The sequence below is a fragment of the Ixodes scapularis genome, unplaced genomic scaffold (genome assembly GCF_016920785.2).
Source record: "Ixodes scapularis isolate PalLabHiFi unplaced genomic scaffold, ASM1692078v2 ptg001158l_1___fragment_3__unscaffolded, whole genome shotgun sequence".
NCBI lineage: Eukaryota > Metazoa > Arthropoda > Arachnida > Ixodida > Ixodidae > Ixodes > Ixodes scapularis.
Window position 1 is genome coordinate 2,395,788 of NW_024610108.1, and position 71,929 is coordinate 2,467,716.

Here is a 71,929-nt window from a genome sequence, read left to right on the forward strand (position 1 = left end):
GTCAAGAAGCGCGCAGTCTTCAGAGGTTCGCTATCACCGGGACTACAGCCGACGCAACGATCCCAGTCAGCCAATGAAACGTCGTAAAAAGCGCGTCGTAAGAGAGCGCGCAGTCTTCAGAGGTCCGCTATCACCGGGACTACAGCCGACGCAACGATCCCAGTCAGCCAATGAAACGTCGTAAAAAGCGCGTCGTAAGAGAGCGCGCAGTCTTCAGAGGTCCGCTATCACCGGGACTACAGCCGACGCAACGATCCCAGTCAGCCAATGAAACGTCGTAAAAAGCGCGTCGAGCGCGCAGTCTTCGGAGGTTCGCTATCACCGGGACTACAGCCGACGCAACGATCCCAGTCAGGCAATGACACGGCGTAAAAAGTGCGTCGTCAGAGAGCGCGCAGTCTTCGGAGGTTCGCTATCACCGGGAATACAGCCGACACAACGATCCCAGACAGCCAATGAAACGTCGTAAAAAGCGCGTCGAGCGCGCAGTCTTCGGAGGTTCGCTATCACCGGGACTACAGCCGACGCAACGATCCCAGTCAGGCAATGACACGGCGTAAAAAGTGCGTCGTCAGAGAGCGCGCAGTCTTCGGAGGTTCGCTATCACCGGGAATACAGCCGACACAACGATCCCAGTCAGCCAATGAAACGTCGTAAAAAGCGCGTCGAGCGCGCAGTCTTCGGAGGTTCGCTATCACCGGGACTACAGCCGACGCAACGATCCCAGTCAGGCAATGACACGGCGTAAAAAGTGCGTCGTCAGAGAGCGCGCAGTCTTCAGAGGTTCGCTATCACCGGGAATACAGCCGACACAACGATCCCAGACAGCCAATGAAACGTCGTAAAAAGCGCGTCGTAAGAGAGCGCGCAGTCTTCAGAGGTCCGCTATCACCGGGACTACAGCCGACGCAACGATCCCAGTCAGCCAATGAAACGTCGTAAAAAGTTGCGTCGTCAGAGAGCGTGCAGTCTTCGGAGGTTCGCTATCACCGGGAATACAGCCGACACAACGATCCCAGTCAGCCAATGAAACGTCGTAGAACGCGCGCCGTCAGAGAGCGCGCAGTCTTCGGAGGTTCGCTATCACCGGGACTACAGCCGACGCAACGATACCAGACAGCCAATGAAATGGCGTAAAAAGTGCGTCGTCAGAGAGCGTGCAGTCTTCGGAGGTTCGCTATCACGAGGAACACAGCCGACACAACGATCCCAGTCAGCCAATGAAACGTCGTAGAACGCGCGCCGTCAGAGAGCGCGCAGTCTTCGGAGGTTCGCTATCACCGGGACTACAGCCGACGCAACGATCCCAGACAGCCAATGAAATGGCGTAAAAAGTGCGTCGTCAGAGAGCGTGCAGTCTTCGGAGGTTCGCTATCACCGGGAATACAGCCGACACAACGATCCCAGACAGCCAATGAAACGTCGTAGAACGCGCGCCGTCAGAGAGCGCGCAGTCTTCGGAGGTTCGCTTTCACCGGGACTAGAGCCGACGCAACGACCCCAGACAGCCAATGAAATGGCGTAAAAAGTGCGTCGTCAGAGAGCGTGCAGTCTTCGGAGGTTCGCTATCACCGGGAATACAGCCGACACAACGATCCCAGACAGCCAAAGAAACGTCGTAAAAAGCGCGTCGTAAGAGAGCGCGCAGTCTTCGGAGGTTCGCTATCACCGGGACTACAGCCGACGCAACGATCCCAGTCAGGCAATGACACGGCGTAAAAAGTGCGTCGTCAGAGAGCGCGCAGTCTTCGGAGGTTCGCTATCACCGGGAATACAGCCGACACAACGATCCCAGACAGCCAATGAAACGTCGTAAAAAGCGCGTCGAGCGCGCAGTCTTCGGAGGTTCGCTATCACCGGGAATACAGCCGACACAACGATCCCAGACAGCCAAAGAAACGTCGTAAAAAGCGCGTCGTAAGAGAGCGCGCAGTCTTCGGAGGTTCGCTATCACCGGGACTACAGCCGACGCAACGATCCCAGTCAGGCAATGACACGGCGTAAAAAGTGCGTCGTCAGAGAGCGCGCAGTCTTCGGAGGTTCGCTATCACCGGGAATACAGCCGACACAACGATCCCAGTCAGCCAATGAAACGTCGTAAAAAGCGCGTCGAGCGCGCAGTCTTCGGAGGTTCGCTATCACCGGGACTACAGCCGACGCAACGATCCCAGTCAGGCAATGACACGGCGTAAAAAGTGCGTCGTCAGAGAGCGCGCAGTCTTCGGAGGTACGCTATCACCGGGAATACAGCCGACACAACGATCCCAGTCAGCCAATGAAACGTCGTAAAAAGTTGCGTCGTCAGAGAGCGTGCAGTCTTCGGAGGTTCGCTATCACGAGGAACACAGCCGACACAACGATCCCAGTCAGCCAATGAAACGTCGTAGTACGCGCGCCGTCAGAGAGCGCGCAGTCTTCGGAGGTTCGCTATCACCGGGACTACAGCCGACGCAACGATCCCAGACAGCCAATGAAATGGCGTAAAAAGTGCGTCGTCAGAGAGCGTGCAGTCTTCGGAGGTTCGCTATCACCGGGAATACAGCCGACACAACGATCCGAGACAGCCAATGAAACGTCGTAGAACGCGCGCCGTCAGAGAGCGCGCACTCTTCGGAGGTTCGCTATCACCGGGAATACAGCCGACGCAACGATCCGAGTCAGCCATTGGAACGGCGCCAAAAGTTCGTCGTCAGAGAGCGTGCAGTCTTCGGAGGTTCGCTATCACCGGGAATACAGCCGACACAACGATCCGAGTCAGCCATTGGAACGGCGCCAAAAGTGCGTCGGCAGAAAGCCCGCAGTTTTCGGAGGTTCGCTATCACAAGGAACACAGCCGACACAACGATCCCAGTCAGCCAATGAAACGTCGTAGTACGCGCGCCGTCAGAGAGCGCGCAGTCTTCGGAGGTTCGCTATCACCGGGACTACAGCCGACGCAACGATCCCAGACAGCCAATGAAATGGCGTAAAAAGTGCGTCGTCAGAGAGCGTGCAGTCTTCGGAGGTTCGCTATCACCGATAATACAGCCGACGCAACGATCCGAGTCAGCCATTGGAACGGCGCCAAAAGTTCGTCGTCAGACAGCGTGCAGTCTTCGGAGGTTCGCTATCACCGGGAATACAGCCGACACAACGATCCGAGTCAGCCATTGGAACGGCGCCAAAAGTGCGTCGGCAGAAAGCCCGCAGTTTTCGGAGGTTCGCTATCACGAGGAACACAGCCGACACAACGATCCCAGTCAGCCAATGAAACGTCGTAGTACGCGCGCCGTCAGAGAGCGCGCAGTCTTCGGAGGTTCGCTATCACCGGGACTACAGCCGACGCAACGATCCCAGACAGCCAATGAAATGGCGTAAAAAGTGCGTCGTCAGAGAGCGCGCACTCTTCGGAGGTTCGCTATCACCGGGAATACAGCCGACGCAACGATCCGAGTCAGCCATTGGAACGGCGCCAAAAGTTCGTCGTCAGAGAGCGTGCAGTCTTCGGAGGTTCGCTATCACCGGGAATACAGCCGACACAACGATCCGAGTCAGCCATTGGAACGGCGCCAAAAGTGCGTCGGCAGAAAGCCCGCAGTCTTCGGAGGTTCGCTATCACGAGGAACACAGCCGACACAACGATCCCAGTCAGCCAATGAAACGTCGTAGAACGCGCGCCGTCAGAGAGCGCGCAGTCTTCGGAGGTTCGCTATCACCGGGACTACAGCCGACGCAACGATCCCAGACAGCCAATGAAATGGCGTAAAAAGTGCGTCGTCAGAGAGCGTGCAGTCTTCGGAGGTTCGCTATCACCGGGAATACAGCCGACACAACGATCCGAGACAGCCAATGAAACGTCGTAGAACGCGCGCCGTCAGAGAGCGCGCAGTCTTCGGAGGTTCGCTATCACCGGGACTACAGCCGACGCAACGATCCCAGACAGCCAATGAAATGGCGTAAAAAGTGCGTCGTCAGAGAACGTGCAGTCTTCGGAGGTTCGCTATCACCGGGAATACAGCCGACACAACGATCCGAGACAGCCAATGAAACGTCGTAGAACGCGCGCCGTCAGAGAGCGCGCAGTCTTCGGAGGTTCGCTATCACCGGGAATACAGCCGACACAACGATCCGAGTCAGCCATTGGAACGGCGCCAAAAGTTCGTCGTCAGAGAGCGTGCAGTCTTCGGAGGTTCGCTATCACCGGGAATACAGCCGACACAACGATCCGAGTCAGCCATTGGAACGGCGCCAAAAGTGCGTCGGCAGAAAGCCCGCAGTTTTCGGAGGTTCGCTATCACGAGGAACACAGCCGACACAACGATCCCAGTCAGCCAATGAAACGTCGTAGTACGCGCGCCGTCAGAGAGCGCGCAGTCTTCGGAGGTTCGCTATCACCGGGACTACAGCCGACGCAACGATCCCAGACAGCCAATGAAATGGCGTAAAAAGTGCGTCGTCAGAGAGCGTGCAGTCTTCGGAGGTTCGCTATCACGAGGAACACAGCCGACACAACGATCCCAGTCAGCCAATGAAACGTCGTAGAACGCGCGCCGTCAGAGAGCGCGCAGTCTTCGGAGGTTCGCTATCACCGGGAATACAGCCGACACAACGATCCGAGTCAGCCATTGGAACGGCGCCAAAAGTTGCGTCGTCAGAGAGCGTGCAGTCTTCGGAGGTTCGCTATCACCTGGAATACAGCCGACACAACGATACGAGTCAGCCATTGGAACGGCGCCAAAAGTTGCGTCGTCAGAGAGCGCGCAGTCTTCGGAGGTTCGCTATCACCGGGACTACAGCCGACGCAACGATCACAGTCAGCCAGTGAAACGTCGTAAAAAGCGCGTCGTCAGAGAGCGTGCAGTCTTCGGAGGTTCGCTATCACCGGGAATAGAGCCGACACAACGATCCGAGTCAGCCATTGGAACGGCGCCAAAAGTTCGTCGGCAGAAAGCGCGCAGTCTTCGGAGGTTCGCTATCACCGGGACTACAGCCGACGCAACGATCCCAGTCAGCCAATGAAACGTCGTAGAACGCGCGCCGTCAGAGAGCGCGCAGTCTTCGGAGGTTCGCTATCACCGGGACTACAGCCGACGCAACGATCCCAGACAGCCAATGAAATGGCGTAAAAAGTGCGTCGTCAGAGAGCGTGCAGTCTTCGGAGGTTCGCTATCACCGGGAATACAGCCGACACAACGATCCGAGTCAGCCATTGGAACGGCGCCAAAAGTTGCGTCGTCAGAGAGCGTGCAGTCTTCGGAGGTTCGCTATCACCTGGAATACAGCCGACACAACGATCCGAGTCAGCCATTGGAACGGCGCCAAAAGTTGCGTCGTCAGAGAGCGCGCAGTCTTCGGAGGTTCGCTATCACCGGGACTACAGCCGACACAACGATCCGAGTCAGCCATTGGAACGGCGCCAAAAGTTGCGTCATCAGAGAGCGCGCAGTCTTCGGAGGTTCGCTATCACCGGGAATACAGCCGACACAACGATCCGAGTCAGCCATTGGAACGGCGCCAAAAGTTGCGTCGTCAGAGAGCGCGCAGTCTTCGGAGGTTCGCTATCACCGGGAATACAGCCGACACAACGATCCGAGTCAGCCATTGGAACGGCGCCAAAAGTTGCGTCGTCAGAGAGCGCGCAGTCTTCGGAGGTTCGCTATCACCGGGAATACAGCCGACACAACGATCCGAGTCAGCCATTGGAACGGCGCCAAAAGTTGCGTCGTCAGAGAGCGCGCAGTCTTCGGAGGTTCGCTATCACCGGGAATACAGCCGACACAACGATCCGAGTCAGCCATTGGAACGGCGCCAAAAGTTGCGTCGTCAGAGAGCGCGCAGTCTTCGGAGGTTCGCTATCACCGGGACTACAGCCGACACAACGATCCGAGTCAGCCATTGGAACGGCGCCAAAAGTTGCGTCGTCAGAGAGCGTGCAGTCTTCGGAGGTTCGCTATCACCTGGAATACAGCCGACACAACGATCCGAGTCAGCCATTGGAACGGCGCCAAAAGTTCGTCGGCAGAAAGCGCGCAGTCTTCGGAGGTTCGCTATCACCGGGACTACAGCCGACGCAACGATCCCAGTCAGCCAATGAAACGTCGTAGAACGCGCGCCGTCAGAGAGCGCGCAGTCTTCGGAGGTTCGCTATCACCGGGACTACAGCCGACGCAACGATCCCAGACAGCCAATGAAATGGCGTAAAAAGTGCGTCGTCAGAGAGCGCGCAGTCTTCGGAGGTTCGCTATCACCGGGACTACAGCCGACGCAACGGTCACAGTCAGCCAATGAAACGTCGTAAAAAGCGCGTCGTCAGAGAGCGTGCAGTCTTCGGAGGTTCGCTATCACCGGGAATAGAGCCGACACAACGATCCGAGTCAGCCATTGGAACGGCGCCAAATGTTCGTCGGCAGAAAGCGCGCAGTCTTCGGAGGTTCGCTATCACCGGGACTACAGCCGACGCAACGATCACAGTCAGCCAATGAAACGTCGTAAAAAGCGCGTCGTCAGAGAGCGTGCAGTCTTCGGAGGTTCGCTATCACCTGGAATAGAGCCGACACAACGATCCGAGTCAGCAATTGGAACGGCGCCAAAAGTTGCGTCGTCAGAGAGCGTGCAGTCTTCGGAGGTTCGCTATCACCGGGAATACAGCCGACACAACGATTCCAGTCAGCCAATGAAACGTCGTAAAAAGCGCATCGTCAAAGAGCGCGCAGTCTTCGGAGGTTCGCTTGACCCGGACTACAGCCGACGCAACGATCCCAGACAGCCAATGAAACGGCGCCAAAAGTTGCGTCGTCAGAGAGCGCGCAGTCTTCGGAGGTTCGCTATCACCGGGACTACAGCCGACGCAACGATCACAGTCAGCCAATGAAACGTCGTAAAAAGCGCGTCGTCAGAGAGCGTGCAGTCTTCGGAGGTTCGCTATCACCGGGAATAGAGCCGACACAACGATCCGAGTCAGCCATTGGAACGGCGCCAAAAGTTCGTCGGCAGAAAGCGCGCAGTCTTCGGAGGTTCGCTATCACCGGGACTACAGCCGACGCAACGATCCCAGTCAGCCAATGAAACGTCGTAGAACGCGCGCCGTCAGAGAGCGCGCAGTCTTCGGAGGTTCGCTATCACCGGGACTACAGCCGACGCAACGATCCCAGACAGCCAATGAAATGGCGTAAAAAGTGCGTCGTCAGAGAGCGTGCAGTCTTCGGAGGTTCGCTATCACGAGGAACACAGCCGACACAACGATCCCAGTCAGCCAATGAAACGTCGTAGAACGCGCGCCGTCAGAGAGCGCGCAGTCTTCGGAGGTTCGCTATCACCGGAACTACAGCCGACACAACGATCCGAGTCAGCCATTGGAACGGCGCCAAAAGTTGCGTCGTCAGAGAGCGTGCAGTCTTCGGAGGTTCGCTATCACCTGGAATACAGCCGACACAACGATCCGAGTCAGCCATTGGAACGGCGCCAAAAGTTGCGTCGTCAGAGAGCGCGCAGTCTTCGGAGGTTCGCTATCACCGGGACTACAGCCAACACAACGATTCCAGTCAGCCAATGAAACGTCGTAAAAAGCGCGTCGTCAAAGAGCGCGCAGTCTTCGGAGGTTCGCTTGACCCGGACTACAGCCGACGCAACGATCCCAGACAGCCAATGAAACGGCGTAAAAAGTGCGTCGTCAGAGAGCGCGCAGTCTTCGGAGGTTTGCTATCACCGGGAATACAGCCGACACAACGATCCGAGTCAGCCATAGGAACGGCGTAAAAAGTGCGTCGTCAGAGAGCGCGCAGTCTTCGGAGGTTCGCTATCACCGGGAATACAGCCGACACAACGATCCCAGTCAGCCAATGAAACATCGTAAAAAGCGCGTCGTCAGAGAGCGCGCAGTCTTCGGAGGTTCGCTATCACCGGGAATACAGCCGCCGCAACGATCCCAGTCAGCCAATGAAACGTCGTAGAAAGCGCGTCGTCAGAGAGCGCGCTGTCTTTGGAGGTTCCCTATCACCGGGAATACACCGGACGCAACACTCCCAGACAGCCAATGAAACGGCGTAAAAAGTGCGTCGTCTGAGAGCGCGCAGTCTTCGGAGGTTCGCTATCACCGGGAATACAGCCGCCGCAACGATCCCAGTCAGCCAATGAAACGGCGTAAAAAGTGCGTCGTCAGAGAGCGCGCAGTCTTCGGAGGTTCGCTATCACCGGGAATACAGCCGCCGCAACGATCCCAGTCAGCCAATGAAACGTCGTAGAACGCGCGTCGTCAGAGAGCGCGCAGTCTTCGGAGGTTCGCTATCACCGGGACTACAGCCGACGCAACGATCCGAGTCTGCCAATGAAACGGCGCTAAAAGTGCGTCGGCAGAAAGCGCGGAGTCTTCGAAGGTTCGATATCACCGGGAATACAGCCGCGGCAACGATCCGAGCCAGCCAATGAAACGGCGCCAAAAGTGCGTCGGCCGAAAGGGCGCAGTGTTCGGATGTTCGCTATCACTGGGAATACAGCCAACGCAACGATCCGAGTGAAAAAATGAAACAGCGCCAAAAGTGCGTCGGCAGAAAGCGCGCAGCCTTCGGAGGTTCCCTATATCCGGGAATACAGCCGAGGCAACGATCCGTGTGAGCCAATGAAACGACGCCAAAAGTGCGTCGGCAGAAAGCGCGCAGTCTTCGGAGGTTCGCTATCACCGGGAATACAGCCGACACAACGGTCCGAGTGAGCCAATGAAACGGCGCCAAAAGTGCGTCGGCAGAAAGCAGGCAGTCTTCGGAGGTTCGCTATCACCGGGAATACAGCCGACACAACGGTCTGAGTGAGCCAATGAAACGGCGCCAAAAGTGCGTCGGCTGAAAGCGCGCAGTCTTCGGAGGTTCGCTATCACCGACGCTACAGCCGACGCAACGATCCGAGTCAGCCAATGAACTAGCGCTAAAAGTGCGTCGGCAGAAAGCGCGCAGTTTTCGGAGGTTCGCTATCACCGTTAATACAGCCGACACAACGATCCGTGTGAGCCAATGAAACGGCGCCAAAAGTGCGTCGGCAGCGAGCGCGTAGACTTCAGAGGCTCGCTATCAGCAGGTCTACTGCCGAGCCAAAGATGCGAGTCAGTCAATGATACGGAGCGAAAATTGCGTCGTCAGAAAGCGCGCAGTCTTCGGAGGTTCGCTATCATCGGGACTACAGCCGACGCAACAATCCCAGTCAGCCAATGAAACGGCGCCAAAAGTGCGTCGGCAGAAAGCGCGCAGTCTTCGGAGGTTCGCTATCACCGGGAATACAGCCGACACAACGATCCCAGTCAGCCAATGAAAGGGCGTAAAAAGTGCGTCGTCAGAGAGCGCGCAGTCTTCGGAGGTTCGCTATCACCGGGAATACAGCCGACACAACGATCCGAGTCAGCCATTGGAACGGCGCCAAAAGTGCGTCGTCAGAGAGCGCGCAGTCTTCGGAGGTTCGCTATCACCGGGAATACAGCCGACACAACGATCCGAGTCAGCCAATGAAACGGCGTAAAAAGTGCGTCGTCAGAGAGCGCGCAGTCTTCGGAGGTTCGCTATCACCGGGAATACAGCCGACACAACGATCCGAGTCAGCCATTGGAACGGCGTAAAAAGTGCGTCGTCAGAGAGCGCGCAGTCTTCGGAGGTTCGCTATCACCGGGAATACAGCCGACACAACGATCCGAGTCAGCCATTGGAACGGCGTAAAAAGTGCGTCGTCAGAGAGCGCGCAGTCTTCGGAGGTTCGCTATCACCGGGAATACAGCCGACACAACGATCCGAGTCAGCCAATGAAACGGCGTAAAAAGTGCGTCGTCAGAGAGCGCGCAGTCTTCGGAGGTTCGCTATCACCGGGAATACAGCCGACACAACGATCCGAGTCAGCCATTGGAACGGCGCCAAAAGTGCGTCGTCAGAGAGCGCGCAGTCTTCAGAGGTTCGCTATCACCGGGAATACAGCCGACACAACGATCCGAGTCAGCCAATGAAACGGCGTAAAAAGTGCGTCGTCAGAGAGCGCGCAGTCTTCGCAGGTTCGCTATCACCGGGAATACAGCCGACACAACGATCCGAGTCAGCCATTGGAACGGCGCCAAAAGTGCGTCGTCAGAGAGCGCGCAGTCTTCAGAGGTTCGCTATCACCGGGAATACAGCCGACACAACGATCCGAGTCAGCCAATGAAACGGCGTAAAAAGTGCGTCGTCAGAGAGCGCGCAGTCTTCGGAGGTTCGCTATCACCGGGAATACAGCCGACACAACGATCCGAGTCAGCCATTGGAACGGCGCCAAAAGTGCGTCGTCAGAGAGCGCGCAGTCTTCGGAGGTTCGCTATCACCGGGACTACAGCCGACGCAACCATCCCAGTCAGCCAATGAAACGGCGCCAAAAGTGCGTCGGCAGAAAGCGCGCAGTCTTCGGAGGTTCGCTATCACCGGGAATACAGCCGACACAACGATCCCAGTCAGCCAATGAAACGGCGTAAAAAGTGCGTCGTCAGAGAGCGCGCAGTCTTCGGAGGTTCGCTATCACCGGGAATACAGCCGACACAATGATCCGAGTCAGCCATTGGAACGGCGTAAAAAGTGCGTCGTCAGAGAGCGCGCAGTCTTCGGAGGTTCGCTATCACCGGGACTACAGCCGACGCAACAATCCCAGTCAGCCAATGAAACGGCGCCAAAAGTGCGTCGGCAGAAAGCGCGCAGTCTTCAGAGGTTCGCTATCACCGGGAATACAGCCGACACAACGATCCGAGTCAGCCAATGAAACGGCGTAAAAAGTGCGTCGTCAGAGAGCGCGCAGTCTTCGGAGGTTCGCTATCACCGGGAATACAGCCGACACAACGATCCGAGTCAGCCATTGGAACGGCGCCAAAAGTGCGTCGTCAGAGAGCGCGCAGTCTTCAGAGGTTCGCTATCACCGGGAATACAGCCGACACAACGATCCGAGTCAGCCAATGAAACGGCGTAAAAAGTGCGTCGTCAGAGAGCGCGCAGTCTTCGGAGGTTCGCTAATACCGGGAATACAGCCGACACAACGATCCCAGTCAGCCATTGGAACGGCGCCAAAAGTGCGTCGTCAGAGAGCGCGCAGTCTTCAGAGGTTCGCTATCACCGGGAATACAGCCGACACAACGATCCGAGTCAGCCAATGAAACGGCGTAAAAAGTGCGTCGTCAGAGAGCGCGCAGTCTTCGGAGGTTCGCTATCACCGGGAATACAGCCGACACAACGATCCGAGTCAGCCAATGAAACGGCGTAAAAAGTGCGTCGTCAGAGAGCGCGCAGTCTTCGGAGGTTCGCTATTACCGGGAATACAGCCGACACAACGATCCCAGTCAGCCATTGGAACGGCGCCAAAAGTGCGTCGTCAGAGAGCGCGCAGTTTTCGGAGGTTCGCTATCATCGGGACTACAGCCGACGCAACAATCCCAGTCAGCCAATGAAACGGCGCCAAAAGTGCGTCGGCAGAAAGCGCGCAGTCTTCGGAGGTTCGCTATCACCGGGAATACAGCCGACACAACGATCCCAGTCAGCCAATGAAACGGCGTAAAAAGTGCGTCGTCAAAGAGCGCGCAGTCTTCGGAGGTTCGCTATCACCGGGAATACAGCCGACACAACGATCCGAGTCAGCCATTGGAACGGCGTAAAAAGTGCGTCGTCAGAGAGCGCGCAGTCTTCGGAGGTTCGCTATCACCGGGACTACAGCCGACGCAACAATCCCAGTCAGCCAATGAAACGGCGCCAAAAGTGCGTCGGCAGAAAGCGCGCAGTCTTCAGAGGTTCGTTATCACCGGGAATACAGCCGACACAACGATCCGAGTCAGCCAATGAAACGGCGTAAAAAGTGCGTCGTCAGAGAGCGCGCAGTCTTCGGAGGTTCGCTATCACCGGGAATACAGCCGACACAACGATCCGAGTCAGCCATTGGAACGGCGCCAAAAGTGCGTCGTCAGAGAGCGCGCAGTCTTCAGAGGTTCGCTATCACCGGGAATACAGCCGACACAACGATCCGAGTCAGCCAATGAAACGGCGTAAAAAGTGCGTCGTCAGAGAGCGCGCAGTCTTCGGAGGTTCGCTATCACCGGGAATACAGCCGACACAACGATCCGAGTCAGCCATTGGAACGGCGTAAAAAGTGCGTCGTCAGAGAGCGCGCAGTCTTCGGAGGTTCGCTATCACCGGGAATACAGCCGACACAACGATCCGAGTCAGCCAATGAAACGGCGTAAAAAGTGCGTCGTCAGAGAGCGCGCAGTCTTCGGAGGTTCGCTATCACCGGGAATACAGCCGACACAACGATCCGAGTCAGCCAATGAAACGGCGTAAAAAGTGCGTCGTCAGAGAGCGCGCAGTCTTCGGAGGTTCGCTATCACCGGGAATACAGCCGACACAACGATCCGAGTCAGCCAATGGAACGGCGTAAAAAGTGCGTCGTCAGAGAGCGCGCAGTCTTCGGAGGTTCGCTATCACCAGGAATACAGCCGACACAACGATCCGAGTCAGCCAATGAAACGGCGTAAAAAGTGCGTCGTCAGAGAGCGCGCAGTCTTCGGAGGTTCGCTATCACCGGGAATACAGCCGACACAACGATCCGAGTCAGCCATTGGAACGGCGCCAAAAGTGCGTCGTCAGAGAGCGCGCAGTCTTCAGAGGTTCGCTATCACCGGGAATACAGCCGACACAACGATCCGAGTCAGCCAATGAAACGGCGTAAAAAGTGCGTCGTCAGAGAGCGCGCAGTCTTCGGAGGTTCGCTATCACCGGGAATACAGCCGACACAACGATCCGAGTCAGCCTTTGGAACGGCGCCAAAAGTGCGTGGGCAGAAAGCGCGCAGTCTTCGGAGGTTCGCTATCACCGGGAATACAGCCGACACAACGATCCCAGTCAGCCAATGAAACGGCGTAAAAAGTGCGTCGTCAGAGAGCGCGCAGTCTTCGGAGGTTCGCTATCACCGGGAATACAGCCGACACAACGATCCGAGTCAGCCATTGGAACGGCGCCAAAAGTGCGTCGGCAGAAAGCGCGCAGTCTTCAGAGGTTCGCTATCACCGGGAATACAGCCGACACAACGATCCCAGTCAGCCAATGAAACGGCGTAAAAAGTGCGTCGTCAGAGAGCGCGCAGTCTTCAGAGGTTCGCAATCACCGGGAATACAGCCGACACAACGATCCCAGTCAGCCAATGAAACGGCGTAAAAAGTGCGTCGTCAGAGAGCACGCAGTCTTCAGAGGTTCGCAATCACCGGGAATACAGCCGACACAACGATCCCAGTCAGCCAATGAAACGGCGTAAAAAGTGCGTCGTCAGAGAGCACGCAGTCTTCAGAGGTTCGCTATCACCGGGAATACAGCCGACACAACGATCCGAGTCAGCCATTGGAACAGCGCCAAAAGTGCGTCGGCAGAAAGCGCGCAGTCTTCAGAGGTTCGCTATCACCGGGAATACAGCCGACACAACGATCCCAGTCAGCCAATGAAACGGCGTAAAAAGTGCGTCGTCAGAGAGCACGCAGTCTTCAGAGGTTCGCTATCACCGGGAATACAGCCGACACAACGATCCGAGTCAGCCATTGGAACAGCGCCAAAAGTGCGTCGGCAGAAAGCGCGCAGTCTTCAGAGGTTCGCAATCACCGGGAATACAGCCGACACAACGATCCCAGTCAGCCAATGAAACGGCGTAAAAAGTGCGTCGTCAGAGAGCACGCAGTCTTCAGAGGTTCGCTATCACCGGGAATACAGCCGACACAACGATCCGAGTCAGCCATTGGAACGGCGCCAAAAGTGCGTCGTCAGAGAGCGCGCAGTCTTCGGAGGTTCGCTATCACCGAGACTGCAGCCAACGCAACGATCCGAGCGAGCCAGTAAAACGGCGTAAAAATTGCGTTGTCTGAAAGCGCGCAGTCTTCGTAGGTTCGCTATCACCGGGACTACAGCCAAAGCAACGATCGCAGACAGCCAATGAAACGTTGTAAAAAGCGCGTCGTCAGAAAGCACGCAGTCTTCGGAGGTTCGCTATCACCGGTAATACAGCCGACGCAACGATCCGAGTCAGCCATTGGAACGGCGCCAAAAGTGTGTCGTCAAAGAGCTCGCTGTCTTCGGAGGTTCGCTATCACCGGGACTACAGCCGACGCAACGATCCCAGTCAGCCAATGAAACGGCGTAAAAAGTGCGTCGTCAGACAGCGCGCAGTCTTCTGAGGTTCGCTATCACCGGGACTACAGCCGACGCAACGATCCCAGTCAGCCAATGAAACATCGTAAAAAGCGCGTCGTCAGAGAGCGCGCTGTCTTTGGAGGTTCCCTATCACCGGGAATACAGCCGACGCAACGATCCCAGACAGCCAATGAAACGGCGTAAAAAGTGCGTCGTCAGAGAGCGCGCAGTCTTCGGAGGTTCGCTATCACCGGGAATACAGCCGCCGCAACGATGCCAGACAGCCAATGAAACGGCGTAAAAAGTGCGTCGTCAGAGAGCGCGCAGTCTTCGGAGGTTCGCTATCACCGGGAATACAGCCGCCGCAACGATCCCAGTCAGCCAATGAAACGGCGTAAAAGGTGCGCCATCAGAGACCGCGCAGTTTTCGGAGGTTCTCTATCACCGGGAATACAGCCGACACAACGATCCCAGTCAGCCAATGAAACGTCGTACAACGCGCGTCGTCAGAGAGCGCGCAGTCTTCGGAGGTTCGCCATCACCGGGACTACAGCCGACGCAACGATCCCAGACAGCCAATGAAATGGCATAAAAAGTGCGTCGTCAGAGAGCGCGCAGTCTTCGGAGGTTCGCTATCACCGGGAATACACCGGACGCAACGCTCCCAGACAGCCAATGAAACGTCGTAGAACGCGCGTCGTCAGAGAGCGCGCTGTCTTTGGAGGTTCCCTATCACCGGGAATACACCGGACGCAACGCTCCCAGACAGCCAATGAAACGGCGTAAAAAGTGCGTCGTCTGAGAGCGCGCAGTCTTCGGAGGTTCGCTATCACCGGGACTACAGCCGACGCAACGATCACAGTCAGCCAATGAAACGTCGTAAAAAGCGCGTCGTCAGAGAGCGTGCAGTCTTCGGAGGTTCGCTATCACCGGGAATAGAGCCGACACAACGATCCGAGTCAGCCATTGGAACGGCGCCAAAAGTTGCGTCGTCAGAGAGCGTGCAGTCTTCGGAGGTTCGCTATCACCGGGAATACAGCCGACACAACGATTCCAGTCAGCCAATGAAACGTCGTAAAAAGCGCGTCGTCAAAGAGCGCGCAGTCTTCGGAGGTTCGCTTGACCCGGACTACAGTCGACGCAACGATCCCAGACAGCCAATGAAACGGCGTAAAAAGTGCGTCGTCAGAGAGCGCGCAGTCTTCGGAGGTTTGCTATCACCGGGAATACAGCCGACACAACGATCCCAGTCAGCCAATGAAACGGCGTAAAAAGTGCGTCGTCAGAGAGCGCGCAGTCTTCGGAGGTTCGCTATCACCGGGAATACAGCCGACACAACGATCCGAGTCAGCCATTGGAACGGCGCCAAAAGTGCGTCGTCAGAGAGCGCGCAGTCTTCGGAGGTTCGCTATCACCGGGAATACAGCCGACACAACGATCCGAGTCAGCCAATGGAACGGCGTAAAAAGTGCGTCGTCAGAGAGCGCGCAGTCTTCGGAGGTTCGCTATCACCGGGAATACAGCCGACACAACGATCCGAGTCAGCCATTGGAACGGCGTAAAAAGTGCGTCGTCAGAGAGCGCGCAGTCTTCGGAGGTTCGCTATCACCGGGAATACAGCCGACACAACGATCCGAGTCAGCCATTCGAACGGCGTAAAAAGTGCGTCGTCAGAGAGCGCGCAGTCTTCGGAGGTTCGCTATCACCGGGAATACAGCCGACACAACGATCCGAGTCAGCCAATGAAACGGCGTAAAAAGTGCGTCGTCAGAGAGCGCGCAGTCTTCGGAGGTTCGCTATCACCGGGAATACAGCCGACACAACGATCCGAGTCAGCCATTGGAACGGCGCCAAAAGTGCGTCGTCAGAGAGCGCGCAGTCTTCAGAGGTTCGCTATCACCGGGAATACAGCCGACGCAACGATCCGAGTCAGCCAATGAAACGGCGTAAAAAGTGCGTCGTCAGAGAGCGCGCAGTCTTCGGAGGTTCGCTATCACCGGGAATACAGCCGACACAACTATCCGAGTCAGCCATTGGAACGGCGCCAAAAGTGCGTCGTCAGAGAGCGCGCAGTCTTCAGAGGTTCGCTATCACCGGGAATACAGCCGACACAACGATCCGAGTCAGCCAATGAAACGGCGTAAAAAGTGCGTCGTCAGAGAGCGCGCAGTCTTCGGAGGTTCGCTATCACCGGGAATACAGCCGACACAACGATCCGAGTCAGCCATTGGAACGGCGCCAAAAGTGCGTCGTCAGAGAGCGCGCAGTCTTCGGAGGTTCGCTATCACCGGGACTACAGCCGACGCAACAATCCCAGTCAGCCAATGAAACGGCGCCAAAAGTGCGTCGGCAGAAAGCGCGCAGTCTTCGGAGGTTCGCTATCACCGGGAATACAGCCGACACAACGATCCCAGTCAGCCAATGAAGCGGCGTAAAAAGTGCGTCGTCAGAGAGCGCGCAGTCTTCGGAGGTTCGCTATCACCGGGAATACAGCCGACACAACGATCCGAGTCAGCCATTGGAACGGCGTAAAAAGTGCGTCGTCAGAGAGCGCGCAGTCTTCGGAGGTTCGCCATCACCGGGACTACAGCCGACGCAACAATCCCAGTCAGCCAATGAAACGGCGCCAAAAGTGCGTCGGCAGAAAGCGCGCAGTCTTCAGAGGTTCGCTATCACCGGAAATACAGCCGACACAACGATCCGAGTCAGCAAATGAAACGGCGTAAAAATTGCGTCGTCAGAGAGCGCGCAGTCTTCGGAGGTTCGCTATCACCGGGAATACAGCCGACACAACGATCCGAGTCAGCCATTGGAACGGCGCCAAAAGTGCGTCGTCAGAGAGCGCGCAGTCTTCAGAGGTTCGCTATCACCGGGAATACAGCCGACACAACGATCCGAGTCAGCCAATGAAACGGCGTAAAAAGTGCGTCGTCAGAGAGCGCGCAGTCTTCGGAGGTTCGCTATCACCGGGAATACAGCCGACACAACGATCCGAGTCAGCCATTGGAACGGCGCCAAAAGTGCGTCGTCAGAGAGCGCGCAGTCTTCAGAGGTTCGCTATCACCGGGAATACAGCCGACGCAACGATCCGAGTCAGCCATTGGAACGGCGCCAAAAGTGTGTCGTCAAAGAGCTCGCTGTCTTCGGAGGTTCGCTATCACCGGGACTACAGCCGACGCAACGATCCCAGTCAGCCAATGAAACGGCGTAAAAAGTGCGTCGTCAGACAGCGCGCAGTCTTCTGAGGTTCGCTATCACCGGGACTACAGCCGACGCAACGATCCCAGTCAGCCAATGAAACATCGTAAAAAGCGCGTCGTCAGAGAGCGCGCTGTCTTTGGAGGTTCCCTATCACCGGGAATACAGCCGACGCAACGATCCCAGACAGCCAATGAAACGGCGTAAAAAGTGCGTCGTCAGAGAGCGCGCAGTCTTCGGAGGTTCGCTATCACCGGGAATACAGCCGCCGCAACAATCCCAGTCAGCCAATGAAACGGCGCCAAAAGTGCGTCGGCAGAAAGCGCGCAGTCTTCAGAGGTTCGCTATCACCGGGAATACAGCCGACACAACGATCCGAGTCAGCCAATGAAACGGCGTAAAAAGTGCGTCGTCAGAGAGCGCGCAGTCTTCGGAGGTTCGCTATCACCGGGAATACAGCCGACACAACGATCCGAGTCAGCCATTGGAACGCCGCCAAAAGTGCGTCGTCAGAGAGCGCGCAGTCTTCAGAGGTTCGCCATCACCGGGACTACAGCCGACGCAACGATCCCAGACAGCCAATGAAATGGCATAAAAAGTGCGTCGTCAGAGAGCGCGCAGTCTTCGGAGGTTCGCTATCACCGGGAATACACCGGACGCAACGCTCCCAGACAGCCAATGAAACGTCGTAGAACGCGCGTCGTCAGAGAGCGCGCTGTCTTTGGAGGTTCCCTATCACCGGGAATACACCGGACGCAACGCTCCCAGACAGCCAATGAAACGGCGTAAAAAGTGCGTCGTCTGAGAGCGCGCAGTCTTCGGAGGTTCGCTATCACCGGGACTACAGCCGACGCAACGATCACAGTCAGCCAATGAAACGTCGTAAAAAGCGCGTCGTCAGAGAGCGTGCAGTCTTCGGAGGTTCGCTATCACCGGGAATAGAGCCGACACAACGATCCGAGTCAGCCATTGGAACGGCGCCAAAAGTTGCGTCGTCAGAGAGCGTGCAGTCTTCGGAGGTTCGCTATCACCGGGAATACAGCCGACACAACGATTCCAGTCAGCCAATGAAACGTCGTAAAAAGCGCGTCGTCAAAGAGCGCGCAGTCTTCGGAGGTTCGCTTGACCCGGACTACAGTCGACGCAACGATCCCAGACAGCCAATGAAACGGCGTAAAAAGTGCGTCGTCAGAGAGCGCGCAGTCTTCGGAGGTTTGCTATCACCGGGAATACAGCCGACACAACGATCCCAGTCAGCCAATGAAACGGCGTAAAAAGTGCGTCGTCAGAGAGCGCGCAGTCTTCGGAGGTTCGCTATCACCGGGAATACAGCCGACACAACGATCCGAGTCAGCCATTGGAACGGCGCCAAAAGTGCGTCGTCAGAGAGCGCGCAGTCTTCGGAGGTTCGCTATCACCGGGAATACAGCCGACACAACGATCCGAGTCAGCCAATGGAACGGCGTAAAAAGTGCGTCGTCAGAGAGCGCGCAGTCTTCGGAGGTTCGCTATCACCGGGAATACAGCCGACACAACGATCCGAGTCAGCCATTGGAACGGCGTAAAAAGTGCGTCGTCAGAGAGCGCGCAGTCTTCGGAGGTTCGCTATCACCGGGAATACAGCCGACACAACGATCCGAGTCAGCCATTCGAACGGCGTAAAAAGTGCGTCGTCAGAGAGCGCGCAGTCTTCGGAGGTTCGCTATCACCGGGAATACAGCCGACACAACGATCCGAGTCAGCCAATGAAACGGCGTAAAAAGTGCGTCGTCAGAGAGCGCGCAGTCTTCGGAGGTTCGCTATCACCGGGAATACAGCCGACACAACGATCCGAGTCAGCCATTGGAACGGCGCCAAAAGTGCGTCGTCAGAGAGCGCGCAGTCTTCAGAGGTTCGCTATCACCGGGAATACAGCCGACGCAACGATCCGAGTCAGCCAATGAAACGGCGTAAAAAGTGCGTCGTCAGAGAGCGCGCAGTCTTCGGAGGTTCGCTATCACCGGGAATACAGCCGACACAACTATCCGAGTCAGCCATTGGAACGGCGCCAAAAGTGCGTCGTCAGAGAGCGCGCAGTCTTCAGAGGTTCGCTATCACCGGGAATACAGCCGACACAACGATCCGAGTCAGCCAATGAAACGGCGTAAAAAGTGCGTCGTCAGAGAGCGCGCAGTCTTCGGAGGTTCGCTATCACCGGGAATACAGCCGACACAACGATCCGAGTCAGCCATTGGAACGGCGCCAAAAGTGCGTCGTCAGAGAGCGCGCAGTCTTCGGAGGTTCGCTATCACCGGGACTACAGCCGACGCAACAATCCCAGTCAGCCAATGAAACGGCGCCAAAAGTGCGTCGGCAGAAAGCGCGCAGTCTTCGGAGGTTCGCTATCACCGGGAATACAGCCGACACAACGATCCCAGTCAGCCAATGAAGCGGCGTAAAAAGTGCGTCGTCAGAGAGCGCGCAGTCTTCGGAGGTTCGCTATCACCGGGAATACAGCCGACACAACGATCCGAGTCAGCCATTGGAACGGCGTAAAAAGTGCGTCGTCAGAGAGCGCGCAGTCTTCGGAGGTTCGCCATCACCGGGACTACAGCCGACGCAACAATCCCAGTCAGCCAATGAAACGGCGCCAAAAGTGCGTCGGCAGAAAGCGCGCAGTCTTCAGAGGTTCGCTATCACCGGAAATACAGCCGACACAACGATCCGAGTCAGCAAATGAAACGGCGTAAAAATTGCGTCGTCAGAGAGCGCGCAGTCTTCGGAGGTTCGCTATCACCGGGAATACAGCCGACACAACGATCCGAGTCAGCCATTGGAACGGCGCCAAAAGTGCGTCGTCAGAGAGCGCGCAGTCTTCAGAGGTTCGCTATCACCGGGAATACAGCCGACACAACGATCCGAGTCAGCCAATGAAACGGCGTAAAAAGTGCGTCGTCAGAGAGCGCGCAGTCTTCGGAGGTTCGCTATCACCGGGAATACAGCCGACACAACGATCCGAGTCAGCCATTGGAACGGCGCCAAAAGTGCGTCGTCAGAGAGCGCGCAGTCTTCAGAGGTTCGCTATCACCGGGAATACAGCCGACACAACGATCCGAGTCAGCCATTGGAACGGCGCCAAAAGTGCGTCGTCAGAGAGCGCGCAGTCTTCGGAGGTTCGCTATCATCGGGACTACAGCCGACGCAACAATCCCAGTCAGCCAATGAAACGGCGCCAAAAGTGCGTCGGCAGAAAGCGCGCAGTCTTCGGAGGTTCGCTATCACCGGGAATACAGCCGACACAACGATCCCAGTCAGCCAATTAAACGGCGTAAAAAGTGCGTCGTCAGAGAGCGCGCAGTCTTCGGAGGTTCGCTATCACCGGGAATACAGCCGACACAACGATCCGAGTCAGCCATTGGAACGGCGTAAAAAGTGCGTCGTCAGAGAGCGCGCAGTCTTCGGAGGTTCGCTATCACCGGGACTACAGCCGACGCAACAATCCCAGTCAGCCAATGAAACGGCGCCAAAAGTGCGTCGGCAGAAAGCGCGCAGTCTTCAGAGGTTCGCTATCACCGGGAATACAGCCGACACAACGATCCGAGTCAGCCAATGAAACGGCGTAAAAAGTGCGTCGTCAGAGAGCGCGCAGTCTTCGGAGGTTCGCTATCACCGGGAATACAGCCGACACAACGATCCGAGTCAGCCATTGGAACGCCGCCAAAAGTGCGTCGTCAGAGAGCGCGCAGTCTTCAGAGGTTCGCTATCACCGGGAATACAGCCGACACAACGATCCGAGTCAGCCAATGAAACGGCGTAAAAAGTGCGTCGTCAGAGAGCGCGCAGTCTTCGGAGGTTCGCTATCACCGGGAATACAGCCGACACAACGATCCGAGTCAGCCATTGGAACGGCGTAAAAAGTGCGTCGTCAGAGAGCGCGCAGTCTTCGGAGGTTCGCAATCACCGGGAATACAGCCGACACAACGATCCGAGTCAGCCAATGAAACGGCGTAAAAAGTGCGTCGTCAGAGAGCGCGCAGTCTTCGGAGGTTCGCTATCACCGGGAATACAGCCGACACAACGATCCGAGTCAGCCAATGAAACGGCGTAAAAAGTGCGTCGTCAGAGAGCGCGCAGTCTTCGGAGGTTCGCTATCACCGGGAATACAGCCGACACAACGATCCGAGTCAGCCATTGGAACGGCGTAAAAAGTGCGTCGTCAGAGAGCGCGCAGTCTTCGGAGGTTCGCTATCACCGGGAATACAGCCGACACAACGATCCGAGTCAGCCAATGAAACGGCGTAAAAAGTGCGTCGTCAGAGAGCGCGCAGTCTTCGGAGGTTCGCTATCACCGGGAATACAGCCGACACAACGATCCGAGTCAGCCATTGGAACGGCGCCAAAAGTGCGTCGTCAGAGAGCGCGCAGTCTTCAGAGGTTCGCTATCACCGGGAATACAGCCGACACAACGATCCGAGTCAGCCAATGAAACGGCGTAAAAAGTGCGTCGTCAGAGAGCGCGCAGTCTTCGGAGGTTCGCTATCACCGGGAATACAGCCGACACAACGATCCGAGTCAGCCTTTGGAACGGCGCCAAAAGTGCGTGGGCAGAAAGCGCGCAGTCTTCGGAGGTTCGCTATCACCGGGAATACAGCCGACACAACGATCCCAGTCAGCCAATGAAACGGCGTAAAAAGTGCGTCGTCAGAGAGCGCGCAGTCTTCGGAGGTTCGCTATCACCGGGAATACAGCCGACACAACGATCCGAGTCAGCCATTGGAACGGCGCCAAAAGTGCGTCGGCAGAAAGCGCGCAGTCTTCAGAGGTTCGCTATCACCGGGAATACAGCCGACACAACGATCCCAGTCAGCCAATGAAACGGCGTAAAAACTGCGTCGTCAGAGAGCGCGCAGTCTTCAGAGGTTCGCAATCACCGGGAATACAGCCGACACAACGATCCCAGTCAGCCAATGAAACGGCGTAAAAAGTGCGTCGTCAGAGAGCACGCAGTCTTCAGAGGTTCGCAATCACCGGGAATACAGCCGACACAACGATCCCAGTCAGCCAATGAAACGGCGTAAAAAGTGCGTCGTCAGAGAGCACGCAGTCTTCAGAGGTTCGCTATCACCGGGAATACAGCCGACACAACGATCCGAGTCAGCCATTGGAACAGCGCCAAAAGTGCGTCGGCAGAAAGCGCGCAGTCTTCAGAGGTTCGCTATCACCGGGAATACAGCCGACACACCGATCCCAGTCAGCCAATGAAACGGCGTAAAAAGTGCGTCGTCAGAGAGCACGCAGTCTTCAGAGGTTCGCTATCACCGGGAATACAGCCGACACAACGATCCGAGTCAGCCATTGGAACAGCGCCAAAAGTGCGTCGGCAGAAAGCGCGCAGTCTTCAGAGGTTCGCAATCACCGGGAATACAGCCGACACAACGATCCCAGTCAGCCAATGAAACGGCGTAAAAAGTGCGTCGTCAGAGAGCACGCAGTCTTCAGAGGTTCGCTATCACCGGGAATACAGCCGACACAACGATCCGAGTCAGCCATTGGAACGGCGCCAAAAGTGCGTCGTCAGAGAGCGCGCAGTCTTCGGAGGTTCGCTATCACCGAGACTGCAGCCGACGCAACGATCCGAGCGAGCCAGTAAAACGGCGTAAAAATTGCGTTGTCTGAAAGCGCGCAGTCTTCGTAGGTTCGCTATCACCGGGACTACAGCCAAAGCAACGATCGCAGACAGCCAATGAAACGTTGTAAAAAGCGCGTCGTCAGAAAGCACGCAGTCTTCGGAGGTTCGCTATCACCGGTAATACAGCCGACGCAACGATCCGAGTCAGCCATTGGAACGGCGCCAAAAGTGTGTCGTCAAAGAGCGCGCTGTCTTCGGAGGTTCGCTATCACCGGGACTACAGCCGACGCAACGATCCCAGTCAGCCAATGAAACGGCGTAAAAAGTGCGTCGTCAGACAGCGCGCAGTCTTCGGAGGTTCGCAATCACCGGGACTACAGCCGACGCAACGATCCCAGTCAGCCAATGAAACATCGTAAAAAGCGCGTCGTCAGAGAGCGCGCTGTCTTTGGAGGTTCCCTATCACCGGGAATACAGCCGACGCAACGATCCCAGACAGCCAATGAAACGGCGTAAAAAGTGCGTCGTCAGAGAGCGCGCAGTCTTCGGAGGTTCGCTATCACCGGGAATACAGCCGACGCAACGATGCCAGACAGCCAATGAAACGGCGTAAAAAGTGCGTCGTCAGAGAGCGCGCAGTCTTCGGAGGTTCGCTATCACCGGGAATACAGCCGCCGCAACGATCCCAGTCAGCCAATGAAACGGCGTAAAAGGTGCGCCATCAGAGACCGCGCAGTTTTCGGAGGTTCTCTATCACCGGGAATACAGCCGACACAACGATCCCAGTCAGCCAATGAAACGTCGTACAACGCGCGTCGTCAGAGAGCGTGCAGTCTTCGGAGGTTCGCCATCACCGGGACTACAGCCGACGCAACGATCCCAGACAGCCAATGAAATGGCATAAAAAGTGCGTCGTCAGAGAGCGCGCAGTCTTCGGAGGTTCGCTATCACCGGGAATACACCGGACGCAACGCTCCCAGACAGCCAATGAAACGTCGTAGAACGCGCGTCGTCAGAGAGCGCGCTGTCTTTGGAGGTTCCCTATCACCGGGAATACACCGGACGCAACGCTCCCAGACAGCCAATGAAACGGCGTAAAAAGTGCGTCGTCTGAGAGCGCGCAGTCTTCGGAGGTTCGCTATCACCGGGACTACAGCCGACGCAACGATCACAGTCAGCCAATGAAACGTCGTAAAAAGCGCGTCGTCAGAGAGCGTGCAGTCTTCGGAGGTTCGCTATCACCGGGAATAGAGCCGACACAACGATCCGAGTCAGCCATTGGAACGGCGCCAAAAGTTGCGTCGTCAGAGAGCGTGCAGTCTTCGGAGGTTCGCTATCACCGGGAATACAGCCGACACAACGATTCCAGTCAGCCAATGAAACGTCGTAAAAAGCGCGTCGTCAAAGAGCGCGCAGTCTTCGGAGGTTCGCTTGACCCGGACTACAGTCGACGCAACGATCCCAGACAGCCAATGAAACGGCGTAAAAAGTGCGTCGTCAGAGAGCGCGCAGTCTTCGGAGGTTTGCTATCACCGGGAATACAGCCGACACAACGATCCGAGTCAGCCATAGGAACGGCGTAAAAAGTGCGTCGTCAGAGAGCCCGCAGTCTTCGGAAGTTCGCTATCACCGGGACTACAGCCGACGCAACGATCCCAGTCAGCCAATGAAACGGCGTAAAAAGTGCGTCGTCAGAGAGCGCGCAGTCTTCGGAGGTTTGCTATCACCGGGAATACAGCCGACACAACGATCCGAGTCAGCCATAGGAACGGCGTAAAAAGTGCGTCGTCAGAGAGCGCGCAGTCTTCGGAGGTTCGCTATCACCGGGAATACAGCCGACACAACGATCCGAGTCAGCCATAGGAACGGCGTAAAAAGTGCGTCGTCAGAGAGCGCGCAGTCTTCGGAGGTTTGCTATCACCGGGAATACAGCCGACACAACGATCCGAGTCAGCCATAGGAACGGCGTAAAAAGTGCGTCGTCAGAGAGCGCGCAGTCTTCGGAGGTTCGCTATCACCGGGAATACAGCCGACACAACGATCCCAGTCAGCCAATGAAACATCGTAAAAAGCGCGTCGTCAGAGAGCGCGCAGTCTTCGGAGGTTCGCTATCACCGGGAATACAGCCGCCGCAACGATCCCAGTCAGCCAATCAAACGTCGTAGAACGCGCGTCGTCAGAGAGCGCGCAGTCTTCGGAGGTTCCCTATCACCGGGAATACACCGGACGCAACGCTCCCAGACAGCCAATGAAACGGCGTAAAAAGTGCGTCGTCTGAGAGCGCGCAGTCTTCGGAGGTTCGCTATCACCGGGAATACAGCCGCCGCAACGATCCCAGTCAGCCAATGAAACATCGTAAAAAGCGCGTCGTCAGAGAGCGCGCAGTCTTCGGAGGTTCGCTATCACCGGGAATACAGCCGCCGCAACGATCCCAGTCAGCCAATGAAACGTCGTAGAACGCGCGTCGTCAGAGAGCGCGCTGTCTTTGGAGGTTCCCTATCACCGGGAATACACCGCACACAACGCTCCCAGACAGCCAATGAAACGGCGTAAAAAGTGCGTCGTCTGAGAGCGCGCAGTCTTCGGAGGTTCGCTATCACCGGGAATACAGCCGCCGCAACGATCCCAGTCAGCCAATGAAACGGCGTAAAAAGTGCGTCGTCAGAGAGCGCGCAGTCTTCGGAGGTTCGCTATCATCGGGAATACAGCCGCCGCAACGATCCCAGTCAGCCAATGAAACGTCGTAGAACGCGCGTCGTCAGAGAGCGCGCAGTCTTCGGAGGTTCGCTATCACCGGGACTACAGCCGACGCAACGATCCGAGTCTGCCAATGAAACGGCGCTAAAAGTGCGTCGGCAGAAAGCGCGGAGTCTTCGAAGGTTCGATATCACCGGGAATACAGCCGCGGCAACGATCCGAGCCAGCCAATGAAACGGCGCCAAAAGTGCGTCGGCCGAAAGGGCGCAGTGTTCGGATGTTCGCTATCACTGGGAATACAGCCAACGCAACGATCCGAGTGAAAAAATGAAACAGCGCCAAAAGTGCGTCGGCAGAAAGCGCGCAGCCTTCGGAGGTTCCCTATATCCGGGAATACAGCCGAGGCAACGATCCGTGTGAGCCAATGAAACGACGCCAAAAGTGCGTCGGCAGAAAGCGCGCAGTCTTCGGAGGTTCGCTATCACCGGGAATACAGCCGACACAACGGTCCAAGTGAGCCAATGAAACGGCGCCAAAAGTGCGTCGGCAGAAAACAGGCAGTCTTCGGAGGTTCGCTATCACCGGGAATACAGCCGACACAACGGTCTGAGTGAGCCAATGAAACGGCGCCAAAAGTGCGTCGGCAGAAAGCGCACAGTCTTCGGAGGTTCGCTATCACCGACGCTACAGCCGACTCAACGATCCGAGTCAGCCAATGAACTAGCGCTAAAAGTGCGTCGGCAGAAAGCGCGCAGTTTTCGGAGGTTCGCTATCACCGTTAATACAGCCGACACAACGATCCGAGTGAGTTAATGAAACGGCGCCAAAAGTGCATCGGCAGAAAGCGCTGAGTCTTCGGAGGTTCGCTATCACTGGGAACACAGCTGACACAACGATCCGAGAGAGCCAATAAAACGTCGAAAAAAGCGCGGCGTCAGAGAGCGCGCAGATTTCGGAGGTTCTCTATCACCGAGACTACTGCCGACACAACGATCCGTGTGAGCCAATGAAACGGCGCCAAAAGTGCGTCGGCAGCGAGCGCGTAGACTTCAGAGGCTCGCTATCAGCAGGTCTACTGCCGAGCCAAAGATGCGAGTCAGTCAATGATACGGAGCGAAAATTGCGTCGTCAGAAAGAGCGCAGTCTTCGGAGGTTCGCTATCATCGGGACTACAGCCGACGCAACAATCCCAGTCAGCCAATGAAACGGCGCCAAAAGTGCGTCGGCAGAAAGCGCGCAGTCTTCGGAGGTTCGCTATCACCGGGAATACAGCCGACACAACGATCCCAGTCAGCCAATGAAACGGCGTAAAAAGTGCGTCGTCAGAGAGCGCGCAGTCTTCGGAGGTTCGCTATCACCGGGAATACAGCCGACACAACGATCCGAGTCAGCCATCGGAACGGCGCCAAAAGTGCGTCGTCAGAGAGCGCGCAGTCTTCGGAGGTTCGCTATCACCGGGAATACAGCCGACACAACGATCCGAGTCAGCCAATGAAACGGCGTAAAAAGTGCGTCGTCAGAGAGCGCGCAGTCTTCGGAGGTTCGCTATCACCGGGAATACAGCCGACACAACGATCCGAGTCAGCCATTGGAATGGCGTAAAAAGTGCGTCGTCAGAGAGCGCGCACTCTTCGGAGGTTCGCTATCACCGGGAATACAGCCGACACAACGATCCGAGTCAGCCATTGGAACGGCGTAAAAAGTGCGTCGTCAGAGAGCGCGCAGTCTTCGGAGGTTCGCTATCACCGGGAATACAGCCGACACAACGATCCGAGTCAGCCAATGAAACGGCGTAAAAAGTGCGTCGTCAGAGAGCGCGCAGTCTTCGGAGGTTCGCTATCACCGGGAATACAGCCGACACAACGATCCGAGTCAGCCATTGGAACGGCGCCAAAAGTGCGTCGTCAGAGAGCGCGCAGTCTTCAGAGGTTCGCTATCACCGGGAATACAGCCGACACAACGATCCGAGTCAGCCAATGAAACGGCGTAAAAAGTGCGTCGTCAGAGAGCGCGCAGTCTTCGGAGGTTCGCTATCACCGGGAATACAGCCGACACAACGATCCGAGTCAGCCATTGGAACGGCGCCAAAAGTGCGTCGTCAGAGAGCGCGCAGTCTTCAGAGGTTCGCTATCACCGGGAATACAGCCGACACAACGATCCGAGTCAGCCAATGAAACGGCGTAAAAAGTGCGTCGTCAGAGAGCGCGCAGTCTTCGGAGGTTCGCTATCACCGGGAATACAGCCGACACAACGATCCGAGTCAGCCATTGGAACGGCGCCAAAAGTGCGTCGTCAGAGAGCGCGCAGTCTTCGGAGGTTCGCTATCACCGGGACTACAGCCGACGCAACAATCCCAGTCAGCCAATGAAACAGCGCCAAAAGTGCGTCGGCAGAAAGCGCGCAGTCTTCGGAGGTTCGCTATCACCGGGAATACAGCCGACACAACGATCCCAGTCAGCCAATGAAACGGCGTAAAAAGTGCGTCGTCAGAGAGCGCGCAGTCTTCGGAGGTTCGCTATCACCGGGAATACAGCCGACACAACGATCCGAGTCAGCCATTGGAACGGCGTAAAAAGTGCGTCGTCAGAGAGCGCGCAGTCTTCGGAGGTTCGCTATCACCGGGACTACAGCCGACGCAACAATCCCAGTCAGCCAATGAAACGGCGCCAAAAGTGCGTCGGCAGAAAGCGCGCAGTCTTCAGAGGTTCGCTATCACCGGGAATACAGCCGACACAACGATCCGAGTCAGCCAATGAAACGGCGTAAAAAGTGCGTCGTCAGAGAGCGCGCAGTCTTCGGAGGTTCGCTATCACCGGGAATACAGCCGACACAACGATCCGAGTCAGCCATTGGAACGGCGCCAAAAGTGCGTCGTCAGAGAGCGCGCAGTCTTCAGAGGTTCGCTATCACCGGGAATACAGCCGACACAACGATCCGAGTCAGCCATTGGAACGGCGCCAAAAGTGCGTCGTCAGAGAGCGCGCAGTCTTCGGAGGTTCGCTATCATCGGGACTACAGCCGACGCAACAATCCCAGTCAGCCAATGAAACGGCGCCAAAAGTGCGTCGGCAGAAAGCGCGCAGTCTTCGGAGGTTCGTTATCACCGGAAATACAGCCGACACAACGATCCCAGTCAGCCAATGAAACGGCGTAAAAAGTGCGTCGTCAGAGAGCGCGCAGTCTTCGGAGGTTCGCTATCACCGGGAATACAGCCGACACAACGATCCGAGTCAGCCATTGGAACGGCGTAAAAAGTGCGTCGTCAGAGAGCGCGCAGTCTTCGGAGGTTCGCTATCACCGGGACTACAGCCGACGCAACAATCCCAGTCAGCCAATGAAACGGCACCAAAAGTGCGTCGGCAGAAAGCGCGCAGTCTTCAGAGGTTCGCTATCACCGGGAATACAGCCGACACAACGATCCGAGTCAGCCAATGAAACGGCGTAAAAAGTGCGTCGTCAAAGAGCGCGCAGTCTTCGGAGGTTCGCTATCACCGGGAATACAGCCGACACAACGATCCGAGTCAGCCATTGGAACGGCGCCAAAAGTGCGTCGTCAGAGAGCGCGCAGTCTTCAGAGGTTCGCTATCACCGGGAATACAGCCGACACAACGATCCGAGTCAGCCAATGAAACGGCGTAAAAAGTGCGTCGTCAGAGAGCGCGCAGTCTTCGGAGGTTCGCTATCACCGGGAATACAGCCGACACAACGATCCGAGTCAGCCATTGGAACGGCGTAAAAAGTGCGTCGTCAGAGAGCGCGCAGTCTTCGGAGGTTCGCTATCACCGGGAATACAGCCGACACAACGATCCGAGTCAGCCAATGAAACGGCGTAAAAAGTGCGTCGTCAGAGAGCGCGCAGTCTTCGGAGGTTCGCTATCACCGGGAATACAGCCGACACAACGATCCGAGTCAGCCAATGAAACGGCGTAAAAAGTGCGTCGTCAGAGAGCGCGCAGTCTTCGGAGGTTCGCTATCACCGGGAATACAGCCGACACAACGATCCGAGTCAGCCATTGGAACGGCGTAAAAAGTGAGTCGTCAGAGAGCGCGCAGTCTTCGGAGGTTCGCTATCACCGGGAATACAGCCGACACAACGATCCGAGTCAGCCAATAAAACGGCGTAAAAAGTGCGTCGTCAGAGAGCGCGCAGTCTTCGGAGGTTCGCTATCACCGGGAATACAGCCGACACAACGATCCGAGTCAGCCATTGGAACGGCGCCAAAAGTGCGTCGTCAGAGAGCGCGCAGTATTCAGAGGTTCGCTATCACCGGGAATACAGCCGACACAACGATCCGAGTCAGCCAATGAAACGGCGTAAAAAGTGCGTCGTCAAAGAGCGCGCAGTCTTCGGAGGTTCGCTATCACCGGGAATACAGCCGACACAACGATCCGAGTCAGCCTTTGGAACGGCGCCAAAAGTGCGTGGGCAGAAAGCGCGCAGTCTTCGGAGGTTCGCTATCACCGGGAATACAGCCGACACAACGATCCCAGTCAGCCAATGAAACGGCGTAAAAAGTGCGTCGTCAGAGAGCGCGCAGTCTTCGGAGGTTCGCTATCACCGGGAATACAGCCGACACAACGATCCGAGTCAGCCATTGGAACGGCGCCAAAAGTGCGTCGGCAGAAAGCGCGCAGTCTTCAGAGGTTCGCTATCACCGGGAATACAGCCGACACAACGATCCGAGTCAGCCAATGAAACGGCGCAAAAAGTGCGTCGGCAGAGAGCGCGCAGTCTTCGGAGGTTCGCTATCACCGGGAATACAGCCGACACAACGATCCCAGTCAGCCAATGAAACGGCGTAAAAAGTGCGTCGTCAGAGAGCTCGCAGTCTTCGGAGGTTCGCTATCACCGGGAATACAGCCGACACAATGATCCGAGTCAGCCATTGGAACGGCGCCAAAAGTGCGTCGGCAGAAAGCGCGCAGTCTTCAGAGGTTCGCTATCACCGGGAATACAGCCGACACAACGATCCGAGTCAGCCATTGGAACAGCGCCAAAAGTGCGTCGGCAGAAAGCGCGCAGTCTTCAGAGGTTCGCAATCACCGGGAATACAGCCGACACAACGATCCCAGTCAGCCAATGAAACGGCGGAGAAAGTGCGTCGTCAGAGAGCACGCAGTCTTCAGAGGTTCGCAATCACCGGGAATACAGCCGACACAACGATCCGAGTCAGCCATTGGAACGGCGCCAAAAGTGCGTCGGCAGAAAGCGCGCAGTCTTCAGAGGTTCGCTATCACCGGGAATACAGCCGACACAACGATCCCAGTCAGCCAATGAAACGGCGTAAAAAGTGCGTCGTCAGAGAGCGCGCAGTCTTCAGAGGTTCGCAATCACCGGGAATACAGCCGACACAACGATCCTAGTCAGCCAATGAAACGGCGTAAAAAGTGCGTCGTCAGAGAGCACGCAGTCTTCAGAGGTTCGCAATCACCGGGAATACAGCCGACACAACGATCTCAGTCAGCCAATGAAACGGCCTAAAAAGTGCGTCGTCAGAGAGCACGCAGTCTTCAGAGGTTCGCTATCACCGGGAATACAGCCGACACAACGATCCGAGTCAGCCATTGGAACAGCGCCAAAAGTGCGTCGGCAGAAAGCGCGCAGTCTTCAGAGGTTCGCTATCACCGGGAATACAGCCGACACAACGATCCCAGTCAGCCAATGAAACGGCGTAAAAAGTGCGTCGTCAGAGAGCACGCAGTCTTCAGAGGTTCGCTATCACCGGGAATACAGCCGACACAACGATCCGAGTCAGCCATTGGAACAGCGCCAAAAGTGCGTCGGCAGAAAGCGCGCAGTCTTCAGAGGTTCGCAATCACCGGGAATACAGCCGACACAACGATCCCAGTCAGCCAATGAAACGGCGTAAAAAGTGCGTCGTCAGAGAGCACGCAGTCTTCAGAGGTTCGCTATCACCGGGAATACAGCCGACACAACGATCCGAGTCAGCCATTGGAACAGCGCCAAAAGTGCGTCGTCAGAGAGCGCGCAGTCTTCGGAGGTTCGCTATCACCGAGACTGCAGCCGACGCAACGATCCGAGCGAGCCAGTAAAACGGCGTAAAAATTGCGTTGTCTGAAAGCGCGCAGTCTTCGTAGGTTCGCTATCACCGGGACTACAGCCAAAGCAACGATCGCAGACAGCCAATGAAACGTTGTAAAAAGCGCGTCGTCAGAAAGCACGCAGTCTTCGGAGGTTCGCTATCACCGGTAATACAGCCGACGCAACGATCCGAGTCAGCCATTGGAACGGCGCCAAAAGTGTGTCGTCAAAGAGCGCGCTGTCTTCGGAGGTTCGCTATCACCGGGACTACAGCCGACGCAACGATCCCAGTCAGCCAATGAAACGGCGTAAAAAGTGCGTCGTCAGACAGCGCGCAGTCTTCTGAGGTTCGCTATCAACGGGACTACAGCCGACGCAACGATCCCAGTCAGCCAATGAAACATCGTAAAAAGCGCGTCGTCAGAGAGCGCGCTGTCTTTGGAGGTTCCCTATCACCGGGAATACAGCCGACGCAACGATCCCAGACAGCCAATGAAACGGCGTAAAAAGTGCGTCGTCAGAGAGCGCGCAGTCTTCGGAGGTTCGCTATCACCGGGAATACAGCCGACGCAACGATGCCAGACAGCCAATGAAACGGCGTAAAAAGTGCGTCGTCAGAGAGCGCGCAGTCTTCGGAGGTTCGCTATCACCGGGAATACAGCCGCCGCAACGATCCCAGTCAGCCAATGAAACGGCGTAAAAGGTGCGCCATCAGAGACCGCGCAGTTTTCGGAGGTTCGCTATCACCGGGAATACAGCCGACACAACGATCCCAGTCAGCCAATGAAACGTCGTACAACGCGCGTCGTCAGAGAGCGCGCAGTCTTCGGAGGTTCGCCATCACCGGGACTACAGCAGACGCAACGATCCCAGACAGCCAATGAAATGGCATAAAAAGTGCGTCGTCAGAGAGCGCGCAGTCTTCGGAGGTTCGCTATCACCGGGACTACAGCCGACGCAACGATCCCAGTCAGCCAATGAAACGTCGTAAAAAGCGCGTCGTCAGAGAGCGTGCAGTCTTCGGAGGTTCGCTATCACCGGGACTACAGCCGACGCAACGATCCGAGTCTGCCAATGAAACGGCGCTAAAAGTGCGTCGGCAGAAAGCGCGGAGTCTTCGAAGGTTCGATATCACCGGGAATACAGCCGCGGCAACGATCCGAGCCAGCCAATGAAACGGCGCCAAAAGTGCGTCGGCCGAAAGGGCGCAGTGTTCGGATGTTCGCTATCACTGGGAATACAGCCAACGCAACGATCCGAGTGAAAAAATGAAACAGCGCCAAAAGTGCGTCGGCAGAAAGCGCGCAGCCTTCGGAGGTTCCCTATATCCGGGAATACAGCCGAGGCAACGATCCGTGTGAGCCAATGAAACGACGCCAAAAGTGCGTCGGCAGAAAGCGCGCAGTCTTCGGAGGTTCGCTATCACCGGGAATACAGCCGACACAACGGTCCAAGTGAGCCAATGAAACGGCGCCAAAAGTGCGTCGGCAGAAAACAGGCAGTCTTCGGAGGTTCGCTATCACCGGGAATACAGCCGACACAACGGTCTGAGTGAGCCAATGAAACGGCGCCAAAAGTGCGTCGGCAGAAAGCGCGCAGTCTTCGGAGGTTCGCTATCACCGACGCTACAGCCGACTCAACGATCCGAGTCAGCCAATGAACTAGCGCTAAAAGTGCGTCGGCAGAAAGCGCGCAGTTTTCGGAGGTTCGCTATCACCGTTAATACAGCCGACACAACGATCCGAGTGAGTTAATGAAACGGCGCCAAAAGTGCATCGGCAGAAAGCGCTGAGTCTTCGGAGGTTCGCTATCACTGGGAACACAGCTGACACAACGATCCGAGAGAGCCAATAAAACGTCGAAAAAAGCGCGGCGTCAGAGAGCGCGCAGATTTCGGAGGTTCTCTATCACCGAGACTACTGCCGACACAACGATCCGTGTGAGCCAATGAAACGGCGCCAAAAGTGCGTCGGCAGCGAGCGCGTAGACTTCAGAGGCTCGCTATCAGCAGGTCTACTGCCGAGCCAAAGATGCGAGTCAGTCAATGATACGGAGCGAAAATTGCGTCGTCAGAAAGAGCGCAGTCTTCGGAGGTTCGCTATCATCGGGACTACAGCCGACGCAACAATCCCAGTCAGCCAATGAAACGGCGCCAAAAGTGCGTCGGCAGAAAGCGCGCAGTCTTCGGAGGTTCGCTATCACCGGGAATACAGCCGACACAACGATCCCAGTCAGCCAATGAAACGGCGTAAAAAGTGCGTCGTCAGAGAGCGCGCAGTCTTCGGAGGTTCGCTATCACCGGGAATACAGCCGACACAACGATCCGAGTCAGCCATCGGAACGGCGCCAAAAGTGCGTCGTCAGAGAGCGCGCAGTCTTCGGAGGTTCGCTATCACCGGGAATACAGCCGACACAACGATCCGAGTCAGCCAATGAAACGGCGTAAAAAGTGCGTCGTCAGAGAGCGCGCAGTCTTCGGAGGTTCGCTATCACCGGGAATACAGCCGACACAACGATCCGAGTCAGCCATTGGAATGGCGTAAAAAGTGCGTCGTCAGAGAGCGCGCACTCTTCGGAGGTTCGCTATCACCGGGAATACAGCCGACACAACGATCCGAGTCAGCCATTGGAACGGCGTAAAAAGTGCGTCGTCAGAGAGCGCGCAGTCTTCGGAGGTTCGCTATCACCGGGAATACAGCCGACACAACGATCCGAGTCAGCCAATGAAACGGCGTAAAAAGTGCGTCGTCAGAGAGCGCGCAGTCTTCGGAGGTTCGCTATCACCGGGAATACAGCCGACACAACGATCCGAGTCAGCCATTGGAACGGCGCCAAAAGTGCGTCGTCAGAGAGCGCGCAGTCTTCAGAGGTTCGCTATCACCGGGAATACAGCCGACACAACGATCCGAGTCAGCCAATGAAACGGCGTAAAAAGTGCGTCGTCAGAGAGCGCGCAGTCTTCGGAGGTTCGCTATCACCGGGAATACAGCCGACACAACGATCCGAGTCAGCCATTGGAACGGCGCCAAAAGTGCGTCGTCAGAGAGCGCGCAGTCTTCAGAGGTTCGCTATCACCGGGAATACAGCCGACACAACGATCCGAGTCAGCCAATGAAACGGCGTAAAAAGTGCGTCGTCAGAGAGCGCGCAGTCTTCGGAGGTTCGCTATCACCGGGAATACAGCCGACACAACGATCCGAGTCAGCCATTGGAACGGCGCCAAAAGTGCGTCGTCAGAGAGCGCGCAGTCTTCGGAGGTTCGCTATCACCGGGACTACAGCCGACGCAACAATCCCAGTCAGCCAATGAAACAGCGCCAAAAGTGCGTCGGCAGAAAGCGCGCAGTCTTCGGAGGTTCGCTATCACCGGGAATACAGCCGACACAACGATCCCAGTCAGCCAATGAAACGGCGTAAAAAGTGCGTCGTCAGAGAGCGCGCAGTCTTCGGAGGTTCGCTATCACCGGGAATACAGCCGACACAACGATCCGAGTCAGCCATTGGAACGGCGTAAAAAGTGCGTCGTCAGAGAGCGCGCAGTCTTCGGAGGTTCGCTATCACCGGGACTACAGCCGACGCAACAATCCCAGTCAGCCAATGAAACGGCGCCAAAAGTGCGTCGGCAGAAAGCGCGCAGTCTTCAGAGGTTCGCTATCACCGGGAATACAGCCGACACAACGATCCGAGTCAGCCAATGAAACGGCGTAAAAAGTGCGTCGTCAGAGAGCGCGCAGTCTTCGGAGGTTCGCTATCACCGGGAATACAGCCGACACAACGATCCGAGTCAGCCATTGGAACGGCGCCAAAAGTGCGTCGTCAGAGAGCGCGCAGTCTTCAGAGGTTCGCTATCACCGGGAATACAGCCGACACAACGATCCGAGTCAGCCATTGGAACGGCGCCAAAAGTGCGTCGTCAGAGAGCGCGCAGTCTTCGGAGGTTCGCTATCATCGGGACTACAGCCGACGCAACAATCCCAGTCAGCCAATGAAACGGCGCCAAAAGTGCGTCGGCAGAAAGCGCGCAGTCTTCGGAGGTTCGTTATCACCGGAAATACAGCCGACACAACGATCCCAGTCAGCCAATGAAACGGCGTAAAAAGTGCGTCGTCAGAGAGCGCGCAGTCTTCGGAGGTTCGCTATCACCGGGAATACAGCCGACACAACGATCCGAGTCAGCCATTGGAACGGCGTAAAAAGTGCGTCGTCAGAGAGCGCGCAGTCTTCGGAGGTTCGCTATCACCGGGACTACAGCCGACGCAACAATCCCAGTCAGCCAATGAAACGGCACCAAAAGTGCGTCGGCAGAAAGCGCGCAGTCTTCAGAGGTTCGCTATCACCGGGAATACAGCCGACACAACGATCCGAGTCAGCCAATGAAACGGCGTAAAAAGTGCGTCGTCAAAGAGCGCGCAGTCTTCGGAGGTTCGCTATCACCGGGAATACAGCCGACACAACGATCCGAGTCAGCCATTGGAACGGCGCCAAAAGTGCGTCGTCAGAGAGCGCGCAGTCTTCAGAGGTTCGCTATCACCGGGAATACAGCCGACACAACGATCCGAGTCAGCCAATGAAACGGCGTAAAAAGTGCGTCGTCAGAGAGCGCGCAGTCTTCGGAGGTTCGCTATCACCGGGAATACAGCCGACACAACGATCCGAGTCAGCCATTGGAACGGCGTAAAAAGTGCGTCGTCAGAGAGCGCGCAGTCTTCGGAGGTTCGCTATCACCGGGAATACAGCCGACACAACGATCCGAGTCAGCCAATGAAACGGCGTAAAAAGTGCGTCGTCAGAGAGCGCGCAGTCTTCGGAGGTTCGCTATCACCGGGAATACAGCCGACACAACGATCCGAGTCAGCCAATGAAACGGCGTAAAAAGTGCGTCGTCAGAGAGCGCGCAGTCTTCGGAGGTTCGCTATCACCGGGAATACAGCCGACACAACGATCCGAGTCAGCCATTGGAACGGCGTAAAAAGTGAGTCGTCAGAGAGCGCGCAGTCTTCGGAGGTTCGCTATCACCGGGAATACAGCCGACACAACGATCCGAGTCAGCCAATAAAACGGCGTAAAAAGTGCGTCGTCAGAGAGCGCGCAGTCTTCGGAGGTTCGCTATCACCGGGAATACAGCCGACACAACGATCCCAGTCAGCCATTGGAACGGCGCCAAAAGTGCGTCGTCAGAGAGCGCGCAGTATTCAGAGGTTCGCTATCACCGGGAATACAGCCGACACAACGATCCGAGTCAGCCAATGAAACGGCGTAAAAAGTGCGTCGTCAAAGAGCGCGCAGTCTTCGGAGGTTCGCTATCACCGGGAATACAGCCGACACAACGATCCGAGTCAGCCTTTGGAACGGCGCCAAAAGTGCGTGGGCAGAAAGCGCGCAGTCTTCGGAGGTTCGCTATCACCGGGAATACAGCCGACACAACGATCCCAGTCAGCCAATGAAACGGCGTAAAAAGTGCGTCGTCAGAGAGCGCGCAGTCTTCGGAGGTTCGCTATCACCGGGAATACAGCCGACACAACGATCCGAGTCAGCCATTGGAACGGCGCCAAAAGTGCGTCGGCAGAAAGCGCGCAGTCTTCAGAGGTTCGCTATCACCGGGAATACAGCCGACACAACGATCCGAGTCAGCCAATGAAACGGCGCAAAAAGTGCGTCGGCAGAGAGCGCGCAGTCTTCGGAGGTTCGCTATCACCGGGAATACAGCCGACACAACGATCCCAGTCAGCCAATGAAACGGCGTAAAAAGTGCGTCGTCAGAGAGCTCGCAGTCTTCGGAGGTTCGCTATCACCGGGAATACAGCCGACACAATGATCCGAGTCAGCCATTGGAACGGCGCCAAAAGTGCGTCGGCAGAAAGCGCGCAGTCTTCAGAGGTTCGCTATCACCGGGAATACAGCCGACACAACGATCCGAGTCAGCCATTGGAACAGCGCCAAAAGTGCGTCGGCAGAAAGCGCGCAGTCTTCAGAGGTTCGCAATCACCGGGAATACAGCCGACACAACGATCCCAGTCAGCCAATGAAACGGCGGAGAAAGTGCGTCGTCAGAGAGCACGCAGTCTTCAGAGGTTCGCAATCACCGGGAATACAGCCGACACAACGATCCGAGTCAGCCATTGGAACGGCGCCAAAAGTGCGTCGGCAGAAAGCGCGCAGTCTTCAGAGGTTCGCTATCACCGGGAATACAGCCGACACAACGATCCCAGTCAGCCAATGAAACGGCGTAAAAAGTGCGTCGTCAGAGAGCGCGCAGTCTTCAGAGGTTCACAATCACCGGGAATACAGCCGACACAACGATCCTAGTCAGCCAATGAAACGGCGTAAAAAGTGCGTCGTCAGAGAGCACGCAGTCTTCAGAGGTTCGCAATCACCGGGAATACAGCCGACACAACGATCTCAGTCAGCCAATGAAACGGCCTAAAAAGTGCGTCGTCAGAGAGCACGCAGTCTTCAGAGGTTCGCTATCACCGGGAATACAGCCGACACAACGATCCGAGTCAGCCATTGGAACAGCGCCAAAAGTGCGTCGGCAGAAAGCGCGCAGTCTTCAGAGGTTCGCTATCACCGGGAATACAGCCGACACAACGATCCCAGTCAGCCAATGAAACGGCGTAAAAAGTGCGTCGTCAGAGAGCACGCAGTCTTCAGAGGTTCGCTATCACCGGGAATACAGCCGACACAACGATCCGAGTCAGCCATTGGAACAGCGCCAAAAGTGCGTCGGCAGAAAGCGCGCAGTCTTCAGAGGTTCGCAATCACCGGGAATACAGCCGACACAACGATCCCAGTCAGCCAATGAAACGGCGTAAAAAGTGCGTCGTCAGAGAGCACGCAGTCTTCAGAGGTTCGCTATCACCGGGAATACAGCCGACACAACGATCCGAGTCAGCCATTGGAACAGCGCCAAAAGTGCGTCGTCAGAGAGCGCGCAGTCTTCGGAGGTTCGCTATCACCGAGACTGCAGCCGACGCAACGATCCGAGCGAGCCAGTAAAACGGCGTAAAAATTGCGTTGTCTGAAAGCGCGCAGTCTTCGTAGGTTCGCTATCACCGGGACTACAGCCAAAGCAACGATCGCAGACAGCCAATGAAACGTTGTAAAAAGCGCGTCGTCAGAAAGCACGCAGTCTTCGGAGGTTCGCTATCACCGGTAATACAGCCGACGCAACGATCCGAGTCAGCCATTGGAACGGCGCCAAAAGTGTGTCGTCAAAGAGCGCGCTGTCTTCGGAGGTTCGCTATCACCGGGACTACAGCCGACGCAACGATCCCAGTCAGCCAATGAAACGGCGTAAAAAGTGCGTCGTCAGACAGCGCGCAGTCTTCTGAGGTTCGCTATCAACGGGACTACAGCCGACGCAACGATCCCAGTCAGCCAATGAAACATCGTAAAAAGCGCGTCGTCAGAGAGCGCGCTGTCTTTGGAGGTTCCCTATCACCGGGAATACAGCCGACGCAACGATCCCAGACAGCCAATGAAACGGCGTAAAAAGTGCGTCGTCAGAGAGCGCGCAGTCTTCGGAGGTTCGCTATCACCGGGAATACAGCCGACGCAACGATGCCAGACAGCCAATGAAACGGCGTAAAAAGTGCGTCGTCAGAGAGCGCGCAGTCTTCGGAGGTTCGCTATCACCGGGAATACAGCCGCCGCAACGATCCCAGTCAGCCAATGAAACGGCGTAAAAGGTGCGCCATCAGAGACCGCGCAGTTTTCGGAGGTTCGCTATCACCGGGAATACAGCCGACACAACGATCCCAGTCAGCCAATGAAACGTCGTACAACGCGCGTCGTCAGAGAGCGCGCAGTCTTCGGAGGTTCGCCATCACCGGGACTACAGCAGACGCAACGATCCCAGACAGCCAATGAAATGGCATAAAAAGTGCGTCGTCAGAGAGCGCGCAGTCTTCGGAGGTTCGCTATCACCGGGACTACAGCCGACGCAACGATCCCAGTCAGCCAATGAAACGTCGTAAAAAGCGCGTCGTCAGAGAGCGTGCAGTCTTCGGAGGTTCGCTATCACCGGGACTACAGCCGACGCAACGATCCGAGTCAGCCGATGAAACGGCGCCAAAATTGCGTCGGCAGAAAGCGCGCAGTGTTCGGATGTTCGCTATCACTGGGAATACAGCCAACGCAACGATCCGAGTGAACCAATGAAACAGCGCCAAAAGTGCGTCGGCAGAAAGCGCGCAGCCTTGGGAGGTTCCCTATATCCGGGAATACAGCCGACGCAACGATCCGTGTGAGCCAATGAAACAACGCGAAAAGTGCGTCGGCAGAAAGCGCGCAGTCTTCGGAGGTTCGCTATCGCCGGGAATACAGCCGACACAATGGTCCGAGTGAGCCAATGAAACGGCGCCAAAAGTGCGGCGGCAGAAAGCACGCAGTCTTCGGAGGTTCGCTATCACCAGGAATACAGCCGACACAACAATCCGAGTGAACCAATGAAACGGCGCCAAAAGTGCGCCGGCAGAAAGCGCGCAGTCTTCGGAAGTTCGCTATCACCGACACTACAGCCGACGCAACGATCCGAGTCTGCCAATGAAACGGCGCTAAAAGTGCGTCGGCAGAAAGCGCGCAGTCTTCAGAGGTTCGCTATCACCGGGAATACAGCCGACACAACGATCCCAGTCAGCCAATGAAACGGCGTAAAAAGTGCGTCGTCAGAGAGCGCGCAGTCTTTGGAGGTTCGCTATCACCGGGAATACAGCCGACACAATGATCCGAGTCAGCCATTGGAACGGCGCCAAAAGTGCGTCGGCAGAAAGCGCGCAGTCTTCAGAGGTTCGCTATCACCGGGAATACAGCCGACACAACGATTCGAGTCAGCCATTGGAACAGCGCCAAAAGTGCGTCGGCAGAAAGCGCGCAGTCTTCAGAGGTTCGCAATCACCGGGAATGCAGCCGACACAACGATCCGAATCAGCCATTGGAACGGCGCCAAAAGTGCGTCGGCAGAAAGCGCGCAGTCTTCAGAGGTTCGCTATCACCGGGAATACAGCCCACACAACGATCCGAGTCAGCCATTGGAACGGCGCCAAAAGTGCGTCGGCAGAAAGCGCGCAGTTTTCAGAGGTTCGCAATCACCGGGAATACAGCCGACACGACGATCCGAATCAGCCATTGGAACGGCGCCAAAAGTGCGTCGGCAGAAAGCGCGCAGTCTTCAGAGGTTCGCTATCACCGGGAATACAGCTGACAAAACGATCCCAGTCAGCCATTGGAACGGCGCCAAAAGTGCGTCGTAAGAGACCGCGCAGTCTTCGGAGGTTCGCTATCACCGGTAATACAGCCGACGCAAAGATCCGAGTCAGCCATTGGAACGGCGCCAAAAGTGCGTTGGCAGAAAGCGCGCAGTCTTCAGAGGTTCGCTATCACCGGGAATACAGCCGACACAATGATCCGAGTCAGCCATTGGAACGGCGCCAAAAGTGCGTCGGCAGAAAGCGCGCAGTCTTCAGAGGTTCGCTATCACCGGGAATACAGCCGACACAACGATCCGAGTCAGCCATTGGAACGGCGCCAAAAGTGCGTCGGCAGAAAGCGCGCAGTCTTCAGAGGTTCGCTATCACCGGTAATACAGCCGACGCAAAGATCCGAGTCAGCCATTGGAACGGCGCCAAAAGTGCGTCGGCAGAAAGCGCGCAGTCTTCAGAGGTTCGCTATCACCGGGAATACAGCCGACACAATGATCCGAGTCAGCCATTGGAACGGCGCCAAAAGTGCGTCGGCAGAAAGCGCGCAGTCTTCAGAGGTTCGCTATCACCGGGAATACAGCCGACACAACGATCCCAGTCAGCCAATGAAACGGCGTAAAAAGTGCGTCGTCAGAGAGCGCGCAGTCTTCGGAGGTTCGCTATCACCGAGATCGCAGCCGACGCAACGATCCGAGCGAGCCAGTAAAACGGCGTAAAAATTGCATTGTCTGAAAGCGCGCAGTCTTCGTGGGTTCGCTATCACAGGGACTACAGCCGACGCAACGATCGCAGACAGCCAATGAAACGTTGTAAAAAGCGCGTCGTCAGAAAGCACGCAGTCTTCGGAGGTTCGCTATCACTGGTAATAATGCCGACGCAACGATCCGAGTCAGCCATTGGAACGGCGCCAAAAGTGTGTCGTCAAAGAGCGCGCTGTCTTCGGAGGTTCGCTATCACCGGGAATACAGCCGACACAATGATCCGAGTCAGCCATTGGAACGGCGCCAAAAGTGCGTCGACAGAAAGCGCGCAGTCTTCAGAGGTTCGCTATCACCGGGACTACAGCCGACGCAACGATCCCAGTCAGCCAATGAAACGGCGTAAAAAGTGCGTCGTCAGACAGCGCGCAGTCTTCGGAGGTTCGCTATCACCGGGACTACAGCCGACGCAACGATCCCAGTCAGCCAATGAAACATCGTAAAAAGCGCGTCGTCAGAGAGCGCGCTGTCTTTGGAGGTTCCCTATCACCGGGAATACAGCCGCCGCAACGATCCCAGACAGCCAATGAAACGGCGTAAAAAGTGCGTCGTCAGAGAGCGCGCAGTCTTCGGAGGTTCGCTATCACCGGGAATACAGCCGACGCAATGATGCCAGACAGCCAATGAAACGGCGTAAAAAGTGCGTCGTCAGAGAGCGCGCAGTCTTCGGAGGTTCCCTATCACCGGGAATACAGCCGACACAACGATCCGAATCAGCCATTGGAACGGCGCCAAAAGTGCGTCGGCAGAAAGCGCGCAGTCTTCAGAGGTTCGCTATCACCGGGAATACAGCCGGCACAACGATCCGTATCAGCCATTGGAACGGCGCCAAAAGTGCGTCGGCAGAAAGCGCGCAGTCTTCAGAGGTTCGCTATCACCGGGAATACAGCCGACACAACGATCCGAGTCAGCCATTGGAACGGCGCCAAAAGTGCGTCGGCAGAAAGCGCGCAGTCTTCAGAGGTTCGCTATCACCGGGAATACAGCCGACACAACGATCCGAGTCAGCCATTGGAACGGCGCCAAAAGTGCGTCGGCAGAAAGCGCGCAGTCTTCAGAGGTTCGCTATCACCGGGAATACAGCCGACACAACGATCCGAGTCAGCCATTGGAACGGCGCCAAAAGTGCGTCGGCAGAAAGCGCGCAGTCTTCAGAGGTTCGCTATCACCGGGAATACAGCCGACACAACGATCCGTATCAGCCATTGGAACGGCGCCAAAAGTGCGTCGGCAGAAAGCGCGCAGTCTTCAGAGGTTCGCTATCACCGGGAATACAGCCGACACAACGATCCGTATCAGCCATTGGAACGGCGCCAAAAGTGCGTCGGCAGAAAGCGCGCAGTCTTCAGAGGTTCGCTATCACCGGGAATACAGCCGACACAACGATCCGTATCAGCCATTGGAACGGCGCCAAAAGTGCGTCGGCAGAAAGCGCGCAGTCTTCAGAGGTTCGCTATCACCGGGAATACAGCCGACACAACGATCCGAGTCAGCCATTGGAACGGCGCCAAAAGTGCGTCGGCAGAAAGCGCGCAGTCTTCAGAGGTTCGCTATCACCGGGAATACAGCCGACACAACGATCCGAGTCAGCCATTGGAACGGCGCCAAAAGTGCGTCGGCAGAAAGCGCGCAGTCTTCAGAGGTTCGCAATCACCGGGAATACAGCCGACACAACGATCCGAATCAGCCATTGGAACGGCGCCAAAAGTGCGTCGGCAGAAAGCGCGCAGTCTTCAGAGGTTCGCTATCACCGGGAATACAGCCGACACAACGATCCGTATCAGCCATTGGAACGGCGCCAAAAGTGCGTCGGCAGAAAGCGCGCAGTCTTCAGAGGTTCGCTATCACCGGGAATACAGCCGACACAACGATCCGAGTCAGCCATTGGAACGGCGCCAAAAGTGCGTCGGCAGAAAGCGCGCAGTCTTCAGAGGTTCGCTATCACCGGGAATACAGCCGACACAACGATCCGAGTCAGCCATTGGAACGGCGCCAAAAGTGCGTCGGCAGAAAGCGCGCAGTCTTCAGAGGTTCGCTATCACCGGGAATACAGCCGACACAACGATCCGTATCAGCCATTGGAACGGCGCCAAAAGTGCGTCGGCAGAAAGCGCGCAGTCTTCAGAGGTTCGCTATCACCGGGAATACAGCCGACACAACGATCCGTATCAGCCATTGGAACGGCGCCAAAAGTGCGTCGGCAGAAAGCGCGCAGTCTTCAGAGGTTCGCTATCACCGGGAATACAGCCGACACAACGATCCGTATCAGCCATTGGAACGGCGCCAAAAGTGCGTCGGCAGAAAGCGCGCAGTCTTCAGAGGTTCGCTATCACCGGGAATACAGCCGACACAACGATCCGTATCAGCCATTGGAACGGCGCCAAAAGTGCGTCGGCAGAAAGCGCGCAGTCTTCAGAGGTTCGCTATCACCGGGAATACAGCCGACACAACGATCCGTATCAGCCATTGGAACGGCGCCAAAAGTGCGTCGGCAGAAAGCGCGCAGTCTTCAGAGGTTCGCTATCACCGGGAATACAGCCGACACAACGATCCGAGTCAGCCATTGGAACGGCGCCAAAAGTGCGTCGGCAGAAAGCGCGCAGTCTTCAGAGGTTCGCTATCACCGGGAATACAGCCGACACAACGATCCGAGTCAGCCATTGGAACGGCGCCAAAAGTGCGTCGGCAGAAAGCGCGCAGTCTTCAGAGGTTCGCAATCACCGGGAATACAGCCGACACAACGATCCGAATCAGCCATTGGAACGGCGCCAAAAGTGCGTCGGCAGAAAGCGCGCAGTCTTCAGAGGTTCGCTATCACCGGGAATACAGCCGACACAACGATCCGTATCAGCCATTGGAACGGCGCCAAAAGTGCGTCGGCAGAAAGCGCGCAGTCTTCAGAGGTTCGCTATCACCGGGAATACAGCCGACACAACGATCCGAGTCAGCCATTGGAACGGCGCCAAAAGTGCGTCGGCAGAAAGCGCGCAGTCTTCAGAGGTTCGCTATCACCGGGAATACAGCCGACACAACGATCCGAGTCAGCCATTGGAACGGCGCCAAAAGTGCGTCGGCAGAAAGCGCGCAGTCTTCAGAGGTTCGCTATCACCGGGAATACAGCCGACACAACGATCCGAGTCAGCCATTGGAACGGCGCCAAAAGTGCGTCGGCAGAAAGCGCGCAGTCTTCAGAGGTTCGCTATCACCGGGAATACAGCCGACACAACGATCCGAGTCAGCCATTGGAACGGCGCCAAAAGTGCGTCGGCAGAAAGCGCGCAGTCTTCAGAGGTTCGCTATCACCGGGAATACAGCCGACACAACGATCCGAGTCAGCCATTGGAACGGCGCCAAAAGTGCGTCGGCAGAAAGCGCGCAGTCTTCAGAGGTTCGCTATCACCGGGAATACAGCCGACACAACGATCCGTATCAGCCATTGGAACGGCGCCAAAAGTGCGTCGGCAGAAAGCGCGCAGTCTTCAGAGGTTCGCTATCACCGGGAATACAGCCGACACAACGATCCGTATCAGCCATTGGAACGGCGCCAAAAGTGCGTCGGCAGAAAGCGCGCAGTCTTCAGAGGTTCGCTATCACCGGGAATACAGCCGACACAACGATCCGAGTCAGCCATTGGAACGGCGCCAAAAGTGCGTCGGCAGAAAGCGCGCAGTCTTCAGAGGTTCGCTATCACCGGGAATACAGCCGACACAACGATCCGAGTCAGCCATTGGAACGGCGCCAAAAGTGCGTCGGCAGAAAGCGCGCAGTCTTCAGAGGTTCGCAATCACCGGGAATACAGCCGACACAACGATCCGAATCAGCCATTGGAACGGCGCCAAAAGTGCGTCGGCAGAAAGCGCGCTGTCTTCAGAGGTTCGCTATCACCGGGAATACAGCTGACACAACGATCCCAGTCAGCCAATGAAACGGCGTAAAAAGTGCGTCGTCAGAGAGCACGCAGTCTTCAGAGGTTCGCTATCACCGTGAATACAGCCGACACAACGATCCGAGTCAGCCATTGGAACGGCGCCAAAAGTGCGTCGTCAGAGACCGCGCAGTCTTCGGAGGTTCGCTATCACCGGTAATACAGCCGACGCAAAGATCCGAGTCAGCCATTGGAACGGCGCCAAAAGTGCGTCGGCAGAAAGCGCGCAGTCTTCAGAGGTTCGCTATCACCGGGAATACAGCCGACACAATGATCCGAGTCAGCCATTGGAACGGCGCCAAAAGTGCGTCGGCAGAAAGCGCGCAGTCTTCAGAGGTTCGCTATCACCGGGAATACAGCCGACACAACGATCCCAGTCAGCCAATGAAACGGCGTAAAAAGTGCGTCGTCAGAGAGCGCGCAGTCTTCGGAGGTTCGCTATCACCGAGACTGCAGCCGACGCAACGATCCGAGCGAGCCAGTAAAACGGCGTAAAAATTGCGTTGTCTGAAAGCGCGCAGTCTTCGTAGGTTCGCTATCACCGGGACTACAGCCGACGCAACGATCGCAGACAGCCAATGAAACGTTGTAAAAAGCGCGTCGGCAGAAAGCGCGCAGTCTTCAGAGGTTCGCTATCACCGGGAATACAGCCGACGCAACGATCCGAGTCAGCCATTGGAACGGCGCCAAAAGTGTGTCGTCAAAGAGCGCGCTGTCTTCGGAGGTTCGCTATCACCGGGAGTACAGCCGACGCAACGATCCCAGTCAGCCAATGAAACGGCGTAAAAAGTGCGTCGTCAGACAGCGCGCAGTCTTCGGAGGTTCGCTATCACCGGGACTACAGCCGACGCAACGATCCCAGTCAGCCAATGAAACATCGTAAAAAGCGCGTCGTCAGAGAGCGCGCTGTCTTTGGAGGTTCCCTATCACCGGGAATACAGCCGACGCAACGATCCCAGACAGCCAATGAAACGGCGTAAAAAGTGCGTCGTCAGAGAGCGCGCAGTCTTCGGAGGTTCGCTATCACCGGGAATACAGCCGACGCAACGATGCCAGACAGCCAATGAAACGGCGTAAAAAGTGCGTCGTCAGAGAGCGCGCAGTCTTCGGAGGTTCGCTATCACCGGGAATACAGCCGCCGCAACGATCCCAGTCAGCCAATGCAACGGCGTAAAAAGTGCGCCATCAGAGACCGCGCAGTCTTCGGAGGTTCGCTATCACCGGGAATACAGCCGCCGCAACGATCCGAGCCAGCCAATGAAACGGCGCCAAAAGTGCGTCGGCCGAAAGGGCGCAGTGTTCGGGTGTTCGCTATCACTGGGAATACAGCCAACGCAACGATCCGAGTGAACCAATGAAACAGCGCCAAAAGTGCGTCGGCAGAAAGCGCACAGCCTTCGGAGGTTCCCTATATCCGGGAATACAGCCGAGGCAACGATCCGTGTGAGCCAATGAAACGACGCCAAAAGTGCGTCGGCAGAAAGCGCGCAGTCTTCGGAGGTTCGCTATCACCGGGAATACAGCCGACACAACGGTCCGAGTGAGCCAATGAAACGGCGCCAAAAGTGCATCGGCAGAAAGCGCGCAGTCTTCGGAGGTTCGCTATCACCGGGAATACAGCCGACACAACGGTCCGAGTGAGCCAATGAAACGACGCCAAAAGTGCGTCGGCAGAAAGCGCGCAGTCTTCGGAGGTTCGCTATCACCGGGAATACAGCCGACACAACGGTCCGAGTGAGCCAATGAAACGACGCCAAAAGTGCGTCGGCAGAAAGCGCGCAGTCTTCGGAGGTTCGCTATCACCGGGAATACAGCCGACACAACGGTCCGAGTGAGCCAATGAAACGACGCCAAAAGTGCGTCGGCAGAAAGCGCGCAGTCTTCGGAGGTTCGCTATCACCGGGAATACAGCCGACACAACGGTCCGAGTAAGCCAATGAAACGGCGCCAAAAGTGCGTCGGCAGAAAGCGCGCAGTCTTCGGAGGTTCGCTATCACCGGGAATACAGCCGACACAACGGTCCGAGTGAGCCAATGAAACGACGCCAAAAGTGCGTCGGCAGAAAGCGCGCAGTCTTCGGAGGTTCGCTATCACCGGGAATACAGCCGACACAACGGTCCGAGTGAGCCAATGAAACGCCGCCAAAAGTGCGTCGGCAGAAAGCGCGCAGTCTTCGGAGGTTCGCTATCACCATGAATACAGCCGACACAACGGTCCGAGTGAGCCAATGAAACGACGCCAAATGTGCGTCGGCAGAAAGCGCGCAGTCTTCGGAGGTTCGGTATCACCGGGAATACAGCCGACACAACGGTCCGAGTGAGCCAATGAAACGGCGCCAAAAGTGCGTCGGCAGAAAGCGCGCAGTCTTCGGAGGTTCGCTATCACCGGGAATACAGCCGACACAACGATCCGAGTCAGCCATTGGAACGGCGCCAAAAGTGCGTCGGCAGAAAGCGCGCAGTCTTCAGAGGTTCGCTATCACCGGGAATATAGCCAACACAACGATCCCAGTCAGCCAATGAAACGGCGTAAAAAGTGCCCCGTCAGAGAGCGCGCAGTCTTCGGAGGTTCGCTATCACCGAGACTGCAGCCGACGCAACGATTTGAGCGAGCCAGTAAAACGGCGTAAAAATTGCGTTGTCTGAAAGCGCGCAGTCTTCGTAGGTTCGCTATCACCGAGACTGCAGCCGACGCAACGATCCGAGCGAGCCAGTAAAACGGCGTAAAAATTGCGTTGTCTGAAAGCGCGCAGTCTTCGTAGGTTCGCTATCACCGGTAATACAGCCGACGCAACGATCCGAGTCAGCCATTGGAACGGCGCCAAAAGTGCGTCGGCAGAAAGCACGCAGTCTTCAGAGGTTCGCTATCACCGGGAATACAGCCGACACAACGATCCGAGTGAACCAATGAAACAGCACCAAAAGTGCGTCGGAAGAAAGCGCGCAGTCTTCGGGGGTTCTCTATCACCGGGAATACAGCCGACACAACGATCCGAGTGAACCAATGAAACGGCGCCAAAAGTGCGTCGGCAGAAAGCGCGCAGTCTTCGGAGGGTCGCTATCACCGGGAATACAGCCGACACAAACATCCGAGTGAGCCAATAAAACGGCGCCAAAAGTGCCTCGGCAAAGAGCGCGCAGTCTTCGGAGGTTCGCTATCACCGGGAATACAGCAGATGCACCGATCTATGTGAGCCAATGAAACGGCGCCAAAAGTGCGTCGGCAGAAATTGCGCCGTGTTCGGAGGTTCGCTATCACCGGGGATACAGCTGTAACAACGATCCGAGTGAGACAATGAAACAGCGCCAAAAGTGCGTCGGCAGAAAGCGCGCAGCCTTCGGAGGTTCCCTATATCCGGGAATACAGCCGAGGCAACTATCCGTGTGAGCCAATGAAACGACGCCAAAAGTGCGTCGGCAGAAAGCGCGCAGTCTTCGGAGGTTCGCTATCACCGGGAATACAGCCGACACAACGATCCGAGTCAGCCATTGGAACGGCGCCAAAAGTGCGTCGGCAGAAAGCGCGCAGTCTTCGAAGGTTCGATATCACCGGGAATACAGCCGCCGCAACGATCCGAGTGAACCAATGAAACAGCGCCAAAAGTGCGTCGGCAGAAAGCGCGCAGCCTTCGGAGGTTCCCTATATCCGGGAATACAGCCGAGGCAACTATCCGTGTGAGCCAATGAAACGACGCCAAAAGTGCGTCGGCAGAAAGCGCGCAGTCTTCGGAGGTTCGCTATCACCGGGAATACAGCCGACACAACGATCCGAGTCAGCCATTGGAACGGCGCCAAAAGTGCGTCGGCAGAAAGCGCGCAGTCTTCGAAGGTTCGATATCACCGGGAATACAGCCGCCGCAACGATCCGAGTGAACCAATGAAACAGCGCCAAAAGTGCGTCGGCAGAAAGCGCGCAGCCTTCGGAGGTTCCCTATATCCGGGAATACAGCCGAGGCAACTATCCGTGTGAGCCAATGAAACGACGCCAAAAGTGCGTCGGCAGAAAGCGCGCAGTCTTCGGAGGTTCGCTATCACCGGGAATACAGCCGACACAACGATCCGAGTCAGCCATTGGAACGGCGCCAAAAGTGCGTCGTCAGAGACCGCGCAGTCTTCAGAGGTTCGCTATCACCGGGAATACAGCCGACACAACGATCCGAATCAGCCTTTGGAACGGCGCCAAAAGTGCGTCGGCAGAAAGCGCGCAGTCTTCAGAGGTTCGCTATCACCGGGAATACAGCCGACACAACGATCCCAGTCAGCCAATGAAACGGCGTAAAAAGTGCGTCGTCAGAGAGCGCGCAGTCTTCAGAGGTTCGCTATCACCGGGAATACAGCCGACACAACGATCCGAGTCAGCCATTGGAACGGCGCCAAAAGTGCGTCCGCAGAAAGCGGGCAGTCTTCAGAGGTTCGCTATCACCGGGAATACAGCCGACACAACGATCCGAGTCAGCCATTGGAACGGCGCCAAAAGTGCGTCCGCAGAAAGCGGGGAGTCTTCAGAGGTTCGCTATCACCGGGAATACAGCCGACACAACGATCCGAGTCAGCCAATGAAACGGCGTAAAAAGTGCGTTGTCAAAGAGCGCGCAGTCTTCAGAGGTTCGCTATCACCGGGAATACAGCCGATACACCGATCCAAGTGAGCCAATGAGACGGCAAAGGCTCGCTATCACCGGGACTACAGCCGACACAACGATCCGAGTCAGCCATTGGAACGGCGCCAAAAGTGCGTCGGCAGAAAGCGCGCAGTCTTCGAAGGTTCGATATCACCGGGAATACAGCCGCCGCAACGATCCGAGTGAACCAATGAAACAGCGCCAAAAGTGCGTCGGCAGAAAGCGCGCAGCCTTCGGAGGTTCCCTATATCCGGGAATACAGCCGAGGCAACTATCCGTGTGAGCCAATGAAACGACGCCAAAAGTGCGTCGTCAGAGAGCGCGCAGTCTTCAGAGGTTCGCTATCACCGGGAATACAGCCGACACAACGATCCGAGTCAGCCATTGGAACGGCGCCAAAAGTGCGTCCGCAGAAAGCGGGCAGTCTTCAGAGGTTCGCTATCACCGGGAATACAGCCGACACAACGATCCGAGTCAGCCATTGGAACGGCGCCAAAAGTGCGTCCGCAGAAAGCGCGCAGTCTTCAGAGGTTCGCTATCACCGGGAATACAGCCGACACAACGATCCGAGTCAGCCAATGAAACGACGCCAAAAGTGCGTCGGCAGAAAGCGCGCAGTCTTCAGAGGTTCGCTATCACCGGGAATACAGCCGACACAACGATCCGAGTCAGCCAATGAAACGGCGTAAAAAGTGCGTCGTCAGAGAGCGCGCAGTCTTCAGAGGTTCCCTATCACCGGGAATACAGCCGACACAACGATCCGAGTCAGCCATTGGAACGGCGCCAAAAGTGCGTCCGCAGAAAGCGCGCAGTCTTCGAAGGTTCGATATCACCGGGAATACAGCCGCCGCAACGATCCGAGTGAACCAATGAAACAGCGCCAAAAGTGCGTCGGCAGAAAGCGCGCAGCCTTCGGAGGTTCCCTATATCCGGGAATACAGCAGAGGCAACTATCCGTGTGAGCCAATGAAACGACGCCAAAAGTGCGTCGGCAGAAAGCGCGCAGTCTTCGGAGGTTCGCTATCAACGGGAATACAGCCGACACAACGATCCGTGTCAGCCATTGGAACGGCGCCAAAAGTGCGTCGTCAGATACCGCGCAGTCTTCAGAGGTTCGCTATCACCGGGAATACAGCCGACACAACGATCCGAATCAGCCTTTGGAACGGCGCCAAAAGTGCGTCGGCAGAAAGCGCGCAGTCTTCAGAGGTTCGCTATCACCGGGAATACAGCCGACACAACGATCCCAGTCAGCCAATGAAACGGCGTAAAAAGTGCGTCGTCAGAGAGCGCGCAGTCTTCAGAGGTTCGCTATCACCGGGAATACAGCCGACACAACGATCCGAGTCAGCCATTGGAACGGCGCCAAAAGTGCGTCCGCAGAAAGCGGGCAGTCTTCAGAGGTTCGCTATCACCGGGAATACAGCCGACACAACGATCCGAGTCAGCCAATGAAACGGCGTAAAAAGTGCGTCATCAGAGAGCGCGCAGTCTTCAGAGGTTCGCTATCACCGGGAATACAGCCGACACAACGATCCGAGTCAGCCATTGGAACGGCGCCAAAAGTGAGTCCGCAGAAAGCGCGCAGTCTTCAGAGGTTCGCTATCACCGGGAATACAGCCGACACAACGATCTCAGTCAGCCAATGAAACGGCGTAAAAAGTGCGTCGTCAGAGAGCGCGCAGTCTTCAGAGGTTCGCTATCACCGGGAATACAGCCGACACAACGACCCGAGTCAGCCATTGGAACGGCGCCAAAAGTGCGTCCGCAGAAAGCGCGCAGTCTTCGTAGGTTCGCTATCACCGGGAATACAGCCGACACAACGATCCGAGTCAGCCATTGGAACGGCGCCAAAAGTGCGTCGTCAGAGACCGCGCAGTCTTCAGAGGTTCGCTATCACCGGGAATACAGCCGACACAACGATCCGAGTCAGCCAATGAAACGGCGTGAAAAGTGCGTCGTCAGAGACCGCGCAGTCTTCAGAGGTTCGCTATCACCGGGAATACAGCCGACACAACGATCCGAGTCAGCCATTGGAACGGCGCCAAAAGTGCGTCCGCAGAAAGCGCGCAGTCTTCAGAGGTTCGCTATCACCGGGAATACAGCCGACACAACGATCCGAGTCAGCCATTGGAACGGCGCCAAAAGTTCGTCCGCAGAAAGCGCGCAGTCTTCGGAGGTTCGCTATCACCGGGAATACAGCCGACACAACGATCCGAGTCAGCCATTGGAACGGCGCCAAAAGTGCGTCGTCAGAGACCGCGCAGTCTTCAGAGGTTCGCTATCACCGGGAATACAGCCGACACAACGATCCGAGTCAGCCATTGGAACGGCGCCAAAAGTGCGTCCGCAGAAAGCGCGCAGTCTTCAGAGGTTCGCTATCACCGGGAATACAGCTGACACAACGATCCCAGTCAGCCAATGAAACGGCGTAAAAAGTGCGTCGTCAGAGAGCGCGCAGTCTTCAGAGGTTCGCTATCACCGGGAATACAGCCGACACAACGATCCGAGTCAGCCATTGGAACGGCGCCAAAAGTGAGTCCGCAGAAAGCGCGCAGTCTTCAGAGGTTCGCTATTACCGGGAATACAGCCGACACAACGATCCGAGTCAGCCATTGGAACGGCGCCAAAAGTCCGTCGGCAGAAAGCGCACAGTCTTCAGAGGTTCGCTATCACCGGGAATACAGCCGACACAACGATCCCAGTCAGCCAATGAAACGGCGTAAAAAGTGCGTCGTCAGAGAGCGCGCAGTCTTCAGAGGTTCGCTATCACCGGGAATACAGCCGACACAACGATCCGAGTCAGCCATTGGAACGGCGCCAAAAGTGAGTCCGCAGAAAGCGCGCAGTCTTCAGAGGTTCGCTATCACCGGGAATACAGCCGACACAACGATCCGAGTCAGCCATTGGAACGGCGCCAAAAGTCCGTCGGCAGAAAGCGCGCAGTCTTCGGAGGTTCGCTATCACCGGGAAAACAGACGACACAACGATCCCAGTCAGCCAATGAAACGGCGTAAAAAGTGCGTCGTCAGAGAGCGCGCAGTCTTCAGAGGTTCGCTATCACCGGGAATACAGCCGACACAACGATCCGAGTCAGCCATTGGAACGGCGCCAAAAGTGCGTCCGCAGAAAGCGGGCAGTCTTCAGAGGTTCGCTATCACCGGGAATACAGCCGACACAACGATCCGAGTCAGCCATTGGAACGGCGCCAAAAGTGCGTCCGCAGAAAGCGGGCAGTCTTCAGAGGTTCGCTATCACCGGGAATACAGCCGACACAACGATCCGAGTCAGCCAATGAAACGGCGTAAAAAGTGCGTCGTCAGAGAGCGCGCAGTCTTCAGAGGTTCGCTATCACCGGGAATACAGCCGGCACAACGATCCGAGTCAGCCATTGGAACGGCGCCAAAAGTGCGTCCGCAGAAAGCGCGCAGTCTTCAGAGGTTCGCTATCACCGGGAATACAGCTGACACAACGATCCCAGTCAGCCAATGAAACGGCGTAAAAAGTGCGTCGTCAGTGAGCGCGCAGTCTTCAGAGGTTCGCTATCACCGGGAATACAGCCGACACAACGATCCGAGTCAGCCATTGGAACGGCGCCAAAAGTGAGTCCGCAGAAAGCGCGCAGTCTTCGGAGGTTCGCTATCACCGGGAATACAGCCGACACAACGATCCGAGTCAGCCATTGGAACGGCGCCAAAAGTTCGTCCGCAGAAAGCGCGCAGTCTTCGGAGGTTCGCTATCACCGGGAATACAGCCGACACAACGATCCGAGTCAGCCATTGGAACGGCGCCAAAAGTGAGTCCGCAGAAAGCGCGCAGTCTTCAGAGGTTCGCTATCACCGGGAATACAGCTGACACAACGATCCCAGTCAGCCAATGAAACGGCGTAAAAAGTGCGTCGTCAGAGAGCGCGCAGTCTTCAGAGGTTCGCTATCACCGGGAATACAGCCGACACAACGATCCGAGTCAGCCATTGGAACGGCGCCAAAAGTTCGTCCGCAGAAAGCGCGCAGTCTTCGGAGGTTCGCTATCACCGGGAATACAGCCGACACAACGATCCGAGTCAGCCATTGGAACGGCGCCAAAAGTGCGTCGTCAGAGACCGCGCAGTCTTCAGAGGTTCGCTATCACCGGGAATACAGCCGACACAACGATCCGAGTCAGCCATTGGAACGGCGCCAAAAGTGCGTCCGCAGAAAGCGCGCAGTCTTCAGAGGTTCACTATCACCGGGAATACAGCTGACACAACGATCCCAGTCAGCCAATGAAACGGCGTAAAAAGTGCGTCGTCAGAGAGCGCGCAGTCTTCAGAGGTTCGCTATCACCGGGAATACAGCCGACACAACGATCCGAGTCAGCCATTGGAACGGCGCCAAAAGTGCGTCCGCAGAAAGCGCGCAGTCTTCAGAGGTTCGCTATCACCGGGAATACAGCCGACACAACGATCCGAGTCAGCCATTGGAACGGCGCCAAAAGTTCGTCCGCAGAAAGCGCGCAGTCTTCGGAGGTTCGCTATCACCGGGAATACAGCCGACACAACGATCCGAGTCAGCCATTGGAACGGCGCCAAAAGTGAGTCCGCAGAAAGCGCGCAGTCTTCAGAGGTTCGCTATCACCGGGAATACAGCTGACACAACGATCCCAGTCAGCCAATGAAACGGCGTAAAAAGTGCGTCGTCAGAGAGCGCGCAGTCTTCAGAGGTTCGCTATCACCGGGAATACAGCCGACACAACGATCCGAGTCAGCCATTGGAACGGCGCCAAAAGTTCGTCCGCAGAAAGCGCGCAGTCTTCGGAGGTTCGCTATCACCGGGAATACAGCCGACACAACGATCCGAGTCAGCCATTGGAACGGCGCCAAAAGTGCGTCGTCAGAGACCGCGCAGTCTTCAGAGGTTCGCTATCACCGGGAATACAGCCGACACAACGATCCGAGTCAGCCATTGGAACGGCGCCAAAAGTGCGTCCGCAGAAAGCGCGCAGTCTTCAGAGGTTCACTATCACCGGGAATACAGCTGACACAACGATCCCAGTCAGCCAATGAAACGGCGTAAAAAGTGCGTCGTCAGAGAGCGCGCAGTCTTCAGAGGTTCGCTATCACCGGGAATACAGCCGACACAACGATCCGAGTCAGCCATTGGAACGGCGCCAAAAGTGCGTCCGCAGAAAGCGCGCAGTCTTCAGAGGTTCGCTATCACCGGGAATACAGCCGACACAACGATCCGAGTCAGCCATTGGAACGGCGCCAAAAGTCCGTCGGCAGAAAGCGCACAGTCTTCAGAGGTTCGCTATCACCGGGAATACAGCCGACACAACGATCCCAGTCAGCCAATGAAACGGCGTAAAAAGTGCGTCGTCAGAGAGCGCGCAGTCTTCAGAGGTTCGCTATCACCGGGAATACAGCCGACACAACGATCCGAGTCAGCCATTGGAACGGCGCCAAAAGTGAGTCCGCAGAAAGCGCGCAGTCTTCAGAGGTTCGCTATCACCGGGAATACAGCCGACACAACGATCCGAGTCAGCCATTGGAACGGCGCCAAAAGTGAGTCCGCAGAAAGCGCGCAGTCTTCAGAGGTTCGCTATCACCGGGAATACAGCCGACACAACGATCCGAGTCAGCCATTGGAACGGCGCCAAAAGTCCGTCGGCAGAAAGCGCGCAGTCTTCAGAGGTTCGCTATCACCGGGAATACAGCCGACACAACGATCCGAGTCAGCCATTGGAACGGCGCCAAAAGTCCGTCGGCAGAAAGCGCGCAGTCTTCGGAGGTTCGCTATCACCGGGAATACAGCCGACACAACGATCCCAGTCAGCCAATGAAACGGCGTAAAAAGTGCGTCGTCAGAGAGCGCGCAGTCTTCAGAGGTTCGCTATCACCGGGAATACAGCCGACACAACGATCCGAGTCAGCCATTGGAACGGCGCCAAAAGTGCGTCCGCAGAAAGCGGGCAGTCTTCAGAGGTTCGCTATCACCGGGAATACAGCCGACACAACGATCCGAGTCAGCCATTGGAACGGCGCCAAAAGTGCGTCCGCAGAAAGCGGGCAGTCTTCAGAGGTTCGCTATCACCGGGAATACAGCCGACACAACGATCCGAGTCAGCCAATGAAACGGCGTAAAAAGTGCGTCGTCAGAGAGCGCGCAGTCTTCAGAGGTTCGCTATCACCGGGAATACAGCCGACACAACGATCCGAGTCAGCCATTGGAACGGCGCCAAAAGTGCGTCCGCAGAAAGCGCGCAGTCTTCAGAGGTTCGCTATCACCGGGAATACAGCTGACACAACGATCCGAGTCAGCCATTGGAACGGCGCCAAAAGTGAGTCCGCAGAAAGCGCGCAGTCTTCAGAGGTTCGCTATCACCGGGAATACAGCCGACACAACGATCCGAGTCAGCCATTGGAACGGCGCCAAAAGTGAGTCCGCAGAAAGCGCGCAGTCTTCAGAGGTTCGCTATCACCGGGAGTACAGCCGACACAACGATCCGAGTCAGCCATTGGAACGGCGCCAAAAGTGAGTCCGCAGAAAGCGCGCAGTCTTCAGAGGTTCGCTATCACCGGGAATACAGCCGACACAACGATCCGAGTCAGCCATTGGAACGGCGCCAAAAGTCCGTCGGCAGAAAGCGCGCAGTCTTCAGAGGTTCGCTATCACCGGGAATACAGCCGACACAACGATCCCAGTCAGCCAATGAAACGGCGCAAAAAAGTGCGTCGTCAGAGAGCGCGCAGTCTTCGGAGGTTCGCTATCACCGAGACTGCAGCCGACGCAACGATCCGAGCGAGCCAGTAAAACGGCGTAAAAATTGCGTTGTCTGAAAGCGCGCAGTCTTCGTAGGTTCGCTATCACCGGGACTACAGCCGACGCAACGATCGCACACAGCCAATGAAACGTTGTAAAAAGCGCGCGTCAGAAAGCACGCAGTCTTCGGAGGTTCGCTATCACCGGTAAAACAGCCGACGCAAAGATCCGAGTCAGCCATTGGAACGGCGCCAAAAGTGCGTCGGCAGAAAGCGCGCAGTCTTCAGAGGTTCGCTATCACCGGGAATACAGCCGACACAAGGATCCGAGTGAACCAATGAAACAGCACCAAAAGTGCGTCGGCAGAAAGCGCGCAGTCTTCGGAGGTTCTCTATCACCGGGAATACAGCCGACACAACGATCCGAGTGAACCAATCAAACGGCGGCAAAAGTGCGTCGGCAGAAAGCGCGCAGTCTTCGGAGGGTCGCTATCACCGGGAATACAGCCGACACAAAGATCCGAGTGAGCCAATAAAACGGCGCCAAAAGTGCCTCGGCAAAGAGCGCGCAGTCTTCGGAGGTTCGCTATCACCGGGAATACAGCCGATGCACCGATCCATGTGAGCCAATGAAACGGCGCCAAAAGTGCGTCGGCAGAAATATCGCCGTGTTCGGAGGTTCGCTATAACCGGGGATACAGCTGTAACAACGATCCGAGTGAGACAATGAAACGGCGCCAAAAGTGCGTCGGCAAAGAGCGCGCAGTCTTCGGAGGTTCGCTATCACCGGGAATACAGCCGATACACCGATCCAAGTGAGCCAATGAGACGGCAAAGGTTCGCTATCACTGGGAATACAGCCGACACAACGATCCGAGTCAGCCATTGGAACGGCGCCAAAAGTGCGTCGGCAGAAAGCGCGCAGTCTTCGAAGGTTCGATATCACCGGGAATAGAGCCGCCGCAACGATCCGAGCCAGCCAATGAAACGGCGCCAAAAGTGCGTCGGCCGAAAGGGCGCAGTGTTCGGATGTTCGCTCTCACTGGGAATACAGCCAACGCAACGATCCGAGTGAACCAATGAAACAGCGCCAAAAGTGCATCGGCAGAAAGCGCGCAGCCTTCGGAGGTTCCCTATATCCGGGAATACAGCCGAGGCAACGATCCGTGTGAGCCAATGAAACGACGCCAAAAGTGCGTCGGCAGAAAGCGCGCAGTCTTCGGAGGTTCGCTATCACAGGGAATACAGCCGACACAACGGTCCGAGTGAGCCAATGAAACGGCGCCAAAAATGCGTCGGCAGAAAGCAGGCAGTCTTCGGAGGTTCGCTATCACCGGGAATACAGCCGACACAACGATCTGAGTGAGCCAATGAAACGGCGCCAAAAGTGCGTCGGCAGAAAGCGCGCAGTCTTCGGAGGTTCGCTATCACCGACGCTACAGCCGACGCAACGATCCGAGTCAGCCAATGAACTGGCGCTAAAAGTGCGTCGGCAGAAAGCGCGCAGTTTTCGGAGGTTCGCTATCACCGGGAATACAGCCGACACAACGATCCGAGTGAGTTAATGAAACGGCGCCGAAAATGCATCGGCAGAAAGCGCTGAGTCTTCGGAGGTTCGCTATCATGGGAACACAGCTGACACAACGATCCGAGAGAGCCATTGGAACGGCGCCAAAAGTGCGTCGGCAGAGAGCGCGCAGTCTTCGGAGGTTCGCTATCACCGGGAATACAGCCGACACAACGATCCGAGTCAGCCATTGGAACGGCGCCAAAAGTGCGTCGGCAGAAAGCGCGCAGTTTTCAGAGGTTCGCTATCACCGGGAATACAGCCGACACAACGATCCGAGTCAGCCATTGGAACGGCGCCAAAAGTGCGTCGGCAGAAAGCGCGCAGTCTTCAGAGGTTCGCTATCACCGGGAATACAGCCGACACAACGATCCGAGTCAGCCATTGGAACGGCGCCAAAAGTGCGTCGGCAGAAAGCGCGCAGTCTTCAGAGGTTCGCTATCACCGGGAATACAGCCGACACAACGATCCGAGTCAGCCATTGGAACGGCGCCAAAAGTGCGTCGGCAGAGAGCGCGCAGTCTTCGGAGGTTCGCTATCACCGGGAATACAGCCGACACAACGATCCGAGCGAGCCAGTAAAACGGCGTAAAAATTGCGTTGTCTGAAAGCGCGCAGTCTTCGTAGGTTCGCTATCACCGGTAATACAGCCGCCGCAACGATCCGAGTCAGCCATTGGAACGGCGCCAAAAGTGCGTCGGCAGAAAGCGCGCAGTCTTCAGAGGTTCGCTATCACCGGGAATACAGCCAACACAACGATCCGAGTCAGCCATTGGAGCGGCGCCAAAAGTGCGTCCGCAGAAAGCGGGCAGTCTTCAGAGGTTCGCTATCACCGGGAATACAGCCGACACAACGATCCGAGTCAGCCAATGAAACGGCGTAAAAAGTGCGTCGTAAGAGAGCGCGCAGTCTTCAGAGGTTCGCTATCACCGGGAATACAGCCGACACAACGATCCGAGTCAGCCATTGGAACGGCGCCAAAAGTGCGTCCGCAGAAAGCGCGCAGTCTTCAGAGGTTCGCTATCACCGGGAATACAGCTGACACAACGATCCCAGTCAGCCAATGAAACGGCGTAAAAAGTGCGTCGTCAGTGAGCGCGCAGTCTTCAGAGGTTCGCTATCACCGGGAATACAGCCGACACAACGATCCGAGTCAGCCATTGGAACGGCGCCAAAAGTGAGTCCGCAGAAAGCGCGCAGTCTTCGGAGGTTCGCTATCACCGGGAATACAGCCGACACAACGATCCGAGTCAGCCATTGGAACGGCGCCAAAAGTTCGTCCGCAGAAAGCGCGCAGTCTTCGGAGGTTCGCTATCACCGGGAATACAGCCGACACAACGATCCGAGTCAGCCATTGGAACGGCGCCAAAAGTGAGTCCGCAGAAAGCGCGCAGTCTTCAGAGGTTCGCAATCACCGGGAATACAGCTGACACAACGATCCCAGTCAGCCAATGAAACGGCGTAAAAAGTGCGTCGTCAGAGAGCGCGCAGTCTTCAGAGGTTCGCTATCACCGGGAATACAGCCAACACAACGATCCGAGTCAGCCATTGGAACGGCGCCAAAAGTGCGTCCGCAGAAAGCGGGCAGTCTTCAGAGGTTCGCAATCACCGGGAATACAGCTGACACAACGATCCCAGTCAGCCAATGAAACGGCGTAAAAAGTGCGTCGTCAGAGAGCGCGCAGTCTTCAGAGGTTCGCTATCACCGGGAATACAGCCAACACAACGATCCGAGTCAGCCATTGGAACGGCGCCAAAAGTGAGTCCGCAGAAAGCGCGCAGTCTTCAGAGGTTCGCAATCACCGGGAATACAGCTGACACAACGATCCCAGTCAGCCAATGAAACGGCGTAAAAAGTGCGTCGGCAGAAAGCGCGCAGTCTTCAGAGGTTCGCTATCACCGGGAATACAGCCAACACAACGATCCGAGTCAGCCATTGGAACGGCGCCAAAAGTGCGTCCGCAGAAAGCGGGCAGTCTTCAGAGGTTCGCTATCACCGGGAATACAGCCGACACAACGATCCGAGTCAGCCAATGAAACGGCGTAAAAAGTGCGTCGTAAGAGAGCGCGCAGTCTTCAGAGGTTCGCTATCACCGGGAATACAGCCAACACAACGATCCGAGTCAGCCATTGGAACGGCGCCAAAAGTTCGTCCGCAGAAAGCGCGCAGTCTTCGGAGGTTCGCTATCACCGGGAATACAGCCGACACAACGATCCGAGTCAGCCATTGGAACGGCGCCAAAAGTGCGTCGTCAGAGACCGCGCAGTCTTCAGAGGTTCGCTATCACCGGGAATACAGCCGACACAACGATCCGAGTCAGCCATTGGAACGGCGCCAAAAGTGCGTCCGCAGAAAGCGCGCAGTCTTCAGAGGTTCGCTATCACCGGGAATACAGCTGACACAACGATCCCAGTCAGCCAATGAAACGGCGTAAAAGTGCGTCGTCAGAGAGCGCGCAGTCTTCAGAGGTTCGCTATCACCGGGAATACAGCCGACACAACGATCCGAGTCAGCCATTGGAACGGCGCCAAAAGTGCGTCCGCAGAAAGCGCGCAGTCTTCAGAGGTTCGCTATCACCGGGAATACAGCCGACACAACGATCCGAGTCAGCCATTGGAACGGCGCCAAAAGTTCGTCGGCAGAAAGCGCGCAGTCTTCAGAGGTTCGCTATCACCGGGAATACAGCCGACACAACGATCCCAGTCAGCCAATGAAACGGCGTAAAAAGTGCGTCGTCAGAGAGCGCGCAGTCTTCAGAGGTTCGCTATCACCGGGAATACAGCCGACACAACGATCCGAGTCAGCCATTGGAACGGCGCCAAAAGTGAGTCCGCAGAAAGCGCGCAGTCTTCAGAGGTTCGCTATCACCGGGAATACAGCCGACACAACGATCCGAGTCAGCCATTGGAACGGCGCCAAAAGTGAGTCCGCAGAAAGCGCGCAGTCTTCAGAGGTTCGCTACCACCGGGAATACAGCCGACACAACGATCCGAGTCAGCCATTGGAACGGCGCCAAAAGTCCGTCGGCAGAAAGCGCGCAGTCTTCAGAGGTTCGCTATCACCGGGAATACAGCCGACACAACGATCCGAGTCAGCCATTGGAACGGCGCCAAAAGTCCGTCGGCAGAAAGCGCGCAGTCTTCGGAGGTTCGCTATCACCGGGAATACAGCCGACACAACGATCCCAGTCAGCCAATGAAACGGCGTAAAAAGTGCGTCGTCAGAGAGCGCGCTGTCTTCAGAGGTTCGCTATCACCGGGAATACAGGCGACACAACGATCCGAGTCAGCCATTGGAACGGCGCCAAAAGTGCGTCCGCAGAAAGCGGGCAGTCTTCAGAGGTTCGCTATCACCGGGAATACAGCCGACACAACGATCCGAGTCAGCCATTGGAACGGCGCCAAAAGTGCGTCCGCAGAAAGCGGGCAGTCTTCAGAGGTTCGCTATCACCGGGAATACAGCCGACACAACGATCCGAGTCAGCCAATGAAACGGCGTAAAAAGTGCGTCGTCAGAGAGCGCGCAGTCTTCAGAGGTTCGCTATCACCGGGAATACAGCCGACACAACGATCCGAGTCAGCCATTGGAACGGCGCCAAAAGTGCGTCCGCAGAAAGCGCGCAGTCGGTTCGCTATCACCGGGAATACAGCTGACACAACGATCCCAGTCAGCCAATGAAACGGCGTAAAAAGTGCGTCGTCAGTGAGCGCGCAGTCTTCAGAGGTTCGCTATCACCGGGAATACAGCCGACACAACGATCCGAGTCAGCCATTGGAACGGCGCCAAAAGTGAGTCCGCAGAAAGCGCGCAGTCTTCAGAGGTTCGCTATCACCGGGAATACAGCCGACACAACGATCCGAGTCAGCCATTGGAACGGCGCCAAAAGTGAGTCCGCAGAAAGCGCGCAGTCTTCAGAGGTTCGCTATCACCGGGAATACAGCCGACACAACGATCCGAGTCAGCCATTGGAACGGCGCCAAAAGTCCGTCGGCAGAAAGCGCGCAGTCTTCAGAGGTTCGCTATCACCGGGAATACAGCCGACACAACGATCCCAGTCAGCCAATGAAACGGCGCAAAAAAGTGCGTCGTCAGAGAGCGCGCAGTCTTCGGAGGTTCGCTATCACCGAGACTGCAGCCGACGCAACGATCCGAGCGAGCCAGTAAAACGGCGTAAAAATTGCGTTGTCTGAAAGCGCGCAGTCTTCGTAGGTTCGCTATCACCGGGACTACAGCCGACGCAACGATCGCACGCAGCCAATGAAACGTTGTAAAAAGCGCGCGTCAGAAAGCACGCAGTCTTCGGAGGTTCGCTATCACCGGTAAAACAGCCGACGCAAAGATCCGAGTCAGCCATTGGAACGGCGCCAAAAGTGCGTCGGCAGAAAGCGCGCAGTCTTCAGAGGTTCGCTATCACCGGGAATACAGCCGACACAAGGATCCGAGTGAACCAATGAAACAGCACCAAAAGTGCGTCGGCAGAAAGCGCGCAGTCTTCGGAGGTTCTCTATCACCGGGAATACAGCCGACACAACGATCCGAGTGAACCAATGAAACGGCGCCAAAAGTGCGTCGGCAGAAAGCGCGCAGTCTTCGGAGGGTCGCTATCACCGAGAATACAGCCGGCACAAAGATCCGAGTGAGCCAATAAAACGGCGCCAAAAGTGCCTCGGCAAAGAGCGCGCAGTCTTCGGAGGTTCGCTATCACCGGGAATACAGCCGATGCACCGATCCATGTGAGCCAATGAAACGGCGCCAAAAGTGCGTCGGCAGAAATATCGCCGTGTTCGGAGGTTCGCTATAACCGGGGATACAGCTGTAACAACGATCCGAGTGAGACAATGAAACGGCGCCAAAAGAGCGTCGGCAAAGAGCGCGCAGTCTTCGGAGGTTCGCTATCACCGGGAATACAGCCGATACACCGATCCAAGTGAGCCAATGAGACGGCAAAGGTTCGCTATCACTGGGAATACAGCCGACACAACGATCCGAGTCAGCCATTGGAACGGCGCCAAAAGTGCGTCGGCAGAAAGCGCGCAGTCTTCGAAGGTTCGATATCACCGGGAATACAGCCGCCGCAACGATCCGAGCCAGCCAATGAAACGGCGCCAAAAGTGCGTCGGCCGAAAGGGCGCAGTCTTCGGAGGTTCGCTATCACAGGGAATACAGCCGACACAACGGTCCGAGTGAGCCAATGAAACGGCGCCAAAAGTGCATCGGCAGAAAGCGCGCAGCCTTCGGAGGTTCCCTATATCCGGGAATACAGCCGAGGCAACGATCCGTGTGAGCCAATGAAACGACGCCAAAAGTGCGTCGGCAGAAAGCGCGCAGTCTTCGGAGGTTCGCTATCACAGGGAATACAGCCGACACAACGGTCCGAGTGAGCCAATGAAACGGCGCCAAAAATGCGTCGGCAGAAAGCAGGCAGTCTTCGGAGGTTCGCTATCACCGGGAATACAGCCGACACAACGATCTGAGTGAGCCAATGAAACGGCGCCAAAAGTGCGTCGGCAGAAAGCGCGCAGTCTTCGGAGGTTCGCTATCACCGACGCTACAGCCGACGCAACGATCCGAGTCAGCCAATGAACTGGCGCTAAAAGTGCGTCGGCAGAAAGCGCGCAGTTTTCGGAGGTTCGCTATCACCGGGAATACAGCCGACACAACGATCCGAGTGAGTTAATGAAACGGCGCCAAAAGTGCATCGGCAGAAAATGCTGAGTCTTCGGAGGTTCGCTATCATGTTAACACAGCTGACACAACGATCCGAGAGAGCCATTGGAACGGCGCCAAAAGTGCGTCGGCAGAGAGCGCGCAGTCTTCGGAGGTTCGCTATCACCGGGAATACAGCCGACACAACGATCCGAGTCAGCCATTGGAACGGCGCCAAAAGTGCGTCGGCAGAAAGCGCGCAGTCTTCAGAGGTTCGCTATCACCGGGAATACAGCCGACACAACGATCCGAGTCAGCCATTGGAACGGCGCCAAAAGTGCGTCGGCAGAAAGCGCGCAGTCTTCAGAGGTTCGCTATCACCGGGAATACAGCCGACACAACGATCCGAGTCAGCCATTGGAACGGCGCCAAAAGTGCGTCCGCAGAAAGCGCGCAGTCTTCAGAGGTTCGCTATCACCGGGAATACAGCTGACACAACGATCCGAGTCAGCCATTGGAACGGCGCCAAAAGTGAGTCCGCAGAAAGCGCGCAGTCTTCAGAGGTTCGCTATCACCGGGAATACAGCCGACACAACGATCCGAGTCAGCCATTGGAACGGCGCCAAAAGTGAGTCCGCAGAAAGCGCGCAGTCTTCAGAGGTTCGCTATCACCGGGAATACAGCCGACACAACGATCCGAGTCAGCCATTGGAACGGCGCCAAAAGTGAGTCCGCAGAAAGCGCGCAGTATTCAGAGGTTCGCTATCACCGGGAATACAGCCGACACAACGATCCGAGTCAGCCATTGGAACGGCGCCAAAAGTCCGTCGGCAGAAAGCGCGCTGTCTTCAGAGGTTCGCTATCACCGGGAATACAGCCGACACAACGATCCCAGTCAGCCAATGAAACGGCGCAAAAAAGTGCGTCGTCAGAGAGCGCGCAGTCTTCGGAGGTTCGCTATCACCGAGACTGCAGCCGACGCAACGATCCGAGCGAGCCAGTAAAACGGCGTAAAAATTGCGTTGTCTGAAAGCGCGCAGTCTTCGTAGGTTCGCTATCACCGGGACTACAGCCGACGCAACGATCGCACACAGCCAATGAAACGTTGTAAAAAGCGCGCGTCAGAAAGCACGCAGTCTTCGGAGGTTCGCTATCACCGGTAAAACAGCCGACGCAAAGATCCGAGTCAGCCATTGGAACGGCGCCAAAAGTGCGTCGGCAGAAAGCGCGCAGTCTTCAGAGGTTCGCTATCAAAGGGAATACAGCCGACACAAGGATCCGAGTGAACCAATGAAACAGCACCAAAAGTGCGTCGGCAGAAAGCGCGCAGTCTTCGGAGGTTCTCTATCACCGGGAATACAGCCGACACAACGATCCGAGTGAACCAATGAAACGGCGGCAAAAGTGCGTCGGCAGAAAGCGCGCAGTCTTCGGAGGGTCGCTATCACCGGGAATACAGCCGACACAAAGATCCGAGTGAGCCAATAAAACGGCGCCAAAAGTGCCTCGGCAAAGAGCGCGCAGTCTTCGGAGGTTCGCTATCACCGGGAATACAGCCGATGCACCGATCCATGTGAGCCAATGAAACGGCGCCAAAAGTGCGTCGGCAGAAATATCGCCGTGTTCGGAGGTTCGCTATAACCGGGGATACAGCTGTAACAACGATCCGAGTGAGACAATGAAACGGCGCCAAAAGTGCGTCGGCAAAGAGCGCGCAGTCTTCGGAGGTTCGCTATCACCGGGAATACAGCCGATACACCGATCCAAGTGAGCCAATGAGACGGCAAAGGTTCGCTATCACTGGGAATACAGCCGACACAACGATCCGAGTCAGCCATTGGAACGGCGCCAAAAGTGCGTCGGCAGAAAGCGCGCAGTCTTCGAAGGTTCGATATCACCGGGAATACAGCCGCCGCAACGATCCGAGCCAGCCAATGAAACGGCGCCAAAAGTGCGTCGGCCGAAAGGGCGGAGTGTTCGGATGTTCGCTCTCACTGGGAATACAGCCAACGCAACGATCCGAGTGAACCAATGAAACAGCGCCAAAAGTGCATCGGCAGAAAGCGCGCAGCCTTCGGAGGTTCCCTATATCCGGGAATACAGCCGAGGCAACGATCCGTGTGAGCCAATGAAACGACGCCAAAAGTGCGTCGGCAGAAAGCGCGCAGTCTTCGGAGGTTCGCTATCACAGGGAATACAGCCGACACAACGGTCCGAGTGAGCCAATAAAACGGCGCCAAAAATGCGTCGGCAGAAAGCAGGCAGTCTTCGGAGGTTCGCTATCACCGGGAATACAGCCGACACAACGATCTGAGTGAGCCAATGAAACGGCGCCAAAAGTGCGTCGGCAGAAAGCGCGCAGTCTTCGGAGGTTCGCTATCACCGACGCTACAGCCGACGCAAGGATCCGAGTCAGCCAATGAACTGGCGCTAAAAGTGCGTCGGCAGAAAGCGCGCAGTTTTCGGAGGTTCGCTATCACCGGGAATACAGCCGACACACCGATCCGAGTGAGTTAATGAAACGGCGCCAAAAATGCATCGGCAGAAAGCGCTGAGTCTTCGGAGGTTCGCTATCATGGGAACACAGCTGACACAACGATCCGAGAGAGCCATTGGAACGGCGCCAAAAGTGCGTCGGCAGAGAGCGCGCAGTCTTCGGAGGTTCGCTATCACCGGGAATACAGCCGACACAACGATCCGAGTCAGCCATTGGAACGGCGCCAAAAGTACGTCGGCAGAAAGCGCGCAGTCTTCAGAGGTTCGCTATCACCGGGAATACAGCCGACACAACGATCCGAGTCAGCCATTGGAACGGCGCCAAAAGTGCGTCGGCAGAAAGCGCGCAGTCTTCAGAGGTTCGCTATCACCGGGAATACAGCCGACACAACGATCCGAGTCAGCCATTGGAACGGCGCCAAAAGTGCGTCGGCAGAAAGCGCGCAGTCTTCAGAGGTTCGCTATCACCGGGAATACAGCCGACACAACGATCCGAGTCAGCCATTGGAACGGCGCCAAAAGTGCGTCGGCAGAGAGCGCGCAGTCTTCGGAGGTTCGCTATCACCGGGAATACAGCCGACACAACGATCCGAGCGAGCCAGTAAAACGGCGTAAAAATTGCGTTGTCTGAAAGCGCGCAGTCTTCGTAGGTTCGCTATCACCGGTAATACAGCCGCCGCAACGATCCGAGTCAGCCATTGGAACGGCGCCAAAAGTGCGTCGGCAGAAAGCGCGCAGTCTTCAGAGGTTCGCTATCACCGGGAATACAGCCGACACAACGATCCGAGTCAGCCATTGGAACGGCGCCAAAAGTGCGTCCGCAGAAAGCGGGCAGTCTTCAGAGGTTCGCTATCACCGGGAATACAGCCGACACAACGATCCGAGTCAGCCAATGAAACGGCGTAAAAAGTGCGTCGTAAGAGAGCGCGCAGTCTTCAGAGGTTCGCTATCACCGGGAATACAGCCGACACAACGATCCGAGTCAGCCATTGGAACGGCGCCAAAAGTGCGACCGCAGAAAGCGCGCAGTCTTCAGAGGTTCGCTATCACCGGGAATACAGCTGACACAACGATCCCAGTCAGCCAATGAAACGGCGTAAAAAGTGCGTCGTCAGTGAGCGCGCAGTCTTCAGAGGTTCGCTATCACCGGGAATACAGCCGACACAACGATCCGAGTCAGCCATTGGAACGGCGCCAAAAGTGAGTCCGCAGAAAGCGCGCAGTCTTCGGAGGTTCGCTATCACCGGGAATACAGCCGACACAACGATCCGAGTCAGCCATTGGAACGGCGCCAAAAGTTCGTCCGCAGAAAGCGCGCAGTCTTCGGAGGTTCGCTATCACCGGGAATACAGCCGACACAACAATCCGAGTCAGCCATTGGAACGGCGCCAAAAGTGAGTCCGCAGAAAGCGCGCAGACTTCAGAGGTTCGCAATCACCGGGAATACAGCTGACACAACGATCCCAGTCAGCCAATGAAACGGATAAAAAGTGCGTCGTCAGAGAGCGCGCAGTCTTCAGAGGTTCGCTATCACCGGGAATACAGCCGACACAACGATCCGAGTCAGCCATTGGAACGGCGCCAAAAGTTCGTCCGCAGAAAGCGCGCAGTCTTCGGAGGTTCGCTATCACCGGGAATACAGCCGACACAACGATCCGAGTCAGCCATTGGAACGGCGCCAAAAGTGCATCGTCAGAGACCGCGCAGTCTTCAGAGGTTCGCTATCACCGGGAATACAGCCGACACAACGATCCGAGTCAGCCATTGGAACGGCGCCAAAAGTGCGTCCGCAGAAAGCGCGCAGTCTTCAGAGGTTCGCTATCACCGGGAATACAGCTGACACAACGATCCCAGTCAGCCAATGAAACGGCGTAAAAAGTGCGTCGTCAGAGAGCGCGCAGTCTTCAGAGGTTCGCTATCACCGGGAATACAGCCGACACAACGATCCGAGTCAGCCATTGGAACGGCGCCAAAAGTGCGTCCGCAGAAAGCGCGCAGTCTTCAGAGGTTCGCTATCACCGGGAATACAGCCGACACAACGATCCGAGTCAGCCATTGGAACGGCGCCAAAAGTCCGTCGGCAGAAAGCGCACAGTCTTCAGAGGTTCGCTATCACCGGGAATACAGCCGACACAACGATCCCAGTCAGCCAATGAAACGGCGTAAAAAGTGCGTCGTCAGAGAGCGCGCAGTCTTCAGAGGTTCGCTATCACCGGGAATACAGCCGACACAACGATCCGAGTCAGCCATTGGAACGGCGCCAAAAGTGAGTCCGCAGAAAGCGCGCAGTCTTCAGAGGTTCGCTATCACCGGGAATACAGCCGACACAACGATCCGAGTCAGCCATTGGAACGGCGCCAAAAGTGAGTCCGCAGAAAGCGCACAGTCTTCAGAGGTTCGCTATCACCGGGAATACAGCCGACACAACGATCCGAGTCAGCCATTGGAACGGCGCCAAAAGTCCGTCGGCAGAAAGCGCGCAGTCTTCAGAGGTTCGCTATCACCGGGAATACAGCCGACACAACGATCCGAGTCAGCCATTGGAACGGCGCCAAAAGTCCGTCGGCAGAAAGCGCGCAGTCTTCGCAGGTTCGCTATCACCGGGAATACAGCCGACACAACGATCCCAGTCAGCCAATGAAACGGCGTAAAAAGTGCGTCGTCAGAGAGCGCGCAGTCTTCAGAGGTTCGCTATCACCGGGAATACAGCCGACACAACGATCCGAGTCAGCCATTGGAACGGCGCCAAAAGTGCGTCCGCAGAAAGCGGGCAGTCTTCAGAGGTTCGCTATCACCGGGAATACAGCCGACACAACGATCCGAGTCAGCCATTGGAACGGCGCCAAAAGTGCGTCCGCAGAAAGCGGGCAGTCTTCAGAGGTTCGCTATCACCGGGAATACAGCCGACACAACGATCCGAGTCAGCCAATGAAACGGCGTAAAAAGTGCGTCGTCAGAGAGCGCGCAGTCTTCAGAGGTTCGCTATCACCGGGAATACAGCCGACACAACGATCCGAGTCAGCCATTGGAACGGCGCCAAAAGTGCGTCCGCAGAAAGCGCGCAGTCTTCAGAGGTTCGCTATCACCGGGAATACAGCTGACACAACGATCCCAGTCAGCCAATGAAACGGCGTAAAAAGTGCGTCGTCAGTGAGCGCGCAGTCTTCAGAGGTTCGCTATCACCGGGAATACAGCCGACACAACGATCCGAGTCAGCCATTGGAACGGCGCCAAAAGTGAGTCCGCAGAAAGCGCGCAGTCTTCAGAGGTTCGCTATCACCGGGAATACAGCCGACACAACGATCCGAGTCAGCCATTGGAACGGCGCCAAAAGTGAGTCCGCAGAAAGCGCGCAGTCTTCAGAGGTTCGCTATCACCGGGAATACAGCCGACACAACGATCCGAGTCAGCCAATGAAACGGCGCAAAAAAGTGCGTCGTCAGAGAGCGCGCAGTCTTCGGAGGTTCGCTATCACCGAGACTGCAGCCGACGCAACGATCCGAGCGAGCCAGTAAAACGGCGTAAAAATTGCGTTGTCTGAAAGCGCGCAGTCTTCGTAGGTTCGCTATCACCGGGACTACAGCCGACGCAACGATCGCACACAGCCAATGAAACGTTGTAAAAAGCGCGCGTCAGAAAGCACGCAGTCTTCGGAGGTTCGCTATCACCGGTAAAACAGCCGACGCAAAGATCCGAGTCAGCCATTGGAACGGCGCCAAAAGTGCGTCGGCAGAAAGCGCGCAGTCTTCAGAGGTTCGCTATCACCGGGAATACAGCCGACACAAGGATCCGAGTGAACCAATGAAACAGCACCAAAAGTGCGTCGGCAGAAAGCGCGCAGTCTTCGGAGGTTCTCTATCACCGGGAATACAGCCGACACAACGATCCGAGTGAACCAATGAAACGCCGCAAAAAGTGCGTCGGCAGAAAGCGCGCAGTCTTCGGAGGGTCGCTATCACCGGGAATACAGCCGACACAAAGATCCGAGTGAGCCAATAAAACGGCGCCAAAAGTGCCTCGGCAAAGAGCGCGCAGTCTTCGGAGGTTCGCTATCACCGGGAATACAGCCGATGCACCGATCCATGTGAGCCAATGAAACGGCGCCAAAAGTGCGTCGGCAGAAATATCGCCGTGTTCGGAGGTTCGCTATAACCGGGGATACAGCTGTAACAACGATCCGAGTGAGACAATGAAACGGCGCCAAAAGTGCGTCGGCAAAGAGCGCGCAGTCTTCGGAGGTTCGCTATCACCGGGAATACAGCCGATACACCGATCCAAGTGAGCCAATGAGACGGCAAAGGTTCGCTATCACTGGGAATACAGCCGACACAACGATCCGAGTCAGCCATTGGAACGGCGCCAAAAGTGCGTCGGCAGAAAGCGCGCAGTCTTCGAAGGTTCGATATCACCGGGAATACAGCCGCCGCAACGATCCGAGCCAGCCAATGAAACGGCGCCAAAAGTGCGTCGGCCGAAAGGGCGCAGTCTTCGGAGGTTCGCTATCACAGGGAATACAGCCGACACAACGGTCCGAGTGAGCCAATGAAACGGCGCCAAAAGTGCATCGGCAGAAAGCGCGCAGCCTTCGGAGGTTCCCTATATCCGGGAATACAGCCGAGGCAACGATCCGTGTGAGCCAATGAAACGACGCCAAAAGTGCGTCGGCAGAAAGCGCGCAGTCTTCGGAGGTTCGCTATCACAGGGAATACAGCCGACACAACGGTCCGAGTGAGCCAATGAAACGGCGCCAAAAATGCGTCGGCAGAAAGCAGGCAGTCTTCGGAGGTTCGCTATCACCGGGAATACAGCCGACACAACGATCTGAGTGAGCCAATGAAACGGCGCCAAAAGTGCGTCGGCAGAAAGCGCGCAGTCTTCGGAGGTTCGCTATCACCGACGCTACAGCCGACGCAACGATCCGAGTCAGCCAATGAAACGGCGCCAAAAGTGCGTCGGCAGAAAGCGCGCAGTTTTCGGAGGTTCGCTATCACCGGGAATACAGCCGACACAACGATCCGAGTGAGTTAATGAAACGGCGCCAAAAGTGCATCGGCAGAAAATGCTGAGTCTTCGGAGGTTCGCTATCATGGGAACACAGCTGACACAACGATCCGAGAGAGCCATTGGAACGGCGCCAAAAGTGCGTCGGCAGAGAGCGCGCAGTCTTCGGAGGTTCGCTATCACCGGGAATACAGCCGACACAACGATCCCAGTCAGCCATTGGAACGGCGCCAAAAGTGCGTAGGCAGAAAGCGCGCAGTCTTCAGAGGTTCGCTATCACCGGGAATATAGCCGACACAACGAT